Here is a 72089-nt window from a genome sequence, read left to right as displayed (position 1 = left end):
TAGACAGAGAACTTGGAAAGGAAAAAAGGATCGGGCCCAGGCAGGCAGGCAATAGACAGAGAACTTGAAAAGGAAAAAAGGATCGGGCCCAGACGGGCAGGCAATAAATATAAAGTGATTGGAAAGCTGGTTGGAAACTTTTGAGGGTGTAGTGGAGAGGAAAGGTTATTAAGCACAAGCTTGAGAATTTTAAATATTCTAGAGGATATTTAGAATGGTGATTTAGTTGAGACAGGCGCTTGTTGGAATACAAGCGAGTAATTTAAGTCAGAGTAAAAAGTTAATTTTGTGATTGCTAGGGGGAACAGCAGTTGAATTTTGTAAAGATGTTAAAGAGTAAAGTTTTTGGTGTTTTTGAAATGTTTGTAAATGAATTTAGGCAAAGAAATTAGTTTGCAATTGTTTGGTTATGAACAATTTTGTTGTATTAGCCAAAGAATGTATATAGTGCTATGTAATTGAAATTGTATTAGGCTTAAGGGCATATAAGTGGTGATGTTTTTTTTTCAGTGTTTAATAGCAGAATTTATAAGTAAAAAATTTTAGCTGTGTATAGCTTTGAATTTAGAAGCAAGCCAAGATGCAATTGTATTATTGTAAATGATTTAATTGATGAAGTAATTCCCCTGTTTTGCCTGAGATTAATAAGGGTATTTGTGTATTTTAAGTAATGATTGATTGCCCAGTAGGGGTATATTTGTTTTTGTTTTTTAGCTATTACAGATAATTGATGTTAGCTGTATAGTATTTAATGTACCATGCATTTATTAATAGAGTTAAGATTTATGTTTTGTGTTTTTTGTTCTGTCTTGTGGTGTTTGTTTTCTGGCCAGAAGAATTGTTGTGGTGTTGTTAAGATGTTTATGTGGTTTATGTTGTGTTTTTTTTGGTAGGACACCCCCCCCCCCAGTGTCAGCTTGATCACCTGACACATGAGGGATGGATTGGTAATAGCAATTTGTCACAGGTTGGTGTACAATAGAGTATGGGGGAATCCTGCAGAATTTACACCATTTATTTGTTTTATTTTTGTTAATTTATGTTTGTTGTGTTTGATGTTGTTGGTGTTGTATGTTATGAATTGCATGGTTATAGATGAGTTTTATAGATTAAGGAAGTATTATTTGGTTTTGTTTTTGTTTTGTTTATTGGTTATTGTTATTATTTTTTTTTGCTTTGTTTTGCATGCCCCTTTTTTGTGTGTTTTGGAATAGAGGGGGAGATATGGATGTGGGGTTGCATTTTTTTTTTATGCTGCTTTGGTGGAAAGTTACGGTAGCGTGGTCACAAGAACAGAGGGATGAGATAAAGTTGTTATGAGAAAGTAGGGAACTGCCAGAGCGAGGCAAATGCCAGGTGGCCTAATTGGAATCAAATAAGTCGCATGGGAAATGGGAAATCAGTAAGCAAGGTGAATTCCGGCTATTGCAAGGTTTTATGCTAGGGATGCTGTGTATTTTGCTGCTTGCCTTTTGTATTTGTGTTATTTGTGTGGCCGCCATTGCTGTTGTGTGGCACGCACATTGGTAGAACCCTCCTGGCCCCTTGGGCCACTTCCATTACCTGGAGGAGGGATGTATTAGGTTAAAGCAGGGCATTGTGGAAGATATTGTTACGGTTTAGTTAGGCAGTTGGTGTTTTTATTTGCCTTTTAGCTTTGGTTGGTGTAAATTGTAGTATTGATATTATGAGTTGGGAATGTATTGCTAATGCCTTCTCTCCTCTTCTTTTTTGATTTTGAGAAAAGGGGGGTGATGTGGGAACTTGGCACATGGGTATGTTAGAAGCTAAGTGTTTGGCCTTGGCCTGGTTCTCATCTGCCAGCAGGCAGTAAACAGGATAATAAATCAGAAAGTTGGACAGGATGACAATTACCCTATGAAGTTATAGCTGTGCCTGTGTGTATCTTATTAACCAATTAGCAACTGCTTGATTGCTTGCCATAATTGTATACAAGAGCATGCTGGAGAGAAATAAAGGACTTTACTACCAATCACATTGATTGCTGGGTTTTTGTCCATGCCCGCCTGAGAGGCACTGCGACGCAACAAACTACCATACCATAAATTGGTAATAAGATGGGCATGGTTACCAGTCCTTTTGCACTGCACCATTTGCTGCTGTCATAAGTGCCCCTGGCTGAGATCAGCCAGGGGCGCAAAAGCCAAAATGGGGAATGACTCCCTGAGTCAATCTCTCCTTTTTGGTATCTAAAAATAGAATCAGTCCTGCCTAGAATATGGGCAAGTGTACTAGAGAACCACTGTATCAGAGAACCAGAGAGCACAGCTGCTCTGTGTCAGATCCTGCATAAATTATGAGCTGTATGCTATTCACAGGGGGTGCTCCTGCAACAACCCCACCTGTTCATTCCATTCTTCCCCCAGCCTTCCTGGGCTACCATAGCATTGTCCCCCCACTTGTGTGATGAAGTAATAAAGAATGCAGGAATAAGACACAGTGACTTGTTAGTGAGAAATGAGTGGAAGGCAGCCTCCAGCTGCTATGATAGTCCAGACAGGACATTAAGGAGTGTGGAGGAGGGGAGCCCAGCATCCCTCTGCTAGCCCAGGGGCAATTAAATCTTTTCTTTACACATGAAGGGTGGGGGCTGATGGAGCTTAGCCCCCTGTTGCTATGAAGAGGACGGTTACCAGCCATACTGCACCATCTACCAGGAAAAATTAGGAGCAGGCGCCCTTGATCGATCTCACTGATGCTAGTCGGCATGGTTGCCAGTCCTTTTGCACTGCCTCATGTGCCAATAGGCTGATGATGACGATGGATATCAGTCATATTGTACCGTCAGCCACCCATGGTGGTGGGGGGGAGCAAGGATATTGGTGTTGAGTGCTGCACCATCGCGTCTATCTGCAGCATTCAGTAAAGATAGGGTGACATGTAAAAGAGTCAACAGAGGATTGTTTTCACTTCTGGTGGTGGGTGGGGGGGTGTGCATAAATTGCCGAGCTATGCCCTGACCCACCGCGGACACTGTGTTTGACCCTAGAAGCATTTGGAGCTCAGCCAAGACTGCAAATGCTTTTCAGAGACAGCAGGAACTGTGGGATACCTTGCATCCTCAGTCCCCCCTCCCTCCATGAGCGTCCATTTGATTCTTTGGCTTTCCGTTACGCTTGTCACGCAGCTGCGTGCTGAGTCTCTGCTAAGCCGTCTGTCTGGAGATTTTTTAAAAATACTTTGGACCAGGCGTAACATTACAGTAATTCCCCTAATTAGATGCAGGAGTCTCCGAGCGAGATCACCCTGAGGACGGTCACTGAAGGAGATAGAGAGCGCATGCTGCGTGAAAGCCAGCACAAACCAGGGGCCTACGCAGCCGTGCTCGGGGAGGCAATGCTCCCTGAGTACCTCATGAAAGCCTGGCGCGGAAAAGTGTGCTACCACGGAGCACCCAATAAGGCAGCTCTCCCCAGGAACCTCCTGTGGAGGCTTTTCGATTCCCTCCTGGAGAGCTTCGTGGAGATCTCCCAGGATGACTTCTGTTCTATCCCCATATATAGAGAGACCTCCTTTTCACATACTTCAGATTCCTGTAATATTAAGAATAAAAGTTTACATGTTTAAAGCACTTACCGACTGCTCCTTCCCCTGATTCAGGGTCCGGGTTAACGGCCGGGGAGGGTTGGTAGGGGATCTCCGTGAGGGTGATGAAGAGATCCTGGCTGTCGGGGAAACCAGTGTTGTAAGCGCTGTCGCCTGCCTCGTCCTCCACAAACCCTTCCTCATCTTCCCCATCTGCGAACATCGCCGAGGAACTGGCCGTCGACACTGTCCCATCGTCAGAGTCCATGGTCACTGGTGGGGCAGTGGTGGCAGGCTCCGTAGCGTCCGTTTGCCGCTTTGATTTTTTGGTAGCCTTGTCTGGGGTCCTTGATTTTCACGCGGCGCTGCGTTGCATCCCGCCTGTATCCTCTGTCTCTCATGGCTTTGGAGACCTTCTCGTAGGTCTTTGCATTCCGTTTTTTGGAGCGCAGCTCCGAAAGCACAGACTCCTCGCCCCACACACCGATCAGATCCAAGACTTCCCGGTCAGTCTATGCTGGGTCCCTCTTTCTATTCAGAGATTACATGAACTCCTCTGCTGGAGAGCTCTGCATTGCTGCCGGTGCTGCTGAGCTCGCCCTGATGTCCAACCACGAAATGAGATTCAAACTGTCCGGACAGGAAAAGGAATTCAAATTTTCCCGGGGCTTTTCCTGTGTGGCTGGTCAGAACATCCAAGCTCGGACTGCTGTCCAGAGCGTCAACAGAGTGGTGCACTGTGGGATAGCTCCCGGAGCTACTAAGTTCGATTTGCATCCACACCTAGCCTAATTCGACATAGCCATGTCGAATTTAGCGTTACTCCCCTCGTCGGGGAGGAGTATAGAATTCGAACTAAAGAGCCCTCTATGTCGAATTAAATGGCTTCCTGGTGTGGATGGGTGCACAGTTAATTCGAATTAACGCTGCTAAATTCGAATTAAAGTCCTAGTGTAGACCAGGCCTATGATTCAATGATTCTAAGTAGTGTTACCATAAGATTTAACATTGGTATCAAAATTCTTATCCCAAGATTTAACATTAATACCAATTTTTTATCATAGATGGGTGTTTACAAGTATCTTTATGATACCCTCTATTCAGACTGTCTGGTTTGAAGTTGCGTATTGACTGGCCCTTTGAGGAGCTGTCTCCCGACCCCAGGACAGCACATATGCAAAACATCCCATTCCCTTTTTGAGGTTACCCTGTGTTCTCCCCTCCCAGCACTGAGTCCTTCCCATCCCCCTTTTGCTAGAGAGTTATGATTTGTGCTCTCTGGGCTAGGTGCACCTTTCCCCAGCAGCTTTTCCATAACTGCTCCCTGTGTCTCACCAGTGTGGAGGAATACACCCACCTCTCTGGCAGTTGGGTCATTTGCATTCTCACCAGCTACCACCTGGCAATTTCCTGGTTTCAACTCCTCTTTTATCACAGGTATTGGAGCTGCATCTTGATTTAAAGAGACACAGTTACATTCCTGCCTCACCTCACACTGGGAAGAGTGTCACACTCACTGGTGAGTTCCTTCCCCCACCCCTTCCCAGAGACCCCAGCAGCCATTCCCCTCCCTCAGACTGCTGCAGGCAGCACATTCAGCTCTCTCTGTGACCCAGCCCTGCTGTTACATGCTCCACTGCTTCCCCTCCGTCCTGGCAGAGTGGTGCCCCTAGACCAAACTTTAACAACCCATGAACCCCTTTCCCTAAAATGTCAAGTCTCGCGAACCCCCTCCTAAAAATGAATATGTCTAGGGATTTTCTCCCTTACCTGAGCATAAATTATAAAAGCAGTGTTCTTGGAAATATACTTTTTTTAATGACATGCTTATTACACACTATTTATTAATTATTATTTATCATGATAGTATTCATTTTATTACATTATGAAAACGGCAACACTCGTCCAAGCTCTCACTTTCGTAGTTTGTATCACTTTGACTAAGCCCGTTATAAGACAAGGCTCCTATGTTTCATCAAGGAGTATCAGACGTGAAACAGCAGGAAGGGATTAAGAAGCCACCTCTCAGAGTTCCTCCTACACAAGCATTCGGGTCTTGAGCCCATCCAGGCAAACAACACACGTTACAACAAAGCTTAAACTTGTTCTTCAGAATAATTTAAAAAACAACACTAGCAGCCTATTTAATTTTAAAAACAGCCGAAAATATCCACTTCTCTTTCCATTTCTTATAAGGAGTCTTGAAGTTTAAATCTCCTCAGACTGATAGATACACTTGCTTTGATCTGCTTAGCTCTTGGAAGTCCCTGGGACTCTGGGCTGCTGGCCCTGTGCTGCCTGAGGTCCCTAGGGACAGCTCTGTCCGCCATTAGGGAATTTTTTCCTGAGAACCCCCTATAACATTTTGCGAACCCCCAAGGGTTCACAAACCCAAGTTTTGGAACCGGTGCCCCAGGCAACTGCCTATTCTGCCTATGGCTAAGGACGGCCCTATTCATCAACTACCACCTGGCAATTTCCTCGTTTCAACTCCTCTGTTATCACAAGGGTTGGAGCTGCATCTTGATTTAAAGAGACACAGTTACATTCCAAAAATGAATCAGAAATAGCATCCTGAAAAACTGGGACCTGGATTGGGGTGCCCTCCGCTACCCCTTTTTCTGTCCCTGAGAAGTCAGCTGAGTGACTGCTCCCCTCCAGGAGGTCAGGTACACAGTTCACTCTCAAAACCTGGCTCATGGGCTGATTGTCTGGGTGCACAGATGCTGACTCACCTATTTGGTCCTGGGCAACCTCTCCCAAGTGACCAACGAGGAGACATTCCTGTACCCCTGGGTCCCCCTCTAAGGCACATTTCTCTGTGCTCCCTAGGAAAGGGTCTATCCCTTTTTCAGCAACAGAACTCTTCTAGCTAACAGCTGGGACAGTTTCCTTAATACTGATAACATCTCTCCTGCCCCCGATCCTGAGGGTCTGTTGCCTTCTGCTGGAAATGAGCTAGTCTCAGCCCCTCCTATACTTGGAAGCACCCTGCTTCCCCGTGTGACAGATTCACAGGGATCCTCACCCATCTCATCGCAATATCCCTCTTATGATTCCTAAATTTAACTCTATGTTTCAGGGGTAACCTGAAACCTCTGCAAAAGAGTGGTTTTGATTTTACAATAGTCTAAAGCATCCTCAATAGGCATTTCATTGAATACATTCAGAGATATACCAGTTCATTTTGCAGTCAGGGTAGGCACTGTGGAAGAAACGAACTCCACTCGGGTACGTCTACACTACGGGACTATTCCGAATTTGCATAAACCGGTTTTGTAAAACAGATTTTATAATATCGAGTGCGCGCGGCCACACTAAACACATTAAATCGATGGTGTGCGTCCATGGTCCGAGGCTAGCGTCGATTTCTGGAGCGTTGCACTGTGGGTAGCTATCCCGTAGCTATCCCATAGTTCCCGCAGCCTCCCCCGCCCCTTGGCATTTCCGGGTTGAGATCCCAGTGCCTGATGGGGCAAAAATCATTGTTGCGGGTGGTTCTGGGTACAGCCTCACCCCTCCCTCCCTGAGCAGCAGATAACCGTTTCGCGCCTTTTTTTGCTTGGTGAACTGTGCAGACGCCATAGCACAGCAAGCACAGCAAGCATGGACCCTGCTCAGCTCCATACCGCAATCGTGAATGTTTTAAACACCTCGCGCACTCTCGTGCAGTCTATGGTGAACCAGGACCTTGAATCCGAGGCGAGGAGGAGGCAGATACGGCAGTGCGGCGATGACAGTGATGAGGACGTAGACACAGAATTCTCTCAAACCGCGGGCCCCTGCGCTTTGGAGATCCTGATGGTAATGGGGCAGATTCTATCCATTGAACGCCGATTTTGGGCCCGGGAAACAAGCACTGACTGGTGGGACCGCATTGTGTTGCAGGTGTGGGACGATTCCCAGTGGCTGCGAAACTTTCGCATGCGTAAGGGCACTTTCATGGAACTTTGTGACTTGCTTGCCCCTGCCCTGAAACGCCATAATACCAAGATGAGAGCAGCCCTCACAGTAGAGAAGCGAGTGGCGATAGCCCTGTGGAAGCTTGCAACGCCAGACAGCTACCGGTCAGTCGGGAATCAATTTGGAGTTGGAAAATCTACTGTGGGGGCTGCTGTGATGCAAGTAGCCAAAGCAATCACTAAGCTGCTGCTACGAAAGGTTGTGACTCTGGGAAACGTGCAGGCCATAGTGGATGACTTTGCTGCACTGGGATTCCCTAACTGTGGGGGGGCGATAGATGGAACCCATATCCCTATCTTGGCACCGCAGCACCAGGGCACCCAGTACGTAAACCGGAAGGGGTACTTTTCAATGGTGCTGCAAGCACTGGTAGATCACTGAGGACGTTTCACAAACATCCACGTGGGATGGCCAGGGAGGGTTCATGACGCTCGCGTATTCAGAAGCACTACTCTGTTTAAACGGCTGCAGCAAGGGAATTACTTCCCAGACCAGAAAATAACAGTTGGGGATGTTGAAATGCCTGTCGTTATCCTGGGGGACCCAGCCTACCCCTTGATGCCATGGCTCATGAAGCCGTACACAGGCAGCCTGGACAGTGGTCAGGATCTGTTCAATTACAGGCTGAGCAAGTGCAGAATGGTGGTGGAATGTGCATTTGGCCGTTTAAAGGCACGCTGGCGCACATTACTGACTCGCTCAGACCTCAGCCAAACCAATGTCCCCTATGTTATTACTGCTTGCTGTATTCTCCACAATCTCTGTGAGAGTAAGGGGGAGACCTTTATGGCGGGGTGGGAGGCTGAGGCAAATCACCTGGCCGCTGATTACGCGCAGCCAGATACCAGGGAGATTAGAAGAGCACACCAGGAAGCGGTGCGCATCAGAGAAGCTTTGAAAACGAGCTTCATCAATGGCCAGGGTACAGTGTGACTGCTGTGTTTGTTGATGAACACCCAACCCCCTTGATTGACTCAGTCCCTGTAAGCAACTCCCCCTCCCCCTTCGAGTACAGCTTACTTATGCAAATAAAGTCACTCTCATTTAAAAAGCATGAATTCTTTATTGATTCATTATAAAAAGAGGGAGAGAAGTAAGGGTGTGGTTTGGGAGGAGGATAGGAGGGATGGAGAAGGCCATTAAAAAAAAAATTCAGAGTAACGACATCCTTCTGGTTGGGCTGTCCACGGGGGTGGAGTGGGTGGGTGCACGGAGCCTCCCCCCACGCGTTCTTACACGTCTGGGTGAGGAGGCTAAGGAACATGGTGAGGGGTGAGGGTGGTTATACAGGGGCTGCAGCGGCACTCTGTGATCCTGCTGCCGTTCCTGAAGCTCCACAAGACGCCGGAGCATGTCAGTTTGATCACGCAGCAGCCCCAGAGTTGCATCCCGCCACCGCTGATCTTCCTGCCGCCACCGCTGATTTTCCTGCCGGTCTTCCTGCCGCCACCTCTCATCTCGGTTGTCCCTCCTGTCCTCACGTTCATCCCTCCTGTCCTCACGTTCACTGGCCTCTTTCCTGTAATTTGAAACCACGTCCTTCCACTCATTCAGATGAGCTCTTTCATTGCGTGTAACTTCCATAATATCCGAGAACATCTCATCTCGCGTCTTCTTTTTCCTCCACCTTATCTGTGCTAGCCTTTGGGATGGAGGAGGGATGGTTGAAAAATTTGCAGCTGCATGAGGGAGATAAATATTTAGAAAGATACATTTTACAGAACAATGGTTATACTCTTTCACAGTGAACATCACTATTCACCTAGCACATGTGATTTCCCTACAAGGTCGCATTTTTCATCTTAATAGTGAGTGCTTGCAGCTCTGGAGTTACAGATCTCACAGACACAGGTCCAGGCATCAGAATTCAGCTTGCATGCGGCCATGGTAAGCCACTGTCTCAGTGATTTAGCCTCCCCCAACGCATGGCTACTACCACGCTAGCTCCCTGCTAATCAACAACCTTCCCTCCCCCCCCACCCACTGCGTGTCTGGTAGCTTGGGGAAGATCGCCGGTGACCAAACACAAAAGATCATCGGCATTTCACTCCTCCCCTCCCCCCGCTTCGTGCAGGAAAGTGTTTTTTTTAAGCTGCTGCATTCCACGAACCCAGTAGAAAAATGGCCACCCCCCTTACTTAAATTCCTGATTTTTAACCAGGTTATCCTGAACGATATCACTTTGCTGAGGATAACAGAACAAGATAAAGAGCGGATGCTTCTTGAATGCCAGCAGTCACCGGGACCATACGCTGCTATGCTTTGCCACGCAATGATACCTGATTACTTGCTACATGCATGGCATGGTAAAGTGTCCTACCATGGTGGGCGGAACAAGGCTGCCTTGCCCAGAAACCTTCTGCAAAGGCTTCTGGAGTACCTACAGGAGCGCTTCATCGAGATGTCCCTGGAGGATTTCCTCTCAATCCCCGGACATGTTAACAAACTTTTCTAAGTAACTATACTGTCTGCGAATGCATCCCAAGTCCTCAGGGCAAATCAATCATTAAAAAAGGCTTGCTTAAAAAACAATGTTTGCTATTTGCAAAGGTACACTCACCAGAGCTCCCTTCCATGGCGTCATTGTCTGGGATAGTTGCTTGGGAGAGCTGGGAGGAGGGCAATTCCGTCAGGGTGATAAAAAGCTCCTGGCTGCTGGGGCTCACGGAGTGCTGTGTGCTCTCTGCTAGGTCTTCCTCCTCTTCTTCATCTTCATCTTCCCCGTCTGCATAATCCTCAGCCATGGCAGAGATTACAACCCCCACCTCGGAATCCACGATCAGGGGTGGGGTACTTGTGGCACAGCCCCTTAAAATTGCATGCAGCTCAGCATAGAAGCGGCATGTTTTTCGACCTGCCCCGGACCTTCTGTTTGCTTCTTTGGTTTTCTGGTAGCCTTGTCTGAGCTCCTTAACTTTCACTCTGCACTGCACAGAGTCCCTGGTGTGGCCTTTATCCGTCATAGCCTTAGAAATTCTTTCAAATACTTTTTCATTTCGTCTTTTGGAATGCAGTTCTGTTAGCACTGAATCCTCTCCCCAGATAGCGATCAGATCCAGTACCTCCCGTGCAGTCCATGCTGGGGCTCTTTTACGATTCTCAGGAGACTGCATTGTTAACTGTGCTGATGAGCTGTGCGTGGTCACCTGTGATGATGAGCTCTCCACGCTGGGGAAGCAGGAAATGAATTTCAAAAGTTCGCGGGGCTTTTCCTGTCTACCTGGCCAGTGCATCCGAGTTCAGAATGCTGTCCAGAGCGGTCACTGGTGCACTGTGGGATAGCTCCCGGAGGCCAATACCGTCGATCAGCATCCACACTAACCCTAATCCGATATGGTAATACCGATACTAGTGTTACTCCTCTCGTTAGGGAGGAGTACAGAAACCGGTTTAAAGAGCCATTAATATCGATATAAGGTGCCTCCTAGTGTGGACGGTTGTGGCGTTAAATCGGTTTTACACTCCTAAAACCGATTTAAACGCCTAGTGTAGACCAGGCTTCAGGTTGGAAGCAACAAAATCAGAGGCAGCTTTATTCAGGACATGCAATTGCAAGGGAAGAACACAGCTGACAGAGAGCATCTCTGCCTCAGTTTCTCCAAAGTACAAGCAAAATCACACAAGCATTTATATATCTCAAGGCTGGGTCACACTGACTATTCTGCTGTTTCCCACTCGCTTCTGACATGAGCCCAGCTTCTACCGGTCTCGCGATATTAGGCTTAGGCCTTGGCTACACTTGAGAGTTACAGTGCTGGTGGTGGCTTTACAGCGCTGTAACTCACTCCCCGTCCACACTGGCAAGGCACATACAGCGCTGTATCTCCGTGGCTACAGCGCTGCTTGTACTCCAGCTCTCCGAGAGGAATAAAGAGAACAGCGCTGCTGCTGCAGTGCTGGGGTACCAGTGTAAACAGGGAATAATCTTACTACGCTGTAACTGACCTCCGGAAGCTTCCCATAATGCTTTTAAGTAAAGATTACACTCTTTGTTTTGTTGTGAACTCCCGGCTCCCGAAGCTGCTTATCAAAAAAACAAACACAGCTCCTGTTTGCTCGAGCAGAGGCAGGGGGCTCCCTTTGGAACGCCCACAGCTAGTGTTTGCTTGAAGAGAGGGGTAAGGAAGGGGCTTGAGGAGAGAAGCAGTGTGGCGGGCGGGCAGGCGGGCTGGGGGGAGGGGGGTCTGTTTCGGAGCGGCTGCTTATCAGTCTGTGAGGAAAAAAACAAAGAGGGCTTTTTGCTTTCAGTGAATGAGAGAGGGGTGTGGGAAGGGGTCAGAACTTGCAAGGCAGCTGCTGACAGAGCGTCAGCTCCAAAAATCCACTCTCTCTCTCCCTCACGCTCCCTGTCACAGTCCACCTCACCCCCTCTTTTGAAAAGCACGTTGCAGCCACTTGAACACTGGGATAGCTGCCCATAATGCACCGCTCCCAATGCCCCTGCAGATGCTGCAAATGTGGCCACGACAGTGTGCTGGTAGCTGTCAGTGTGGACAGACTGCAGCGCTTTCCCTACTCAGCTGTACGAAGGCAGCTTTAACTCCCAGCGCTGTACAGCTGCAAGTGTAGCCATACCCTAAGACTTGACAGAACAGTTGCTCTGTCTCTGACACTTAAATGGCTGCACTTAAACCCTCTCTTTCTTTCCCTGCTTCCACAGCACTCTCTTGGTGTCAGGGATTTCATGCGCTGACACAGCCTTTCAACGGTGGTCAGATATTCAGCAATATCATCTGTTATTGTATGCAGGACATAAATGGTTCCAGTTGTGAATTTTTGGAGTGATGGGAATTGCTGGGGTTGGTGGGTTCCGGTTCTGGTCTCTAGCAGGTCTCGTTGGTTCTCTCTCTCTCAGCAGGTTTAAAACAAATAAAAGGAAGTTCTTCTTCACGCAGCGCACAGTCAACTTGTGGAACTCCTTGCCTGAGGAGGTTGTGAAGGCTAGGACTATAACAATGTTTAAAAGGGAACTGGATAAATTCATGGTGGCTAAGTCCATAAATGGCTATTAGCCAGGATGGGTAAGGAATGGTGTCCCTAGCCTCTGTTTGTCAGAGGGTGGAGATGGATGGCAGGAGAGAGATCACTTGATCATTGCCTGTTAGGTTCACTCCCTCAGGGGCACCTGGCATTGGCCACTGTCGGTAGACAGATACTGGGCTAGATGGACCTTTGGTCTGACCCGGTACGGCCTTTCTTATGTTCTTTCCTCACACTCTCTTTCTCTTTCTTTTTCCTCCTGCTTCTCCTTTATTTCTTGTTCTTTCAGTTACAATAGTCTCTGGTGTCTCTCTCTCTTTCTGCAATCTGCTGTTAAAAAGCTCCAATTTCGCAATCACTTCACTGTTTTCCCTGATTTTCCTGATTTTCTGTCCCTACTTCTCTTTCTCAAAATAAGCAAACAGAAAATAACAAACCGGTAGCCTCCTTCTGACTGTCCTTAGCCTCCCCACTTAAAGCCTCACTTAAAATCTTTACACCAGCGTATGAAGTGTGAATCTTGCTCAGTACAACAAGCTGTGTATTTCATCCTGCTTGCTGTGCCACGGTGACGGGATCCCTGGGGTGCAGCCTGAGTCCTGTGGAACCAATGTGCCCCCTTATCTCTTCAGCCTGGGCTGTCTCTCCCAATGCTTTGCTAGTGACAAGCAGCAAACACCTCCAGGCCCTGTGATCACTCAGCACAACAGCATGTGGAGTCCTACACCCAGCTAGATTGCAGGAATGCTCCCAGTTTATTAATTGGTTGACCATTTCATCAATGGAAAGTAGATATACACCAGCCCTTTGCAATCCCTGAGCAGATTTACCAGACACTTCAGGCAAACTACTGGTAAGTTAAATAAATGTATTGACTACAAAAGATATATTTTAGGTGATTATAAACGATAGCTAAAAAATCAGAGTGGTTACCAAAAGAAAATAAACTGTAAGCACACAGTCTAAACTCTCAACCCTATTAGACTGGGCAACGTCTAGATTAAGCAGTTTTTCTCACCCCACTGGATATTGCAGTTCATAGTATACAGATTTGTCCCTTAAACCTGGGCCAACCTCCTCTGCTGGAGTCTTCAGTCTTCTCAGTGTCCTTGTTGCTTGCAACATAGGTGGGGGAGAAGAGAAAGGATGAAGTGTGAAGCCACTCTGTTCTGTTTGATACCACTAGTCCATGAGCTTGGAGAACACAAGTCCAGGCATGTCTGGTGGGCGTTGCAGAGTCCCCAGGCAAGATTGAACAATTCCCCCGGTGTCGCCTCGTGCCACTGAGTCATTGAATTGTAGCTCTCTTGCTAGACAATGACTGTTGATGGTTGTTTGACACCCACCCGGGTGTTGGTTATCCCCCTGTCTGGGGATATTGTCTTTGGGGAGCTGTCTGGGTGCTTCAAAAATCCACAGCCTATTTTAGTGACAAGCATGCAACACAATCTCATAACTTCATATGCATTAATGATGTATGTATTTAGATGGAGCATTTCAGCAGATCATAACCTTTCCCATGATACCTTACAAGGGGTGTTTTATATGCAATATCACAATTGTATATAAATGAGGAATATGGGGGTTACAGGGTGTTCCCCTGGGGTGTCACAGAGATCTAGCCCCACATTTTCTAGTTTGCCTTTCCATACAGTGACTGGGCATTGACCGCAGAGGTGTCATAAACTTTCCTCGGGGCTGTTTGTGGTGTGCCCAGCCCAAGGATAAAGCTTACCAAGGTTTGCACTGATCTGGGATCAGGAGGAAGTTCTCAGAGATCCAATATTCAAATATCCATCCTGTTCCCTTCCCCCTGGATCCTGGTGTTTGTGACCAACAACCCCCTCCCTAAAGCCTCTCCCGGTTTGTTGGGCCAGCAGGAGAGCGGCCTGGCCCTTCCAGCTGCTTGCGGAAGTGCTATAAAAAGCCTGTCTGGGAGCCTGTCACACCAGGTGTGGGTGTGAGCAACTGTCAGCAGAGAAACGGACCCTTCACCGCTCACCGTGGAGCCCCAGGTGAGCCCTCCTAACCCACACTTATCCCTGCCCCACAGAGCCCCGGAGAGTCTCCCTGCCCCATTGAGCCACAGGGGAGTGCCTCCTGCCCCCCCATCTCCTTCCTGCCCATAGAAACCCTGATCACTCCCCCCTGTCCCTCACCTCCTCCTGCCCCATGTAGGACCAGGGGAGTCCCTATTGCACCCCACCACCACCCTGCCTCAGGGAGTCCTCTCAGGCACCCATCTATCCTGCCCCACGGCACCTCAGCAGAGTCCTCCCTGCTCCCCAATTCCCCCAATGCCCCAGGGAACCCCAGGGAGTCCCGCTTCCCCTCTTCTGTTGGAAGCCCAGCAGGGGCTAGGCGATGTGTGGGTTGGGAGGCTCTGGATTTCTGCCCCAGGCTTAGAGGTGCTGATGCTTCAGAGTCTTGTGCAGGTGCCTGGATGGATGCCAAGGGCTGGACTCCTGCTGCTGCCCCTTCTCCTCTGCTTCGGGCCAGAGACTGTCGGGAGCATCAACCCGGCCGCGCTCAGAGTGATCATGGATTATGTGAAACAGTGAGTGACTAGCCTGGGGTTTGTCTCTGTCCCTCCCTTACCCTGTAGCCCAGCTGTGAAGAGCAGCAGAGAATGTTCCTGGATGGATCCCACCAGATTGTAGAGACACCCAGCAAGGTCAGGGGGCCCCCCACTGCCCAGATCCTGACTGTAGTCGCAGAGCACCCAGCATGCCCGGTGGTGAACTCACCCCTGACTGGGATGACTAGATTAGTCTTGGAGAGAGGCGATTCTGGGGGTGCAGAGGGGAAATTGAGCCCAGAGCTGGGAGAGGGGTGATTCTGGAGGTCCAGGGGGAGATGGAGACCAAAACTGGGAGGGGTTGATAATGGGGGTGCAAACATAAGAACATAAGAACATAAGAAAGGCCGTACCGGGTCAGACCAAAGGTCCATCTAGCCCAGTATCTGTCTACCGACAGTGGCCAATGCCAGGTGCCCCTGAGGGAGTGAACCTAACAGGCAATGATCAAATGATCTCTCTCCTGCCATCCATCTCCATCCTCTGACGAACAGAGGCTAGGGACACCATTCTTACCCATCCTGGCTAATAGCCATTTATGGACTTAGCCACCATGAATTTATCCAGTCCCCTTTTAAACATTGTTATAGTCCTAGCCTTCACAACCTCCTCAGGTAAGGAGTTCCACAAGTTGACTGTGCGCTGCGTGAAGAAGAACTTCCTTTTATTTGTTTTAAACCTGCTGCCTATTAATTTCATTTGGTGACCCCTAGTTCTTGTATTATGTGAATAAGTAAATAACTTTTCCTTATCCACTTTCTCAACATCACTCATGATTTTATATACCTCTATCATGTCCCCCCTTAGTCTTCTCTTTTCCAAACTGAAGAGTCCTAGCCTCTTTAATCTTTCCTCATATGGGACCTTCTCTAAACCCCTAATCATTTTAGTTGCTCTTTTCTGAACCTTTTCTAGTACTAGAATATCTTTTTTTGAGGTGAGGAGACCACATCTGTACACAGTATTCAAGATGTGGGCGTACCATGGATTTATATAAGGGCAATAATATATTCTCAGTCTTATTCTCTATCCCCTTTTTAATGATTCCTAACATCCTGTTTGCTTTTTTTGACCGCCTCTGCACACTGCGTGGACATCTTCAGAGAACTATCCACGATAACTCCAAGATCTTTTTCCTGACTCGTTGTAGCTAAATTAGCCCCCATCATGTTGTATGTATAGTTGGGGTTATTTTTTCCAATGTGCATTACTTTACATTTATCCACATTAAATTTCATTTGCCATTTTGTTGCCCAATCACTTAGTTTTGTGAGATCTTTTTGAAGTTCTTCACAATCTGCTTTGGTCTTAACTATCTTGAGTAGTTTAGTATCATCTGCAAACTTTGCAACCTCACTGTTTACCCCTTTCTCCAGATCATTTATGAATAAATTGAATAGGATTGGTCCCAGGACTGACCCTTGGGGAACACCACTAGTTACCCCTCTCCATTCTGAGAATTTACCATTAATTCCTACCCTTTGTTCCCTGTCCTTTAACCAGTTCTCAATCCATGAAAGGACCTTTCCTTTTATCCCATGACAGCTTAATTTACGTAAGAGCCTTTGGTGAGGGACCTTGTCAAAGGCTTTCTGAAATCTAAGTACACTATGTCCACCGGATCCCCTTGTCCACATGTTTGTTGACCCCTTCAAAGAACTCTAATAGATTAGTAAGACACGATTTCCCTTTACAGAAACCATGTTGACTATTGCTCAAGAGTTTATGTTTTTCTATGTGTCTGACAATTTTATTCTTTACTATTGTTTCAACTAATTTGCCCGTACTGACGTTAGACTTACCGGTCTGTAATTGCCGGGATCACCCCTAGAGCCCTTTTTAAATATTGGCGTTACATTAGCTAACTTCCAGTCATTGGGTACCGAAGCCGATTTAAAGGACAGGTTACAAACCTTAGTTAATAGTTCCGCAACTTCACATTTGAGTTCTTTCAGAACTCTTGGGTGAATGCCATCTGGTCCCGGTGACTTGTTAATGTTGAGTTTATCAATTAATTCCAAAACCTCCTCTACTGATACTTCAATCTGTGACAGTTCCTCAGATTTGTCACCTACAAAAGCCAGCTCAGGTTTGGGAATCTCCCTAACATCCTCAGCCGTGAAGACTGAGGCAAAGAATCCATTTAGTTTCTCCGCAATGACTTTATCATCTTTAAGCGCTCCTTTTGTATTTTCATCGTCAAGGGGCCCTACTGGTTGTTTAGCAGGCTTCCTGCTTCTGATGTACTTAAAAAACATTTTTTTATTACCTTTGGAGTTTTTGGCTAGCCGTTCTTCAAACTCCTCTTTGGCTTTTCTTATTACACTCTTGCACTTAAGTTGGCAGCGTTTGTGCTCCTTTCTATTTGCTCTTTTCTATTTGCCTCACTAGGATTTGACTTCCACTTTTTAAAGGAAGTCTTTTTATCTTTCACTGCTTCTTTTACATGGTGGTTAAGCCACGGTGGCTCTTTTTTAGTTCTTTTACAGTTTTTCTTAATTTGGGGTGATGCAAAGGGAGATGAAGCTCAGAGGTGGGGTGTTTCTGGAGGTGCAGGGGGAGATGGAGCCCATAGCTAGGAGGGGGTGATAATGGGGTACAGGGGGAAGACTGAGCCCACATCTGGGAGGAGTGATTCTCAGGGTGTAGGAGGTGGGGCCCAGATATGAGGAACAGTGATTCTGGGGGTTCAGTATGGAAATAGAGTCTACGGCTGGGAGGGGAGATTATGGGGGAACAGAGAGAGACTGAACCCATCTGGGAGTTGCTGATTGTGGGGGATCTGAAAGGAGATGGGAGAGGTGATTCTAGGGGTACAGAGAGAGCTGTAGCCTGGACATGGGAGGGGATGATTATTGGTTTAAAAGGGGGAGATGGGGGCATATCCATGAGGGGTGATTCTGGGGGTTCAGGGGGAGATGGGGCAAAGAGCTTGGAGGGATGATTCTGAGAATCCAGGCAGAGATGGGGCCCAGAGTCTGGAAGGGTGATTTGGGGTGCAGGGGGGAGAAGGGACCTGAGCTGGGAGGGGTGATTTGGGGGTGTAGCAGGAGATGGAGCCTTGAGGTAGGAGGGTATTTGGGGGGCCTATTCCCATTTCTCTCCTTTTTAATTGGCATCTCCTGGCTGAGTCCCAGATCCCCTGACCGCACTGTGCTCTGATCCCTCTCAGGCCCCTCACACTAGGTTAACGTCAGTACACCTTGGTCGTGAGCCTGCCCCGTGAGAAGTGTAACCAACCCAACAACCTGCAGGAGCAGCTGCCCGAGGAAGCGCTGAATGCCATGAATCAGTCACTTGCTAGGCTTGGCGGCTGGTACACCCTGGATGACTGGCCTATCATAGCTGCCCGGCCTAGTTGTCGGGGGGCTCACGGGCAGCACAGCGAGTGGTGCCTGCTCCACTGAGGCCAGAACAGCTTGGTGGCCCAGCTCAAGGCCAGGACCTGCAGACCGAACTGCTGCCTGATCTTATTCACCCTCAATTCGCCCTGCACGAGCATGTGCCTGGCGGTAAATGGGCCCTACAACATCCTTGGCATGACCAGCGATGCCTTCTCGGATATCGACAACAACTACAAGGCCTTTGTGTTCCAGAGGATCTTCGTTAACGATACGCAGCCCGTGGTGACTCGCAAGGACCTGCTGGATGCCTGGCACCAGCTGCCCAACGTGCCCCTGATGTGCTGCAACAACAACGGCTGCCAGGAATGTGCTGCGATGGACCCTGAAAACAACCCCTGTCTGGCTGGGAAGATAGGGAGCTGGACCAGGGACTGGGTGTGGCTCTTTCTGCCACTGGCCTCCCTTGCTGCCCATGCGCTTCTGGCGAGCTGAACGCACGTCCCAACCAGGCACCAAGCTCCAATCCAGAACCCCATTCTGATGTGTGCCCCAATCTAGAGCCCCAATCCATGGGTCTGCTCCAATCTAGAACCTCATTCATGGGCACACACACACACACACACACACACACACACACACACACACACACACACACATCTAGAACCCGATCCACAGGTATGGGCCAACCTAGAACCCTTTCCAGGGTGTGTTTCCATGTAGAACCCCATCCCTGGGTGTGCTAAAATCTCCATTCTAGAGCCCCATCGCTGGCTGTGCTCCAGCCCAGGAGCCCATCCCTGGGTGTGCTCCAATCTGTGATCTAGAAGCCCGTCCCTCTCCCCAAGTGTGCACTAATCCAGAATTTCCACCCCCACAGTGCACCTCATGCTCCGTTCTAAACTTTCACCTCCCCCCTGCAGTGCATGTCAACCTCCAATTGAGAACATGACCCCTATCCCTGGGGGTCTCTGAGCTTCAGTCTAGAACCCATAGAGCCACCCAATGAGCTCAGAACTCTGATCTAGAACCCAGCCTCCATCCCTGCATGATGCCAGAGGGGGGACAGTGGATGGGAGCAGGGCACATTATGCCTGGTGACTGTGTCATGGGGATGGATCAGAAAGGGGAGCCCCTTCTCAGATGGTGGTGGGTGGGAGGATTCCTGGGCATGGACCATAGACAAGGTGGGGCACTGGGGATCTCGGACCGTGGGTCTCAGTCAGTGGTTGCTGCTTTAGGGTTGTTCCATTCTGCAGGTGACGCTTTTTGCTGAATCTCTGCCATGCGATTGCTGCCAGTAAAGCTTCTGAGCATCTTGAAGCCTCACGTCTCTGTCTCTGCGTCCAGGTCTCCCATCTCTATGCATTGATGTCTTACATCCCCTGGAAGTGCTGGGTCCCCATGGGCAGCCCCTCGTCGAGCCTGGCTCCCAGCTGGCAGGCTGCAAGGCAGATTAGGTTTTACTGGGTCCAGAGTCCCTGAGTGTTCCCCTCCCCATCCCTAGAACCCCCATCCCCTGCTCCCTGGGTGGGGATCCCCTGAGCACACAGCCCCGATCCTCCAGGTATTGGGGTGCACCTAGCGCATGATGGGAGACGGAGCTCCCAGTCCCGCTCTCAGATCCCCTGGCTGGCAGGAGCTGCACCTGAGAACCAAACACCAGGTTTACAGTCCCAAAAGGCAGGTCCCATTGCAAACTCCTTGGTTCCCTGATGGGACCGTTATAGCAGGGGAAGATTGAGATGGCTCTCCTGGTCTAAGTGCTCTGAAATCTCCATGCTTCCTTGGATGACCTTGACATTTGCTGTGGTACATGGGGTCCTGGGATAAGGAGAGTGACCCAAATTTGGAGCCATTTCACCAAGGGGTTCACCAGATACAGCTCCCCGCAACACGAGCTTCTCTTGAGATTGTTTGCGGTGTTGTGGCCGGGTTGGTCTGTAACGCTGCCTGCACTGGCTGAAGAGCGCGAATGCCAATCTCCGGACAGACTGTCAAGAAGCAGGGCACAAACCCTGAGTTGGCTGGAGCTCTATAATTAGCTGTCCCAACCAATTATCCCATGTAACCGCTTCAGGCCTGTACCAGCCTTAACATGGAGCCACCAATAGTCCTCCCGGTCCTCCGATCTCTCTGCCTCCCAGGTCAGCCTCTCTTGGGGACAGATGGTCCTTTACACCAAGAATCACAACAATATTCAGGTTACTCCCAATCCCAAAGGGCCAGTCACTTACCCTATGTCAATTGCACCTCAGATCTCACACCAAAGACAACGCTTGTAGCCATTCCTTGTGGGGGAGAGATAGCTCGGTGGTTTGAGCATTGGCCTACTAAGCCCACAGCTACAAGTTCAACCCTTGAGGGGGCCATTTGGGAAACTGGGGTAAAAATCTGGGGATTGGTCCTGCTTTAAGCAGGGGATTAGACTAGAACCAGAACCTCTTGAGGTCCCTTCCAACCCTTATATTCTATGACAATAAAGTATGTACAGATCAATTAACTAGGAACAGGAAACATGAGTGTTATTTTGAAGGTTGAAGCAGGTGAACATAGGTACACAAAGGAGTTACAATCTTAAATTTCCAAAGGTAATAGAGGCTTTTCTAATAAGTGAGCTCTATGTCATCTTTAAGGCTAACCAGAGCTAAGTATCTGGGGATCTCTCTTGAAAACCTTGTTCCCCAGAGTCCAAGCAGCACAGAGATCCAGTTGCTTCTTGTCAGGGATTTTCATCCCCTTCCACTTACATGACAAATCTTTGTGGGGGAGGAGGGAGGGCAGAACAACCAATGGCCTTTGTCCTCTTTAATGAACCACAATGGTCCATTGGTGTCAATGAACCTTTCTTGTTGGGCAGGATGTGACACTTTCTGCTGGAGATCAGCCCTTCCCACTAGTTAATGTCTCGCTCCTGTCTGGTGATTTGCACTGTGATGCTCAAATATTCCTGTACACTATGGAGTACAGATGCTATAAGTGAGATTAATTCGCCCAGCAACTCACAAACACTCGATAAAGTCTAAACCCCAAACAGCTGTTTGGAATTCTAATACCTGTGTGACCAGCACCAATGCACAAGTGAGCCAGACTGAGCCCAGCTTGGTATTTGTCACAGTTCAGCTGAGATACGCGGACCTTGGCACGAGCTGGGACCTAGTCTGTCAGCATCACACCTGCAATGGAGAAATCATCTGCCGTGTCTTTGCAGGTTTCTCTGCTGTATTGGATGTTCTCAGGGCTGGGGAATGGAGATCCCGGGGTGAGATGGAGCTGTTCTGAGTTTGTACAGCACCTAACACGATGGGATCTCAGGGGATGACTGGTTCTCCTAAGTGCTACCGTTGTACACCTAATAAATAACATACAGCAAGGAGCGCAATGGGATCCTGGGGCATGACTGGGGCTCCTTGGTGCTACCGTAATACATCTAATAAATAACATACAGCATATAGCACAATCAGGTCCTGGCCCATGACTGGGGGCTCCCAGGCATTACCACTGTTTTTGGATTCTCCCATAACTTCGGTGGAGGACGGGCTACCCCTCTGATACTGTTCAGCTAGTGTTTCCCTGTGTTCTGGGTGTATTTGTTTTTATGGCTTCTCACTTGGAAGCAAGTCCGATCCTCGGTTTGCAAATGCGATTGCCTGTCTCGCAGGTGTAGCCATTGCTGGGGGGAGGGTTTGAGGCATTGGCCTTATGACGTTCTCTCCTCTCCTGCAGAGATCTCACACCCCTCCTCAGAAGTGGAGCCAGCACAGTGGGATCCTTGTTCAGGCCTGGGGCTCCCAGAGACTACGGTAACAAACTTATACAATATACAGCGCCTAGCGCTAAGAGGTGCTGGTCCATGCCTGGGGCTCCTAAGTGCTACCATATAATTAATACTAAATAATAGAGCTGCTCAAAAAATGTCTCATGACACAGTTTTCGATTGGAAAATGCAGTTTAGTTGAAATGGTAACTGGGATTGTGTCGATTCGGGTGAAATTTTGTGTTGTTTCCTTTTTCCTTTCAAAAAGACTTTTTATTTCCCAATTTATTTCCCAGTCTATGCGATTATAAAGCACATTAGCTTTGATGCTGTAGGATTATACTTACATATTAAGCTCTAAGTTACATATAAAATAAAACATTCCAAACCGGAACAACACAATTCAGTGTTACTAAACCAGAACGGTCTGACTCACCTGAAACAAATTTTGCTTTGAAAATTTTCATGTTGCTGGAAATTTCAAAATTGTCCCAAAATGTGGAACAAAAGCGCATTTTGAAATCGCAGAATTTCCTGCGAAAGAGACATTTTCCTTCCTGTAGGGCTTTGCGAAACAGCAAACCAGTTAAAAGTCCTTTGCACCACTAGCATGAAGCAGCTGCCATCTAGTGTCCATACAAGGCTATTGCAGGTGACACGTTGCATCTCACTGTTTGCAGTCAACGCAAACTATACTATGGCATGGACAGCATGGAAAACCAGCTCTTGTTGCCCTTGAGGAAATGCACCCCTGATAGACTGTGGGGTGCCACCCTGCCCTGGGGCTAAGTGCAGTCAAAGCAGTAAATCAAGGCATGATTAACCAGTCACCCCTGGGAGAAATAGAGGGACGCTCTTATTACAGGTTTCAGAGTAGCATCCGTGTTAGTCTGTATCCGTGTTAGTCTGTTGGTATGCATACTTCCACCTTTTCATGTTCTCTGTATGTATAAATATCTCCTGTCTGTGTGTTCCATTCTATGCATCCGAAGAAGTGATCTGGTAGCTCACGAAAGCTCATGGTGAAATGAATTTGTTAGTCTCTAAAGTGCCACAAGTACTCCTGGTTTTTTTGCTCTTATTACAGCTTGCTTTCCATCCAGAGTGCCAACTGTGAGGCTCCTTCCATGCACGCCCCATGTGCTCTGCTGGGGGCTGTTCTCGAATGCCTGCTCAGCACAGGGTCTCCTGGCCTACTCTGCAGAACAATGGCTGTCTGAGAGACTCATAGGTCCTTGGCAGCTATTTAGCACTGCCAATTTTGGTTGGATGTATTCCTGGAGGTTTCATTACATGACATTATCTTCAATTCAAGATTAATGTTTAATTCTTGGAGACTCCAGGGCAATCCTGGAGGGTTTGGCAACCCCACAGCTGCTCCATCCTAGGCGCCCTCGCGGCTTGAGACAGTCCCTTTCACATCCCCGGCCTCGCTATCGTCCATCCCTGGATTTAACAACTCTGTTCTTGCCAGCCTGGAGCGGCCTGATTTTCAGAGGGCGGGTGCTCAGGGCTTTGTGCAGATCAAGCCGGGTCTAGATGAGGGTTTGGGGGGAGGTGAGGGGTGATGCCAAGGAGTTAACATGGCACCTTTTCATCTTAGTTCATCTGATGACGCCCAAAGCACCTTAGGTGAGCACCCAAAATCACTTTTGAAAATCATGGCTCACAGTGGGCTCAATCCTGAAGGGTGTGGAGTTCACAGATGGGAGGGGAGATTGGCAGTGTGGACAGAAATAGGGAGGGAAGGCAGGGTTGTGACAAGGTGAGGATTTTGTGTTAAATGTTTATGATGCCTAGGCATGCCTCAGTTTTCCTCCAGACATTGCACTGCTACCCAGTGGGGGCAAAAGGGTTCACACTGCTCCTGGAACAGCATGTGAGACACAGGTGTGTGCACGTCACCTCGCTGTCTGGGTGGCATGAATAGCTTGTTAACGAACTGGTTGAAACTGGCCCTGATCAACACGGGCCTCGGACGGAGAACAGGAACACTCTGGACAATTGACTCTCAGTAGCAGGAAGCTCTGGCAGGTGGGGTTGTGAACTCAGCATGGTCCTGCCTAGGAGGTCCCCGGGAGTGGAGAGAGGTAGCAGTAACTCCCAGTCCTACCCTACTCTCCCCCCCGCGCAGCGCAGCTCCCCCTCCTCAATCCTGCCCCACTCACCCCCCACCCAGGGGGGTGCGGACCAGGTGTGGGGGGCTGATCAAAAAAGTTTGGGGTCCACTGCACTAAGGAGTCACAGAGAGAGAGGTTGGGTGGAGGTTTGCTCTGGCTTGACCAGAATGGACAGTGCTGTTAATCGGTATTTCTCTGGGCTAACCTCAGAACTGCCCGAGGCTGGGTTCCAGTTGACCAACGAACCCTGCTCTGGTTTGAAAACACGGCCGGGTGTCACTGCAAATACCTGGTGAGGCACAGGGGCCCCTGAAGGAGCGTCCAAGTCTCTGCCCAGGAGTCCATCTCAGTCGGACTGGCTGGTGTGAAGCGGGAAGGCTGGAGCCGGAGCTCAGGCTAGGAGGCAGTAAGGCCGAACGGCCCACCCTCAGGCTGAGTGAGACGCAGCGGGGGGCTGGCATGCTGGAGGGCTGAGCCGCTCTAAAAGCTGGGGCAGAGCACCGATCCTGTAGATTTGTGACACAGCTCTAGGCTAAGAGAAGGGGACATGTCCCCAGTGGAGCTGTGTGAACAACTGATCTGGCAGTTCGCTGGCCATTCTGGGAGAAAAACGTCATGTTGGGCTGACCAACAAAATGTTCAGCAACACAAAAAGCCAAGACTGGACAACAGGGGATGGATCACTGGATAATTTCTCTGTTCTGTTCATTCCCTCTGAAGCACCCGGCATTGGCCACTGTCAGAAGACAGGATGCTGGGCTAGATGGACCCTTCGTCTGACCCAGGATGGCCATTTTGTTAACTGGAGCTCGCCCACAATTGAACAAAATGACTCCTTTTACTTTCGATTATAATACTAATTAACATGAAACTGCCCTTTCCCCAAATTATACTTCCGCCACCTTTTTATTGGCTCTTTATATTACACGTTATTTAGATTTACATCTGCACCAACGTCTTTCCCATGTTACCAATATAGATATTAACCAAACACTCACAATCATAGGCGCCAACTCCGTGAGTGCTCCGGAGCTCAAGCACCCACGGGAGAAAAAAAAATAGTGGGTGCTCAGCACCCAGGAGCCAGAACTTGAGTGTGGAATGTGATGAGTTCTGTGCTGCTAACAACTTCTGCCCTTGGGGCGGGGAGTTTGTTTATAAACAGAGGCAGGGTGATTAAGATAACAAAAGGCTTGTCACTAAATTAATTTAAAGATCATTAGATGATCCTGAAAGCATTGCCAGGCACGCCAGTTAAAAGATAGGAAACAAAGGGTAGGTATAAATGGTCCATTTTCAGAATGGAGAAGAGTAAATAGTGGTGTCCCCCAGGCGTCTGTTCTGGGACCAGTCCTATTCAACATATTCATCAATGATCTGGAAAAGGGGGTAAACAGTGAGGTGGCAAAATTTGCAGATGATACAAAATTACTCAAGATAGTTAAATCTAAAGCAGACTGCAGAGAGTTACAAAGGGATCTCACCAAACTGGGTGACTGGGCAACAAAATGGCCGATGAAATTCAATGTTAAATGCAAAGCACTGCACATTGGAAAAAATAATCCCAACTATATATGCAAAATGATGGTTCCTAAATTAGCTGTCAGCCATCAGGAAAGAAATCTTGGAGTCATCTGCAGTACCCTGGAAGCACTATGTGTTCCGGTTCTGGCAGAGCGGCTCCAGGCCGCGCGGTAAGGGGGCAGAGAGCAGGGAGGGGGTGTTGGAAGAGGGCAGGGGAGTTCAGGGGGTTGTAGGGAGGTGGATAGGGGTGGGGCGGTCAGAGGGCAGGGAACAGGGGGATTGAATGGGGGCAAGGGTCCCGGGGGCAGTCAGGAAGGAGCAGGGGTTGGATGGGGCAGTGGGGGGCAGGCAGGGGCAGGGGTTCCAGGGGCAGTCAGGGGACAGAGAGAAGGGGTGGTTGGATGGGGCAGGGGTCCCGGGTGGCCATCAGGAATGGGGGGGGGGGTTGGATGGGCCCCCAGGGGGCAGACAGGGGACAGGGAAGGGGGATGGATGGGGCAGGTGTCTCGGGGGGGGGCGCATCGAGGAATGTGGGGGGTTGAATGGGGCAGGAGTCCCTGGGGGGCGGCCATGACCCCCTCGTGGGGTAAGGAGGAGGGAACCTGTTGTTAATATTTTGGCAGCTCATCACTGGATATGGGTGGTTGGACTCGGACCCAGGGAATGCAGTGTAGGCGCTCAATCACTAGGTTAACACACCCCGGCCTGCTAACTCGAGTTCTACTAGCCCTGGGCTCACACTCCTGCCCCGCATGCTGGCTTTTGTGGATCCTGCTCTCAGGTGCCCGTCTCTCCCTTTCATTATATAGGGACCGTAGCTGCTGGCTGAAAGTTAGACATTGCAATGCCTGCGTTTTCATTCTGATTGGGGATGGGAACATTTTTCAAAATGTCAAAAGTTTTCACAGGCCAGGAAAATCAGTTCCCACCCTGACCTAGTACTGAATACCCTTGAAAACCCTTGAAAAGCCGGCTACTTCATTTAGGCACCTTAATGGGAGCTGAGCGTTTCGGAAAACCTGGTGTTTTGCGCCTCTGATTCTGACATGCTTCAAAGATGAAGACGCCAGGGCTTGTAAAGGAAATACAAACACCGTCCCCTTCCAAAATTTTCATTTTGATATTCATCTCAGTCGATACCACGCGGCCCACAGGTGCTGACTTTTGGTTTTGCGGTAGGTGCCTCATCTCCTCCCCACCCTCCCCAATGCACCCCCACCTCTTCCTGCACCATTAGGGTTACCAGATGTCCTGATTTTATAGGGACAGTCCTGATTTGGGGGTCTTTTTCTTATATAGGCTTCTATTACCCCCCACCCCCATCCCAATTTTTCACACTTGCTGTCTAGTCACCCTATGCCCCCTCCCTCAAGAGCCCCTGCCCTGAGTGCCTCCCACCTGCTCCTCTCTGCCCCCTCCCCTGAGGCTGCCTGCCCCACCGCTCGCTCCTTTCTGCCCCCTCCTGCCTTAAGAGCAAGTGATGAGGTGAGGGGGCGGCGAGGACTGAGTGGCGGGGCTGCCAAACAGCTGTTGGGCGGGGCCGTGGAACAGCTGATCGGTGGGGCCTCCTAACAGCTGATCTGCAGCCAGCCCTGGGCCAGCCATGGAACTACTGTTGCTGGTGGGTGCTGAGCACCCCCTATTTTTTTCCCCTGAGCGCTTGAGCCCCGGAGCACTGACAGAGTCAGCGCCTATGACACTGCCACTAAGTTTTCAGCTTTCGTTCTGCTTCCGCGAAAGTTGTTGGCTGGAGGTTTGGAGTGGGTGCGTTTGGGGTCGTAGTGTACTGGAATTAAGGCAGGATCTCTCTAAGTAGTTTGAGCACCCTTTGGGGTCATTCCTCTCTTCTGGGGGGGCAGAAGCCACCCGACCCAACCAATCAGCAGAGGCTATATGTAGCCAGGCCTTGTATCTCTCTAATAAGATTCCAGGATGCTTGTTGTGTCTAATTGTGCTGCGGTCGCATGTCAGTTTGCAGTGTAGACATTCCCTTAAAATGACAGCACTTTAAACAAAGAGATTTATCGTTGCGGAACACTGTTAAGCTGGAGGATGTTCATGGCTGCCATCAAGCGGGTCTTTGATTTACAGGCAACCACAAACCTGGTTAAAGTCTAAGCTGTGCACCCTTCTTTCAGGCTAAAATGAAGAAGCAATTAAAGCCCCCGTGTGTAGTGATAGCTAGAACAATGGGAGGCTACCGCCCAAGGCACTAGACCACGGAGGTGAGACACTTGGTCTGAGGGGTTTCCCTGATTGCAAAAGCAGGAGCGTGGGGACTAATTGGTTGTGTTTGTGTGTGAGAGAGGCAGAAAGCCAGCAGACAGCCAGCAGAAACAGTCATGAACATGGCCCTGAAAAGAAGCCTGGACAGAGATCTTCTGGCATACAGGAATGGCTGGGGAGGCAGATGTGGATTTCTGAGCAAGGAAGCTGCCTGTTCTTTGTTCCTACTGTATTTGGGAAAACAAGGCCCTTGTGTCTACCATCTATAACAAACAAGGAAATACCTGACCTGTTGTGACATTCTGGGGACTGCTCAGACCAGTAAGGGGGTCTGTCATTGCCTGCGCTGTAAGCTTTGGGACCCTTGTGCCATGGGGCTCTGCTGTGGATCTCCGACACTGGCAGCCAGCCCATAAGCCAAGGTCTCACCCTGGCTCTCACCAGCCCTGGTAATCTTTGCAGGGGGACAACAACATCCCCTCTACTGCTGAGTTCCCCAAATCTGTCCTCCTTGAGGTCTTACTTACCAGACACTCGGACTGTTCCTCTCCTGTTCGTCACTCCTGAAGGTGTGAAACCAGCCCCCCAGCCACCTGCTTACTTTGGTGCACCCAGGCTGCGCCGTTTGCGCCCCACAGACCCATTCGGGATGAAAATAAACACAATGTTTATTTAATAGAGAACTCCCAGATTCAGTGACAGGAAAGCAACGACATACAGGTGACATAGAACATAAACCGAAAGCCGCAGCCTCAGGCGTGACACTTTCCTATTAGATGAAATCCCGTTTCTCGTGACAGATACCTAGTGCCTGAAACGAGCTTCTCAGCTTACCCCGAAAAGATCCAGCATTCACGGGCGTCCTCCCATCTCAAGACTGTCTCCCAAGTTCTGGATCCAAACCCTCCATCCCAAGGCTGTTTTTAAAAGGTTTAGGGGCTTAGGTTTTTTTTTTATTATCTCAGCCCACGGTGATGCCTGGCTAATCAAAATGGTGAAACTCTCTCCTGACTGAAAGAGTCCAGTGGATGGCAACAAAAATGATTAGGGGGCTGGAGCACGTGACTTATGAGGAGAGGCTGAGGGAACTGAGGTTGTTTAGTCTGCAGAAGAGAAGAACGAGGCGGGATTTGATAGCTGCTTTCAGCTACCTGAAAGGGGGTTCCAAAGAGGATGGATCTAGACTGTTCTCAGTGGTAGAAAATGACAGAACAAGGAGTAATGGTCTCAAGTTGCAGTGGAGGAGGTTTAGGTTGGATATTAGGAAAAACTTTTTCACTAGGAGGGTGGTGAAGCACCTAGGGAGGTGGTGGAATCTCCTTCCTTAGAGGTTTTTAAGGTCAGGCTTGACAAAGCCCTGGCTGGGATGATTTAGTTGGGTTTGGTCCTGCTTTGAGCAGGGGGTTGGACTAGATACCTCCTGAGGTCCCTTCCAACCCTGAGATTCTATGATTCTATGACTTGGTGCACTTTGCAATTTCAGGTTGTCTTCCTTCGTTTTCCATTTGGTCTAATGGTCCACCATTGTCTTACCCTGGGGCTGGGTGACGGAAAGAAACTTGAAACCATTTTTGCGTAAATGACAGGTTTGAGAAGTACCTGTGTCTGCTTGCCCCAGTGAGCAGTAAAGCTCACAGGTTCTGAGCCCAGTTTTCTATAGACACGAAGACATACATTCATAACCCCAGCATAGCTCATACGGGCCATCAAATACAGAACACGACAAGCTTTCACAAAGGACCTCACCCTGTTGTGTATTTGGTTGTTGTGGTAATAGCACCTTGTTGCTATGGCAACTGAGTTAGATTATTAGGGGTTAGCCCAGCCAGTTTTGGCTGGTTTGGTTAGTTCAGTGGGTGTAAATAAATGGTTGCTTTTTAAGGCTTACAGCTCTCTGGTCTCCAGTGATTCCTTGTTAAACCTGCTGCCCCCAAGGATACAACAAGGTGGCGATGAGGGTGGGATCCCTGTGCTGCCCCAGCAACAGAAGGAAGTAGAAGTGAAGGTAAAGAAAAAAAAAAACAACTTCCAAATTCTTTTAGCTGCTGCTTATTGGCACTGACTGTGAAATTGAAACTAAAGCCATGGCTACACGTACAGGCCACTGGAACCTTTTGAGGAGAATATAGTGCAGCGGGCGGCATGTGTATACTGAGCGTTTTCAGCTTTTTGTTATTGCAAATGACATTACAGAAGCGAAGAAGGTGCCGATATTCTTAAGTGTTGTAGGGGCTAAGACCTACTCCCTGCTACGCAGCTTACTACACCCTGTTAAGCCTGAGACCAAATCTTACAGTGACATTGTGGAAATCCTGGGGTCCCATTTTTCTCCCAAACCACTGGTAATTGCTGAAAGATATCAGTTCCACAAAAGAGACCAGAAAGAAGATGAAACAGTTGTACAATTTGTAGCAACTTTGAGAAAACTTGCAGAACACTGTGAATTTAAGGAGATGTTAAATGAGGCCCTGCGTGACAGGTTAGTGTGTGACCTGTACAGTGAAGCTATACTGAAGCGCCTACTGACAGGCTCAGCTTACATTACAGAAGGCTGTTGATATTACTGTCTCCATGGAACTGGCTACAAAGGAGGCACAATCTATTGGTGCATTCCCTAGGGTGCATAAAGTGTCACAAGAACTTATCCACAAAACTGTGCAGAGTCAGGAATGTTACCGCTGTGGTAAGTCAGGTCACCAGGCATCAGAATGCTGGTGTAAGGACCTGGTGTATCGACACTGTGGCAAAAAGGGACACATTGCGTGTGCCTGTAAACAAAAGAAAAAGAGGCCTGTGGTCTGGCTGACCAAAAGGGGAATCCTGTATACCCTAGAGCAGACCCGGGATGACCAAGGTGACACCTCATCGCAAGAGGAAGTGCTACTGCATGTTTTGTCTTTGTCAGTGGCTCACATGAATACTGAGTAACCCCGTTGTTGGATGGCAAACCTATACGCATGGAACTGGACACCGGTGCAGCTGTCTCACTGGTCTCTGAGACTGTGTATTAAGAAAAGCTACAGCATCTTCCGCTTAAGGCAACAAAAACTGTTCTGAAGACGTATACGGGAGAAGCTGTGCCCATGTTGGGCACTATTGATGTTAAGGTGGAGCTCAATGGACAGGCAGCTAAATTGCCACTGTTTGTGGTGAGAGGTGACTACCCAGCCTTAATGGGTAGGTCTTGGCTTGGGAAGATTCAGCTGAACTGGGCAGAAGTGCACCGGATGACTAAAGAAGAAACCAGTCTTACCCCTATACTAAGGAAACATGCTGCTGTTTTTGGAGATGATTTGGGAAGTATGAAGGGAATCACTGTGACATTGAACATTAATCCTGACAGGCCACCAATATATCTGAAAGCCCGAACTGTGCCATATGCCATCAGGCCAAAAGTTGAAGCAGACCTGGAGTGTCTGATCACCAATGCAGTCCTAATACCAGTTACCATTAGCCCATGGGCCACTCCTATTGTTCCAATAGTGAAGAAAGATGGCTCCCTCCGGATTTGTGGTGATTTTAAAGTCACTGTCAACCCAGTGTTGTGTGCAGAGCAATACCCGCTTCCCCGCATCGATGACCTCTTTGCAGGCCTGGCTGGGGGACAAAAGTTCAGTAAGATTGATCTGAGTTAAGCATATTTACAGATGCACGTCAATGAAAAGTTCCAAGAGCTGTTGACTATTGTGACTCATAAGGGGCTTTATTGATACTGTCGCCTACCCTTTGGAATAACGTCCGTTCCTGCCCTGTTCCAGAGAGCTATGGACCAGATCTTGTGTGGCTTGCCAGGAGTTCAGTGCTATCTGGATGACATCCTGGTCACTGGAAGGAATGAAGAGGATCACTTAAAGAATTTAGAGGCTACCCTACAAAGACTGGAAGAGTATGGCCTACAAGTCTGCAAAGACAAGTGTGAATTCTTCCAGACCTCTCTTGAATATTTGGGACACATCATTGATGCTGTGGGTCTTCATAAGGCCCCTGCAAAAGTTAAGGCTATTGTGCAGGCTCCCCCTCCTCAAAATGTTAGCCAGCTGCGCGCCTTTCTAGGACTATTGAACTATTATGGAAAGTTCATCTCACAGTTATCCACACTGCTAAAACCACTTCATGAACTTCTTGGGCAGAACAAGACCTGGAAGTGGACTGAAGCCTGTAATGTTGCATTTAACAAAGCTAAGGATGCATTGCTAAATTCTGAAGTTTTAATGCACTTTGGTCTATCCTTGCCCCTACAGTTGGCCTGCGATGCCTCCCCTTATGGAGTGGGAGCAGTCATGTTACACATTATGCCTTTGGGAGAAGAGAGACCTATTGCTTTTGCTTCACCCACTCTAAGCAAAGCAGAAACTAACTATGCCCAAATCGAACGTGAGGCATTGGGAATCGTTTTTGGAATTCGGAAGTTTCATCAGTACCTGTTTGGGCGGACGTTTACTCTTTTCACAGACCATCGACCTCTGACATCAATTTTGGATCCTACACAGGCATTCCCCCATTAGCTGCCAGTCGTATGCAACATTGGGCATTGTTACTTTCCGCGCACACATATGAAATCAAATATCAGAAATCCACTCTGCACAGCACACAACTGGCAAGGTTTCCTTTGCCAATCAAACATCAAGATAGTGCCCAAAAGGAAATCTTCTACTTTGAACAGGTAGAGAATACACCCATCACTGCTACTCAGATAAAGAAGACAACTCGCATTTACCCAGTATTGTCCCAAGTTATGGACCTGGTGATGCATGGAAAATCTCGACGAACCTCTCCAGTCTCAACTGACCTTGTTACCTACATGTCCAGGAGGATGGAGTTATCAATGCAATCTTGTTGTTTGTTGTGGGGGAGACGTGTCATTATTCCACCACCACTGAGATCACAGACGTTAGAACAGCTCCATTCCGGTCACTGTGGAGTAGTGCGCATGAAGGAAATTGCACAAAGCTATTTTTGGTGGCCTGGATTGGACAGTGCTATTGAAGAGAAGGCAAAAGCTTGTATGTCATGTCAGGGTGTCATGTCAGGGTGTCAGGAATGCACCTCAGTGGGCGCCCCTACACCCATGGGAAAGGCCGGAAAACCCGTGGCAACGTATTTATGTTGACTTCACTGGCTCCCTTGAAGGAAGCATGTTCTTGGTGGTGGTAGATTCCCATTCTAAATGGCCAGAAGTCTCTATAATGCAGTCCACTACTGCAGAGAGTACTATCCAAAAACTACGAGGACTCTTTAGTCATTTCGGTCTGCCAGAAAAAACTTGTAAGCGACAACGGACCGCAGTTCGTCTCTGAGGAGTTTCAAAATTTTATGAAGGCAAATGGGATACACCATATCACTTCAGCACCATATCATCCATCCACCAGTGGATTAGCTGAAAGATTTGTGCAGACAATGAAACAAGCTTTGAAATTGGCAAGGGGACAACACTCCATTCAAAAGTGTCTGGACACCTTCTTACTTTCCTACAGAAACACACCTCATGCTACGACCCAGGCATCCCCAGCCTTTCTAATGATGGGACGACAGCTGCACACTTGCTTTGATCTGCTGAAACCTTCTGAACCCTGACAAATTGTGCAACGTCAGCAGCAATATCAAGTCATCAGACGGGCACCCAGAGCAAAAGACCGAACCTTTAGCTTGGGACAGCCAGTTTTGGCTCAGAATTATACTTCTGGAGCTAAATGGGTCCCTGCCATGATCATTTTTGAACCAGGACGTGTTTTCTATTCTGTCCAGACTGCAGAGAATCTTACCTGGCAGCGACATGTAGATCAGCTGTTGCCAGGTCACGCCAATCCTCAGGACACATCTTCAGTTGAGTTGTCTGACTTCACCACTTCTGGCAAGACACCGAATGAAGAATTACCTGTTCCTGATTGTTCTCCTCCATTACTGCCGGTGGCTGAGATACCCCCTTGCCCGGGACTAGCTGATACTCCTTACTCGTGCACGCTACGAACCCTGAGCCCATTGTCAGGCCCTCGCCCAAGACACTTTCGGGTGCCACAACATCAGAAGTTCGCTGTAATCCACTTAGAGACAGAAGATATCCTCAATGGCTGGATCTTTAGCTAGGACGAACCCACGGTTATGGGGCAAAATAATCCCCGGGGTTTAGGCGGGAATGGAGGCAGTCTACCTTCCTTCTCTAGTTTAGTGTTTGTTTTATTTAGGGGATGTTCTTATTAAGGGGGGAGGAATATGTTGTGTATTTGGTTGTCGTGGTAATAGCACCTTGTTGTTGCTATGGCAACTGAGTTAGATTATTAGGGGATAGCCCAGCCAGTTTTGGCTGGTTTGGTTAGTTCAGTGTGTGGCAATAAATGGTTACTTTTTAAGGCTTACAGCTCTCTGGTCTCCAGTGATTTCTTCCTAAACCTGCTGCTCCCAAGGATACAACACACCCCATATAGTTTTACAGTACAACACAGTAGGCAACCAGTTAAACTGCTCTTTGGTGGGGCTAAACCTGCTGTCCTCCCCTTGGCACATCTACATCTTGATTGTCACTTTCTCCTCCGAATAGCAAGACCCTGGCAAGGCCCAAATATTGGCTCTCTGCTCGGGCCTGTGGGGTGGCAATATAATAACAGGGCTTGGCTCTGTTATTACTCCCTGAGCTCAGAAGTGATCCGTAATCTAACTATTATAATTACTACCAAAAACATGGTAGCACCCAGGGGAGACGTCGTACAAGCGAATAGCCACACGCTGGGCCATGTGCCAAATAGCTCAGCATAAAACCTGAGCTAGGATCTGGCTGACTATGAGTGAGGGAGCCTAGTGGCCGGAGAACTGCGCCAGAAGGTCCAGTTTCTATTCCCAGGTCTGCCCTGTGAGTGATGTTGGTCACTCACCCCTCCCCCCCTGTGCTGCAGCTTTCCTATCTGTAAAATGGGAATAATGACACCGACCTCTGGTGTGAAGCACTTTGAGATCTACGGATGAAAATCTCCAGATAAGAGCTTGGCATTCCAGGTGCCCCGGCATGACCTCAATGCCCCTATGCAAAGCAAAAAACAAACAAACAAAAAACAATGAGGAGTCCAGTGGCACCTTAAAGACTAACAGATTTATTTGGGCATAAGCTTTTGTGAAGCAAGATGTTAACATGACCCTGAGAACCCCTCAAAGCTGACTCGGGTCCTGGTTGTAGATCAGCAGCTTCTCACAGGCCTGACAAACTCACTGCACCTAACATCCCACTTTCACGGTCTTTATCCATGAAAGGTGTCGTGTGAGGTGTCAGATGAAAGCCAGTGACACCCGGGTCATTCACATCCTTGTGCAAGGCATGTACTGACCCTCTACAAGGAGTTATGTGCATTCACTGAAAAATATATTGTAACAACACAGAGGTGACAAGCTGGTTTTCCGCCAGACAAAGCTTTTCTATTCATCTAGCCCTGTCCCCAGCGTAAATGAAGCACTGTGGGTCAATACAATAGAAGCCCCATCTGCATACGGAACCAACAGGAAGACATGAAATCAACAGAGAAGAGCCCTCCCATCTGTGCCAGCCTCGATGGCATGAAGACATGAATATTCTGCTGTGGGAGAACACAACTGGCTCTGTGTAGAGACACACCATGGGTGGCTTTGACAATGCCCACGCCTCATGAATTCATCAGGCCCCAAGGTCTATTTTACCCACCCTCCGCACCCCAATCTTGCCCCCTGGCCCATATTCCAATCTTCCAAATGGTAGAGCAGCCACAAACTGCCCCCCCTTATTAAAACGACAATAACCTGCTTCTCTCCCTCCCACAACAACACACACACACCTTCAAAATTACCCCAGGGCCAGGGACAGGCAAGTTGGGTTCACCGAGAACAATCAGTTCCAGTGGCCCCATGGGGAGGAACTCAGGAAGCCCAGCTCTGGGGTGCTAGTGGTGAGGTGTACGTCAACAACACCCCCAGCTTAACAACCATGCCAGGATGCAGCCACTGGACGCTTTCCAAGTGGCCTTCCTAGACCAAGGAAGTGATCTACAGTAGACACCTTCCCAGGCTGACCTAACCTATGGGGATGTACAGAGAAACCACAGTGATGGGCAGTATAGAAATCCTAGCTAGCTAGCTAGATGGATGGGTATCTGGGGATAGATAGATAGATAGATAGATAGATAGATAGATAGATAGATAGATAGATAGATAGATAGATAGATAGATAAAGGGGTGTACGGGGACAGATGGATGGATAAAGGGGTGTGTATGGAAATAGACAAATGTATAGGTGTTTTGGGGGATGGATGGATGGATAGAGAGGGATGTGTATTTAGATGGATGGATGGATGGATGGATAGAGGGGTTGGGAGGAGGGATGGAGGGGTTGGATGGATGGATGGAAGGGTGGACAGGGGGTTGAGTGGAGGGATGGAGGGATGGATAAAGGGATGCATATTTGGATGGATGGATGAATAAAGGGATGGATGGATAGAGGGGTTGGGTGGAGGGATGGATGGATGGAGGGGTTGCATGGATGGATGGAAGGATGGATAGGGGTTGGGTGGAGGGATGGATGGATGGATGGATAATGGCTTGTGTATTTGGATGGAGGGATGGATAATGGCTTGTGTATTTGGATGGATGGATGGATCGATAGAGGAGCTGGGTAGAGGGATGGATGGGTGGATAGAGGGGTTGGGTGGAGGGATGGATGTATGGAGGGGTTGGATGGATGGATGGAAGGATGGACAGAGGGGTTGGGTGGAGGGATGGATGGATGGACAGAAAGAAGGTTGCGTATTCATGTATCTACTAAACGTGACCAGCCTAGCTAGCTACACACACGCTGCTCCTCTGCCTGGTTTCCGGCAGCGTCTTCAGCACAGAACACCATAAGCACCAGAGGGCTCACAGACTATCTAAACAGTGGTTCTCAACCAGAGGTACATGTACCTCCGGGGGTACTCAGAGATCTTCCAGAGGGTACATCAACTCATCTAGATATTTGCCTAGTTTTACAACAGGCCACATAAAAAGCACCAGCAAAGTCAGTACAAGCTAAAATTTCATACGGACAATGACGTGTTTATGCTGCTCTGTATACTATCCACTGAAATGTATGTACAATATTTATATTCCAATTGATTTATTGTTAATGATATGGTAGAAATGAGAAAGTCGGCCACTTGTCAGTACTAGTGTGGCTGTGACACTTCTGTATTTTTATGTCTGATTTTGGAAGCAAATAGTTTTTAAGGGAGGTGGAACTTGGGGATATGCAAGACATATCAGCCTCCTGAAAGGGGTACTGTAGTGGGGAAAGATTGAGAGCCACTGACTACCCCTTAGGGTACGTCTTCACTACCCGCTGTATCGGTGGGTAGCAATCGATTTCTCGGGGATCGATATATCGCATCTCATCTAGACGCGATATATCGATCCCTGAACGCGCTCATGTCGACTCCGTAACTCCACCAACGCGAATGGCGGCAGCAGAGTCGACATGGGGAGCCGCGGACGTCGATCCCACGCCATGAGGACGGTAAGTAATTCGATATCAGATACTTCGACTTATATCGATTTTCCCCCATAGTGTAGACCTGCCCTTTGACACAGGAGAGCTAGCTGGACACTAGGAGGAGCACGTTAGCCTTGCTCTGGGGGAGTTCAGGAAGATTCAGCCAGAATTCCCTCCCAGGGAGTCCACGTCACCCCCAACCTCCCTTTTTGGTGGTGTAGTAGCTGGATCACTGCACCATGCCCCGCCAGTGCAGAAAAGGCAAAAGTCTTCCCCAGAATGTGTGTGTCAAAGCAGAGGGAGTGTGTTGCATGTGAGAGAGAGAATCTGCAGGAAACTGTGTGTGAGACAGAGAGGGACAGAGAGAGAAAAGCAGAGAGATAATGTGGAGTGCGAGAGAGAGAGTTCGCAAGATCGTGTGTGAGTGTCTGTGCAAAAGAGAACTTGCAGGCGATTGTGTGTGTGTGAGAGAGAGAGAATGTGCAGGACATTTTGTGTGTGTGTGAGTCACTGCAAGAGAGAATGTACAGGATATGTGTGTGTGTGCGCGCAAAGGAGAATTTCCGGGAGGTTGTGTGTATGTGTCTGTGCAAAGGAGAATTTGCAGGGGGTTGTGTGTGTGTCTGTGCAAAGGAGAATTTGCAGGAGGTTGTGTGTGTGTGCGCAAAGGAGAATTTGTGGGAGGTTGTGTGTGTGTGAAAAGAAGAATTTGCAGGAGGTTGTGTGAGACACACACAGTTGCAGGAGGTTGTATATTTGGGGGCGGGGAGAGAGAAGGGGTGAAATTGAGCTTGAGACTTTCCAAGCTACCAATTCCTATATGAATTGGTGAGGACCGTGCTTCCTCATTCACTAGACGGCCTGGAAAAAAACTCTCCCCTTCCTGCCTGGGTCAGAGTCACTTCTGCCTGCTTGGGGCAGCCCACGGAGAGAGCCAGATATCCCTTGCTGGCTGGAGTGCGACCCATGGCCTGACACCAGCTCTGGAACGGCCCGCCCCGCCCACGGCCTGACCTGGGTGCAAGGAGCAGTCAGCTGGAGGGACTTTGGCAGCTCTCCCACCCCCTCGATGTGAATAACCCAAGGTCTTGACTCCCAGCCAGGCCATCCTCGAATCAGCCTCACAGGACAACGGGGAGGGGAAAGCTGGTAACTCCCAGCACCTCCCCGGTTTTATGCACACGCACAGCGGAGCTGCTGGGAGGTTGCGGTGGAGCCCCAGCTGAGTCATGCTTGCTCTGTGCACAACCCTAGCCGGGCTGCTGCTCCTGCTGCCCCTGCTGGGGAACCTGCTTTTCCCCTACTGGTGGCAGGACCTGGTCATATCACTGTCCGCCATCCACAGGGGATACAGATGTCTGCGTCGGCTCCAGCGCCGCCCTCCCCTCACCCTGCTCGATACCTTCCTGGAGAAGGTGCAGAGCCACCCGGAGAAAGCCCTGCTGCTTTTCGGGGAGCAGGTCTACACCTACCGGGACATAGACCGGCGCAGCAGCCAGGCGGCTCGGGTCCTGCGGGACGGCGTGGGGCTGCGGGAAGGGGACTCGGTGGCCGTCTTCCTGCTGAACGTCCCCGCCTACCTCTGGGTTTGGATGGGGCTGGCGAAGATCGGCTGCACCATGGCGTGTCTGAACAGCAACATTCGCGCCAAGTCCCTGCTGCATTCGCTCGACGCCTGCGGGGCCACGGTGCTGCTGACCACCCCAGGTGAGCGGGGAGGCTGCTGCCACCGAGGGTCACGTCTCCTGGAGAGCAGGGACCAGCTGCATCCCGGGGCCCCACAGTGAGGGGGACCCTGCTCCATCGCAGTGCCAGGTGTTCCTGCAGCAAGGGGGCAGGGGACTGCCCATGCTGGTTGGGTCTCTGATCCACCCCAGGGGCAGGGGCATGGGACCGCCACCGGCTGAGGAGCAATTCACAACTTCACTGCCTTGGGGAGGGGTGACAAAGGGGCGGGGTCTGGCCTCTCATCTCAGTTTGGTGTAGTGGTTAGAGCCAGGGGGCTGGGAACCATGACATCTGGGTTCTATCCTGGCTCTGGGTGAGGTGTGGGTGCTAGTGGTTAGAGCGGGGGGGCTGGGAGCCAGGACTCCTCAGTTCTCTCCCTGGCTCTGGGAGGGGGAGCAGCGCTGAAAGTAATTTAAGGGACTTACCAGTACGCAGGGCAGCTGGGGTCTTGAACAAGGAGTGTGGGGGGTGGCTCAACGGGGCAGGATAGGAGCAGACTCCCCCAGCCAGCCTGCCCTTCAGCATGGTCCAGTAGTGATTTAAAGGGCCCAGGGCTCTGGGAGCTCTGGGGAAGCTGCCCCTTTTGGCGCCCCCGCATCAGTGGCCCTGCCAGTACGGTCAGCTGTGTACCAGGTCTTACTGGGCCGTCATACCATCCCGGCTTACATTCACCTCTGGGCCGGGGTGTAGTGATTACAGCAGGGGGGCTGGGAGCCAGGACTCCTGGATTGTTCGCACAGGGGTCAATGTCTGCACGGTGAGTGAGGCCCAGGCTGCACACAGGGCTCTTGTCCTGCTCCTTACATCAAAGCCCTGCCGGTTGAAGGCACCCAGCTGTAGGTGTGCCTGGATCACAGCTGCATGGCGCGGGTACCAGCACTTTGGAGCCAACCAAAGCCAGAGCAGGCACTGTGCTCTGTGGGAAACCTGGCATGGATTTGGGGGCAGCCCTCCTCTGCCTCCTGCTCTAAACTGCTAGACCCCCAGAGCCAGGAAGAGAACTCAGGAGTCCTGGTTCCCAGCCCCCCTGGTCTAACCACTAGCCCCCACTGCCCACCCAGAGCCAGGGAAAGAATCCAGGAGTCCTGGTGCCAAGCCCCCCCTCAATCTAACCACCAGACCCCACTTCCCTCCTAGAGCCGGGGAAAGAACCCAGAAGTCCTGGCTCCCAGCCCCCCCTGCTCTAACCACCAGACCCCACTCCCTTCCCAGAGCCGGGGAAAGAACGCAGGAGTCCTGGCTCCCAGCCCCCTCCACTCTAACCACCAGACCCTACTCCCCTCCCAGAGCTGGGGCTAGAACCCAGGAGTCCTGGCTCCCAGCCCCACCTGCTCTAGGTCAATGCCAGGTCCCCAGTTGCAGTCTCTCTCCATACGGTAATTTCCCCAGGCCTGTGACCATTCTCGGGGTACCCGAATCCCCTGTCTCCGCTTGCCAGCGAAGGAGTTAAACCGTGTGTTTACTCAGTTTCTAGGGTATAGTGCAGAGAAATTACGTACAGACGGAGTCAAGGCCAAGGCTCAGGCAATCAGGGTTAAGAGGACAAGGAAAAGGTTTGGCAGTTCAAACCACTTGCCGCGGCGCTTTTCATTGTGTGTGTGCACGTGTTTGCATGTGGCTGTTTGCACGTGTGTGTGCAGGTGGGGGTTTGTGCACGTGTGTGCGTGTGGCTGTTTGCACATGTGTGTGCAGGCAGGGGTCTGTTATGTGGTTTGTGTGTGTGGCTGTTCCCTGCATCTGTGTTTGGGCAGGGGTGTGTGCACATTTGTCTAGGAGTATGTGCATGGACGCATGGATGTGTGTCTTTGTGTGTGTGCTGGTCTAGGTGTGCATGGTAGTGTGTGTGTGCATGTGTATGTGTGTTTGTGGGTATTTGTGTGCATGTGTGCTGGTCTAGAGGTGCGTGTTAGTGTGTGTTTGCATGTGTGTGTGCATGCATTTGTGTGTGTGTGGTTGTTTATGTGCGTGTGTGCTGGTCTAGGTGTGTGTGTTTAGTGTGTGTTTGTGTATGTGCGCGTGTGTGCATTTGTGTGTGCGTTTTTTGGGATTTATATGCATGTGTGCTGGTCTAGAGATGCGTGTTAGTGTATTTCCGTATGTGCGTATGTGCATGCATTTGTGTGTGTGTTCTTTTTTAATGCCTGTGTGTGCCTGCTGGGTGATATTTGGCTAGTCCCGTCCCGTCTCTGGATCTACAGACAAAAAGGGATTCACCAGGGATTCCTATTATTATTCTGTGCATGTGTATGGATGCATCTATGTGTTTTGTGTATGTGTGAGAAAGTAAGTGTGAGTTTGTGTGAGTTGTTGGGTGCATGTGTGTGTTCTTCTGTGTGTGTGTAGGCATTGCTGTGTGCGCATTTGTTCAGGGGTGTGTGCACCTGAATGTTTTTTGTGGGTCTCTGCAAGTGCACCTGCATGGTATGTATTTGTGTGTATGCCTGTGTGTGTCTATGGTTGTGTGTCTCTGTCTACGTGTGTGTTTTGTGCGTGTATGTGTATGCATTAGTTTGTGTGTCTGTATTTGTGTGTGTCTCGTGTGTGTGTATTTGTGTGCACCTATGTATATACCTGTGTGTGTGTCTGTGTGTGCATGGGTTTGGCGGGGACTATCTGGCTCATGCTAAAGTCCCCTGGGGTGTAATGCCTCTCTCAGAGTTCGAGGACGGAGGTTATGATGACAGCCACACCCCAGCGTACACATGCATGCCCAGCTTTGGCACCTAATAGCGGCAATAAAACTCCACAGCTGTTAAGACTAATCCCAGGCTACCGAGAGGGCATTGACAGGGGAAACTGAGGCACAAAGTGGGTCAGTGACCTGCCCAAGGCTGCACAGCCATTAAACCCTGCCTCTCCTGGCTCCGGTTGCTTATCCTAATTGGGTCCTGTAGCCTTGAACACTTTTAATCATACTCTACGGCAACGTGGGGCCCTCATGTGTGATGGATGTTTTATAAATTCACTGGTTCCAGCCAGAAGGGACCATTGTAATTATCTGGTCTTAGCTCTGTATAACACAGGTTCAAGAACACAGGCCTAGTGCTCCCCTGATCTAATCCCTGCGTGAACTAGAGCATATCTTTAAAAAAACATCCAATCCTGATTTAAAAACTGCCAGTGCTGAGCATTTCCCACCCCCCACCCCCTCGGTAAGTTGCTCCAGTGCTTAATCACCCTCACTGGTGAAGATGCAGAAGCCTGATTTCTAGTCTGATTTTGTCTAGTTTCAACTTTTCCCAAACATTTCTGGTTGTACTCCGTGCTGATTAGGCCTCAACTGAGTATTGTGTCCTGTTCTGGGCACCATTTCAGGAAAGATGTGGACAAATAGGAGAAAGTCCAGAGAAAAGCAACAAAAACAGTGATTAAAGGTCTAGAAAACATGACCTGTGAGGGAAGATTGAAAAAAATTGGGTTTGTTGAATCTGGAGAAGAGATGACTGAGAGGGGACGTGATAACAGTTTTCAATTACATAAAAGACAGTTAAAGGGAAGAGGGTGAGAAATTGTTCTCGTTAACCTCTGAGGATAGGAAAGGAAGCACTGGGCTTAAGGGAGGTTTAGGTTGGACATTAGGAAAAACTTCCTAACTGTCAAGATGGTTAAGCACTGGAATAACTTGCCTCGGGAGGTTGTGGAATCTCCATCATTGGGGATTTTTAAGAGCAGGTTAGACAAACACCTGTCAGGGATGGTCTAGTTATTAATCATGCCCTGAGTGCAGGGGATTGGACCAGATGACCCGCTGAGGTCCCTTCCAGTCCTACATTTCTATGACTCTGTGACTACGGGAATCTGTTTTGGTTTCGTCTTTATAAAGACGTTATAAAATGAAAAGGAAAGGAAGTTTTGAGTTGAAAAAGCCATTTCCAACACAACAAACTGCAATGTTTTGTTTGGAAAAGGTTCAAACGAAATGTTTTGAGCGTTTGGTTGGAAGGACTTTTTGCTTCCAAATTATCTTTCGTTTTCACTTTGTTTTTTGAAAGCCTAAAAACGCTTCGGATTGAGACTAAACCTTTCATCCCGCATGAAACGATTTTTGCCTCTGCTTTCGTGTCATCTAAAACTTGGAAAACGTTTGTCTTTGGTCTGATCCCAAATGATTTTCTTTCTCCCTTTGACTTTTCAAAATTGCCAATGAACCAAAAAATCGGGTGTTCGCCCAGCTCTAGTTAAGGTATTGGGCTGGGACCTGGAAAACTCCTGACTGGTTTCCAGCTCTTGCTCAGATTCTGGAGAGGGGCAAAATTTCACAAAGGACCCAGAGCCTCAAAGGCTGAAACCGACAGGAGTTAGGCGTCTGAAATACCTTTGAGGATATGAGCTTTGGCATCTCAGCAAGGGTGTTTTTTCTCATATGCATCCAGCAGGGCTCCCAGTTGTGAGACTCATGAGCAGATTTTCACGCTAGTCCCACAGTTGAAAATCTGGCCTCTTATTTTTGAGGCCTAAATTACAATTGTTATGGTAGCAGGTGGAGGGTCCCGTCAAGATCAGGGTACTGTTGGGTTATCTGACCTAGTGGACTGAACTCTGATCTGGGGTCTACACTGGCTTGCTGGTTGATCCTGGGCTTCCACACCCCGTGCCTCAGTTTCCCCAAATTTGGAATGGGGATAAAGATATCTTTGTGAAGTGCTTTGAGATTTCTTGATGAACAGACCTAGATAGTATATTTTATTATGCTGGGCACTGCACAGGTACATAATTAGAGGCAGCTCCTGTCTCAAAAAGTTCTGAGTCTAGAGCGACAAAGGGTAGAAGGGGAAATAGCTCATCCACCTTTGTCCAGCCGCATGCAGCAGGTCCAGGGCAAAGTTGGGGGATAGAACCCAGGTGTCCTGACCCCTCCCCCCACCCGGTGTAGTGCGCTGTTCATAGATAGGAGCGGAGCTGTTTTGGAAATCCTGGTCTTGATCTTGCAGTGTGCCTCAGTTTCCCTGCTGCAAAACAGCAATGCCTTATGGGTGGGCTCCACAGCTAAACAGACGCACTCTCCACCCAGCATGCTGGGATCCTGCTCACAGAACTAGGGAGGTGGCCACTGGGTGCCTGACGTTCGCCAGAATTCCAGCACATGGCCAACGCAGCACAAAAGGGGGTTGCTGTCACACTCCAGGGCTACTGGCCTGATAGCTTTACATTCCTACTGAATTCGGTGAAAGCCTCATTGCAGTGAAACTGCTGCTGAACCTCCAGCCTGGTTTACAATCCCCTTGCCCAGAAGGAGCCATTAGATCGACCCTGACCTCTTACACAACCCGGGGCCAGAGAACAATCAAAGTTTACCTCCAGCCCGCCCTTGCCAAACAACCCCCCGCCCAGGCTTTCCTAACCTTGGTGGAATACAATTAATCATACCCCCAGGCAGGCTGCAAGTCTGGTCCCGTGCTTTTTTTAATCCTTGGATCTCTGGCACCAGGAATGAGGGTTCAAATCTTGCCGTGAGCTGTAGGTCACCGGCAGCTATCTCTGCCCGATCTGGAGTCAGTGGGAGGCCTATAATAGACCCCTAGTGAATTAGCACCATATACAAGCCTAAGGACAAGCTCTGTGAAAGGTTTCTCTGTGTGTTTGCAAGATCAGCAGGGAGAAACCACCTGGAGTTAATCATCCTCAGGCTCAGATGAGAGGTGGTGCTGATAAGGATCAGGATAATGGGGCAGCTATAAAGGAAGGATCATAAAGTGATAAGCAGATGCCCCCTTCTCTAGCTAACAGGGGCTTAGGACACTCCCCTGCCAGAATCTTCCTGGTGTAGTTAGAATCGACAGTAAAAGGCAGAGGGCAAATCTAATGCTGGCTTTGATCTGGGAATTGGCCACGTGCAATAGGGAAAAAGCTGCTTTTTCTTCCTCCCATGGTTGTTATCTCAGGAGCCCCCAGAGAGACTCCAGATGGGATCAAACCTGCATTCATGGATTGCAAGGCCAGTCAGGACCATTGAGAGCCTCTAGTCCAACCCCCTGTCTAGCACGGGCCAGAGAACGGCCCCACAGTAACCCCTAGAGCAGATGTTTCAGAAAAAACATCCCATCTCCATTTAAAAATTGTCAGAGATGGAGAAGCCACAGGGACAGTCCCTGCCCCAAACAAGCTGACCCTCTAAATAGACAAGAGGTGGGAGGGGAAGATGAGGCCCGGAGAGGGAACATTGTTATGTTCACAGCACACACACATTGAGAAGTTAGATAGAAGTATAACATTCTTTTGTGGGAAGGTTGCAATGTAACACAATTTTTATTTCTTAGAAGCCAGAATGATAACGCACAAGAACCAAAAAACAGTTGCACCCTGGGATGGATGCAAATGGAACCCTTCTTCCCCCAATCACGAACTGATCCTGGATGCAGCGCCTGTAACCATTGGCTCAGTAATTTAGAGCCATAATTTTCAACCCCAAAGGTCTCAATTTAGTCCTTTATGCCCATCTATAGATGCCTACACAGGGCCAGGGCCTAGCAGCCCTGGATTCTATCACAGTTCTAACCCTGACTTGCTGTGTGGTTTGGGATGACTCATGTCCCTGCTCTGTGCCTCAGTTTCCCCATCAATAAAATGAGCCAGATCCCTGGCTGGTGTAAATCAGTGTCACTCCATTGGCGTGAATTGGCCCTGCTCCCTTGGAGTCAACATGCTTGATTCGGTGTATTTTTCTGGTACCCTTGTGTATGTGTCTGTGCCTATATTAAGTATGGATGTGTGTTGAACTTTGTACCTGCGTGTGTGTGACATGCCCCTGGATGGTGGAGCCCCTGTACCCACTTTAACTCTCCTGGCCAGGGTGTCTCCTACCCTTCTATGCCACTGAATGACAAATCCCACCAGGCTCTGTTCACTCAGAGATCAGCATGCATACACACACCCAGCAAAGTGACATGAAGCCGTTTCCAGCCACTCATGAACTGCACTACAGGGAGCAAATTCCCCCCAGCCTTGCCCCCCAGAAATGTGTGTCTGACACTGCTCAAGACCTCTCTGATCAATGCAAACTCATTAATTTGCTCACCATGCCTTCAAAGGGTAGTATCTGAGCAACCCCCTCCTAGAAAAACTCACTGATTCAGACCTGACGTCAAAAGAAGTGAATTAACTAGAGAAAGAGGGATTTTAAGTGTTTAAGAGGCAGTGGCAGAGAAGATTAGAACGGGTTGCAAACGGAAATAAAATAGCAAAACCGCAATCTAAAGCCTAAACTTTACCAGGCTTCATTCTGAAAGCAGGAGGATTTCTCTCCTCCAGAACTTCACAGCAGTCCATGCTAAGTGCAACACCTTCCAGGTAGGCCCGGCCCCTACCAAAGTCTCAATGGGGAGCTCTTTTTTTTCCAGGCGATCTTGCTTCCCTGTGTAGAGATGCGGGGGGAGAGGCAGGCCACGGTGATGTCGCTGTCTCTCATTTATACTTTTCTTCAGGCGCTGGAAAAATCCATGCAGTGTCATGGGGTTGGGCAACCCTCATGGTGGACATGGGCTGCTGACCATTTTCTTCATTATGAATTTGCAGTTTTTTGCTTGCACCTTTTGTCTACGTGAAGGGTGCCGGGGGGGGAGGGGCCCCAACACTTTTTACAGGCCGTGAGGGCGAGTGACGGGGTGGGGAGGGTTGGAGAGGAGCGACCAGGGGCGGGGTCTTGGGAGGAAGAGGCGGCATGGGGCGGGGCCTCAAGGGAAGGGGCGGGGCAAAGGCAGGGGCTCAGGGGTGGCATGAGGGTGGGGCCTCAGGGAGAAATGGGTAGTGTGGGGGCTTGGGGAGAAGGGGTGCTGTGGCGCGGGCCTCAGGGGAGGGGTGGCATGAGGGTGGGGCTCGGGAGAAGGGGTGCTGTGGGGTGGGGCCTTGGGGAGGGATGGTGTGGGGTGGAGGTTTGGGAGAAGGGGTGCCATGGAGTGGGGCCTCAGGGAAAGGGGTGGTATGGGGGGCAGAAGGGAGAAGGGGCAGTGCAGAAGCAGGCTTTGGCAGAGGAAGGGTGGTGTGGGGCGGGATCTTGCGGGGAGGGGTGGCATGGGGGGCGGAGCTCAGAGAGAAGGGGTGGCATGAGGGCGGAGCCAGTGTTCGGGCGCTGGTGGCCCCCCACTTTTAGGGTGCTTCCTCCACTCCTGATCGACGTGAGCTTTGGCATGTATGGCCTCTGTGTTTGCCGTTTCTCTGTCCTCACCAAGGGGCTGGTTTGTGGGCGTTTCTCACAGCTTCATGCCCAGCGATGACACACACGCATTTCAACAGGATAATGAGGTTCATCCAATTCGGCCTTTTCCCATGATACCTCACAAGGCATGCTCTGTACAAACCATCCCCATGCCATCTTGCAGTGGTGAACACGTGGGTACAGGGGGTGACGTGGGGTGACAGTGTGTCACAGGGCGCCTCTGCGTGCGTCTGCGCTGTCTGCCTGCTCCCACCTTTGTCTGTGTACCTGTGTGCGCCTGCGTCGGTGGGCACATCAGTGTCTGTGTCTCCATACGCCTCTGTGTGCGTGTGATGCAGCGATCCACGTTCCTCAATAGGGAAAAATGCCTTTCTCACCCCCTCTTCAGACCTCAAAGCCGCTATTGAGGACGTTCTGCCCAGCCTGCAACAGAAAGGGATCCGGGTTTTCTACCTGAGCGCCGAGTCCCCCACCAGTGGCGTGGAGCCTCTCCAGGGCCAGATAGACGCCGCCTCCGAGGAGCCGATCCCCGTCGCGTTCCGAGCCAACATCACCAGCAAAACCACTGCACTCTACATTTATACCTCGGGCACCACAGGTGAGGAGGGGACGTGTGATGGGAGTGCTGAGCAGCTGCACCTGGCTGTTAAGTAGGCTTGGAAAGATGATTGTCATAAAGAGGAGTGTGAAACATTTGTTCCTCTGAGGACAGGACCAGAAGTATGGGCTTAAATTGCAGCAAAGGAGGTTTAGGTTGGACGTTAGGAAAATCTTCTAAACTGTCAAGGTAGTTACACACTGGAATAAATGACCTAGGGAGGTTTTGGAATCGGAATAGCCATTGTTGGAAGTTTTTAAAACAGGTTGGACAAACACCTCCCAGGGATGGTCTAGATAATACTTAGTCCTGCCTCAGTGCAGGGGACTGGACTACTGAGGTCCCTTCTAGTCACACATTTGTACAATTAGATGTTTATTGGTAAATGTCGACAAACGTTGTTTCATCATACAGGCCCAAACCGACAAAGCAATATTTCCACTGTTCATCATCAGATTGATAAAGTATGAAAAAGGCTGCTTGAAAACGCAGTCGAGTGTGATTTAAGGATATTTCCTTTGTGCATGTTGACATGTCATGCTGACAGTTTGTCTTTTAATGGTTATAAAGCTTTAAAGTTTCTGAATCTTAGCATCTGTTGCCAATAAATAATTGTGGTCGGACCCGCCTTTTGTCTGACCGCCCATAGGTGCTGACTCTGTGGGTGCTCCTGGGCTCAAGCACCCATCTAAAAAAAATAGTCCCCCCAGGACGGGACTAATCTTTTGTGGGCCCTGGTGCCCGGAGTGTGGCCATGTCCCCCGCTCCTCCTGTGCTCAGCCCCAAGGTCCTAGCTCTGCTCGGCCTCCTCCCCCCGAGGCCCTGCCCGCTGCTCACACAGGGGAAGGGGAAGAGAGGAGCACCCACAGGCAAACCCAAAAGTCAGCGCCTGTGCGACCGCCCCTAATTTCCTACAACTGTGAAAATTTAAATCAATAAAAATCAAATGAAGATGCTTAAAGCCTACAATTTTTGCACAACTGTGAAAATTTAAATCAATTAATTTAAAAAAAATGCTTAAAAATAAACATCTGTCAACATTATTAAAAAAAAACAGATTTTGCCATCTTGGAAGAGGGTGGCCGTCTCTGGATGTAAAATATTGATCGGCACTAGAGATGGTTGGGAAATGTGCAGCATCACACAACGTTATTTCTTAGAATGCAGACCGATAACACGCAAGACCCAAAAGCAGAGAGAGATGGAGGACGAGAGGCCCAGCTCACCTCACCTGGCTCTAGGCTGGCTTTTTGCAGGCTGATTGCGCAAGATCCAAATTGCACGCTTCCCTACAGAGCCCCCCTACACTGCAAGCAGGAAACCCCGTAACACTTAAAGGGATAGTTTGCAATTTTAACACAATTTTTAATACGCCACAGAAACAGCTTTTTTTCAGTACACATTCCTTACTTTGCACAAAAAAGGGTTAACGTACCCCAACACTGCCACCTTTTATGTAAATGCTGTTACTGTGAGTTCAGTAGAAGGTGGCTCCATAACTTGTGCCAATGCTATGTATGGGAGTGGTAATGAAAAATTCACAGAGAGTGTAAAAGTCAACAGTTTAGGGCAAATTGTGGCTTCTAACATCACTCTTGTTAAAGCAGAGCTGGTCAAAGAGGAAGATTACTTACCAAATCAGAGTGTGAATGTTGTAGTCCTCTATGAATTTTGATTTGATTTGAACCAATTTTTTAAAATATTTGGTTCATAATTTTTTTTTTTTATATTTTGAAAGTTTGGGCCATGAATACTTTTCAAATTGCTGACAGTTTGCATGTGAGGAAAAAACGTGTTTCCCCTCAGCCCTAAACAGGAGTCTTCCGCATCTGTAAACTTCACATCCAACTTAAGGGATCAGGAGATGGGATTCCCAAAACTTTTATAGGAATAAGCACTGTCATCTTGGAAAATGGCAGCCATTTCCAGTTTCAAAGTATTGATTAGCACTAGAGAGGATTGGAAAATGGAATTTTTTTTGGAAGAAAACAAAAAAAAATTTGTTTTTGTCTAAATTGTTCATGATTTTGGGCAAAAAAAGTCAAATTTTGATTTTGACCAATGAAAATTCAAATACCAAAATATTTTGGCCAAAGCACCAAATATTTTTATTCTGAAATACCAGCATGCTGCCTCATGGGAGTTGTAGTTCAGGTCCCCTCTTGCATAGGTGCTGACTCCATGGGTTCTCTGGGGCTAAAGCACCCACAGAAAAAAAAAAAAGCTGTCTGGTGGCACCACCAATCAGCTGTTTCGCGGCTAGCAGGAGGCGCTTGGGGAAGGGTGGAGATCAGCAAGTGGGTGGGGAGCCTTAATAATACTATTTATAATAATAATAATAATAATAATAATAATTATTATTATTATTATTATAGGGGAGGAGGCGGAGCATGGGAAGGAAGAGGTGGAGTGAGGGTAGGGCCTCAGGGGAAGGGGTGGAGTGGGGGTGGAGCTCCCACAGGGAAAAATAAAAGTCAGCACCTATGTCCTCTTGGACAGGGGAAGTAGTGCACCATGGGAGTGCCTGGCTATGGTGCATCATGGGAGATGTAGTTCAATCAAGGAGCCCGGGTCATAAAGGAGAAGGGGGTCATGAGGTAACTGCACTACAAAACCCATGAGGCATCACTAAACACAATCCCTTTGGCCTACAAGGACTCCCGAAAGCTGCCATCATCACCCACTTGAAGCTGTGCGGCATAGCGAACATGTTATACATAAGTGGCGTCAAAGCCGAGGACGTGATCTACACCCCTCTGCCGCTGTACCATTCGGCTGCACTGCTCATCGGACTTGGAGGATGCTTGGAGGTTGGTATGTACAGAGTGTCGGCATGGGTCTAAAGACACAGAGGGTGCAGGGGTGCGTCATTGGAAGGGGTGGATGGATAGAGAGGTACTTGGGTATGGAGGTAGACAGATAGATAGATAGAAATGCAAAAAAGTGCATTTTTCCCATGCCAGGTCATCTTTAAGCAAACATAATTCTTAATTCTTATTATTATCTAGATATGGATTATAAACTGGCCTTAATTTTGGGCTGGAAATTAGAAGATGGTTTCTAACCATCAGAGGGGTGAGGTTCTGGGACAGCTGCCCAGAGGGAGTTGTGGCTCACTGTTGGTTTCTGTTTTATGCTCCTGAAAGGTCATGCTTCAGGGTTTCAGCCAACCAGCGGCAGGGGTCAGGAAGGAATCCCCCCGCCCCGCACGCAGTGTATTCTATTTTTTGTTGCTGTTGTTTCGTTTTTATCTCCTTCCTCTGAAGCAGCAGGGATGGCTGTGGCTGGAGAAGGGACACAGGGCAAGACTGTGAGGTGGCACTGAATATTCTCTCTCTCAGGTGCTTGGCTGGATGGTTCTTGCTCACATGCTCAGGGTTAAACTGATCGCATTAGGTGGGGTGGGGAAGGAGTTTTCCCCCAGCTCAGATTGTTAGGGACCTTAGGAGTTTTTTGCCTTCCTCTGCAGCATGTGGGTCATGTGCCAGGATTATCTGGGTGTATCTCACTTAACCATTTCACTGCCATGGCGGGGGCCTCGCATAGGGTACCTTCTATTCTCTGCCTGTGGCACACACCATGTCTCCTATGGGCAGTAATATACTGGTCCCATTTCAGTTGTTGGGTTTAGCAGGCAGGTGCTTGGTGGAGTGGGTGGCCCCAGGGGTGGCTCCAGGCACCAGCACTCCAAGCGCGTGCCTGGGGCGGCAAGCCGCGGGGGGCGCTCTGCCGGTTGCTGCTAGGGCAGCAGGCAGGTTTCCTTCGGCGGCTTGCCTGCAGAGGGTCCACTGGTCCCGCGGCTTCGGTGGACCTCCCGGTGGAGGATCTCTGATCCCGCGGCTTCAGTGGACCTTCTGCAGGCACGCCTGTGGGAGGTCCGCTGAAGCCACGGGACCAGCGGACCCTCCGTGCTTGGGGCAGCAAAATGTCTAGAGCCGCCCCTGGGTGGCCCTGTGACATACAGGAGCTCAGAAAGGTGATCGGATGGTCCTTTCTAGCCTGAAACTCTATGACCCGGAGCCCCGTCCGTGGCCCAGAACCCCACTGGGCTAGACACTGTACAGGCACAGAACAAAGAGATGGGCCCTTCCCTTCCCTCCTAAGTTATTGCTAATTCTTCCAAGCTGGGCTCTAAAACTCTTCTCTGAGCGTGATGTTTAAACCACGTGGAATTTAGCTCCTGTGAAAACCTTTTGTTCAGGTTATTGTCACCCCTTTGCCAAGTACTCCTTCACACAACTCAACTGTCTACCTGTTGAACTCACTGCCGAGGGATGGCCAAAGGTATAAATGGATTCAGAAAAGAATTAGATAAGTTCACAGAGGAGAGGTCCATCAATGACTATTAGCCAGGATGGCTAAGACTGTCACAGCCAGATGCTGGGACTGGACAACAAGTAGGGTGACCAGATGTCCTGATTTTATAGGGACAGTCCTGATTTTGGGGGCTTTTTCTTATATAGGCTCCTATTACCCCCCACTCCGTCCCGATTTGCTATCTGGTCACCCTAACAACAAGGGATGGATCAGTCAATAGTCGCCCCGTTCTGTTTATTCCCTCTGAAGCACCTGGCACTGGCCACTGTTGGAAGACAGGATACTGGGCTTGATGGACCAATAGTTTGACCTAGGATGGCCGTTCTTATGTTTCTTACGTTTCTTAAGCTGCAGAGGATACCCAAAGCCTCACAGCTTGGCTTTCCACTGGAGGAGATACATTCTTAAGTCATGGTGTTTATTTTTATATTATATGTGCCAGGCCTTGCACAGAGATGGTGTTGTATTAATTTAGATGGACTATGTCGGCCAAAGGTGTTAACACAACCCCGTCGCTCTTCAACATTAAATAGTGCTAAACAAGATTCAGGGCTTGGCCTCCAGAGAGCTCAGCCTGCTTAGTGCCACGGCAAACACACTGTCATTTTTTTTTAACCTTCTATTAAAGATACAGAAAGGAAGGAAAAGCAGCTAATGTCTTTGAAATGTGAAGTATTGAGTAGGGCTTTCACGTGAACACGTCCTGTCCCCTTTCCCTTTATCTGGAGAGTTTTAAAGGAAAACACCTCTTGTTTGACAGTCGCGCCAACGGTACCAAAGATGATAACAATCCTTCTGGGGAAAAGAGATGACGTTAGCTGAGGTGGGCTGGAGCTGTGGTTGTTGCCGCTGGTGTTTGAATCTGATCCTGTTTTATCTCAGGTGGTGTTTGGGGTTCAGCATGAGCCAGTACGGGTGGTGATATCGTCTGGGTTCCTCTCTCTGGCTCGGACATCTATGAGGATTAGGGCAGAGGCCAGATGTCCCAGGAGATGGTGGAGGTGGCAGCCGTGATGATGACGTTTTCTACATAGCCTCCATCTGTTCTTTTTCTATTCCTCCCCCACCCCATCTCTTTCTTTAAGGACCCACAAAGGGAGTCATGAGTGGAACTGCCCTTCCCCTCATTATTTTGACCACCAATTAGGCTTAGTTTCTGACACACAATTTTGGTTCATTAATTGCCAGTTCCATGTCTTCTGGTTTTACCAGGCATGACTTTAAGACAGTCCTTGAGTTATCTCCATGGGCCTTTTTGTTTAGACTACCTCAGTTTTCCTTTTCCCACTGACATTTGTTATTGTAGGTTATTGTGACATTTTATAAACTTCTACATACTTTTTTTACTATTTACAAATAGGGCAAATGTATAGTCCCAATTATTACAACAGTGGTCAGCATGCAGTGGAAATCCTTTCTTTCAGAAATCTCAGCCTGCCACCAATGATCGGTGCACTGGGAGCAACTAACTATGCCTCAGAAATCAGCTCTAGTCAGAAAGAAACTCACAGCTCCCCCTAAAAACAAACTGCTTCACAAAACTAACCATAATTCAAACATGTCTCCAAAGACAGACCATTTGCTTGCACACCAAGAAAAAAGTCTATACACAACAGTGCCACCTGGTGACTCCTGCCATATTATTATTATTGTTTGTTTTATTATGGCAACTAAGTGTTGTAGCTCTGTTGTGTTAGGTGCTGTACAAACACAGAACAAAGAGATGGTCCCAGCCCTGAGGAGTATAAGATGAGATACGACAAGTGGATTTAACAAATAGTCGGGCAGAACATAAGGCAATGGCGGACGAATAAAATCAGTGGGATAAGCAATGTACCAGTTGCCTCTTCAGTGCCATGATTGGGTTAGGGTAGACTGGAAAGGCTGTATTCAGTGGGGCTCACATGCCCCCCATCATTTCTCCTTCCCTCTCCCCTAGGAGCCACCTGCGTCTTGCGTCCCAAGTTCTCCGTCTCCCAATTCTGGGATGACTGCCGGCGATACAACGTCTCTGTGATCCAATACGTAGGGGAGGTGATGCGCTATCTGTGCAACGCACCCAAGGTAACCCAACATCTTGGGTGGGGGTGGGGGGGCTGCTAGATTGTCCTTGGTTGCTAATCCCAGTGGGGGAGGTGGAGTGAAGCAGTATGGAGTCTGCTATGTTGTGTTATTATTATTATTATTAATACAGGATACAGCACCAATTTAATCACAGAGTCCTTTATTAAATCCAGAAGGCCAAGTGGTACTTACACAACTGCTCCAAATCAGCCTTAAATGCCTAGGCAGTCATCACCTCCATACAATAATGTGCAGTGATAAGTTTTGATCCGCAACTTATAACAGAATTAGCTTACTGGTGCCAACTGGTCAGACAGATACCAGCAACAAATATTTTAAGAGTTCATCCTTTTATGCCTTATCTACTGGAACCTGGGGTGCCCATGGCCCCATCCCTCCCACTGGTCACAAGGATAAGCGATGTGGGGGGCGGAGAGGAGGGAGCAGGGTGTGGGGTCTTGGGGGGAAGAGGCGGTGTGGAGCCGGAGCCATGGTTCGGGCGCCAGTGGGTCCCCCACTTGTAGGGAGCTTCCACCGCTCCTGACTGGAACCTACATGACTATTGTCACTGCTCCTTGAATTCTGTGCTTTGCTCAAACAGGTTAGAACCATCCCTGGTAACTGGGGCTTTTTAAGCTCAGTATTTCCAACACGATCTCTCCAGATCTTCCCAGAACTTCTTGATACAAATTGGCAAGCATGATATAGTCATTTGCCAAGCTAATTTAACCTTTTATATACCTAATCCAACCCTTCACCCGAGGTTGAAATTTAGAGATGAGTTCAAGGCCTATGTTGGCCACCATCTTGACCATCTACAGAGAATGAACCATCATTAGGCCTGGTTCAAAATGTTCTCTCTAAACTGGTTTTTGATGAAAAAAAGTGTTTTTTTGACTAAGAACATTTTTTTCACAGAAAGTGTCTACTTTCTGTGGAAAATTGGGATTTTTTTGTCAAAAAAATCACCCAAAAATTGAAAAATTTTAGCCAAAAACTGAAAGACTTTGATTCTGACATGCTGCCATGGTGCCACATGGGAGTTATAGTTTAGTTGCTTCTTGTTCCAATTTTCCTCTATAGATCAGGCTCCCCAGTGGACTACATCTCCCATGATGCACTACAACCAGGAACTCCCATGATGCACCTACTGCCTCTCCTCTCCAAGAGGGGTATCATGGTGCATCATCGGAGATGTACTGTAACCAAGGAGCCCAGCCTGTAGAGGAGAATGGGAGTATCAGGCACCTGGCTATGTTTCTCATAATGCATCACAACCAGGGACTCCCATGATGCACCTACAGTCTTTTCTCTCCAAGAGGGATCATCATGGTGCATTATGGTGCATTCTAGTCCAACTAGAAGCACCTGGACATCCAGTTCTATGAACACCACAGCAGCATTTCAGAACTGACGTATTTGGGCTTGTGTTGAAATTTTTCAATTGTCAAATTTTTTCCATTTTTCCAACAGGAAACAAACAAACAAACATTTTTCAACCAACTCCACTGGGAATTTGCAGAGCTAAAAATCAGAATCCCCCAGAGCTTGAGCAAAAGGGGCCAGACTCTGGAGGCTGTAATAGGCCCGCTGTAGATCAGGCATGGACGGACATGTGCCAGACACTGACCGATTAATGCCCCATGTATGTCCCATCTGAATGATCAAAATAGTGGCTTAAGGGGTATCTATGCCTTATGGTGGCAGTTCTCTATATCACCCACTGGTGAGTGTGTGTTACAAGTCCCGCTTCCCCATGCCAACCTACAATGGCTATGAGTCTGTTACAGTCTTAAGCAGTAGCAGCTCCTGGTTTCAGTGCCGAGGTGGCTGGTTTAGTCTCTGGTGTGTCACATGTAGCTGTCACATGTGCACGGGGAGATTTCCTATCCTATGTTCCTATCCAAGGTCCCTTGTCCTATGCAGCATCCTGGAACTCTGGCGTGTGTTGGCCTCAAAGTAGGGTTTCTGTGGCACCGTTGCTTCTTTAGCCACAGTCTGGGCTCTTACAGGGGTGTTTCTGCGAGGATGATAAATCAATGAGGCGAGTCAGGGATATTCTCGGTGTGGTCTTGTTTATTCACCAACCTCCAGGCCCCAAACAAACATACCAAGTCCTGTTTCCCTGAGTCTTATGGCTGCAAGATCCCCGTGTCTGCCCCTCCAGCAAACTCTGTGCCCAAGAAGCTCCATCCCTGCTTCATCCCAGAGTCACACTCGCTCTCTTCCTCCTGGCTTTTTGCTCCCACAGCCCACCCCCCACGTTTGCAACCAGGCAACCTGCCCCTCATGGCCCCACCTCCTAGCTCTGCCCTGCCACGTGGCCTGCTGCCTTGGGTGGTTGCCCGACAGTTGTTATTCCCACACAAAGGGGCTGGGTTGCTCCTTCTTTTGATCTTGAAAGCAAATGCTCAGTGCCCACTCCCTGGATGGCTGCCACTGACCCCTTACAGCACAACATGGGGGCATGTAGGGTGCATGGGCACCTTGGTAGATCCCTGAACTAGCGTGAGACCCAGGGTGAGACCTGGCCTCCTTTCTGTGCCGCTCCTGGAGCTCCGCCCTGTTTGCCTTGCAGAGGGAGAATGAACGAGAGCATCAAGTGCGGCTGGCTGTGGGTAACGGCTTGAGGGTGGAGGTCTGGAAGGAATTCCTACAGCGCTTCGGGCCCATCCGCATCTGCGAGTTCTACGGGGCCACAGAGGGGAACATTGGGTTCGTTAACTACACGGGGAAGATTGGAGCCGTGGGAAGGGTCAGCTTCATCCAGAAGGTGAGGAATGCTACTCTGCCTCTTCCCTAACATGGTGGTCATTTCCCTAGTGCTCATTACCAGTTTCTTCCCCAGCTGGGACACGTGTGGAGGCTGAGCACAGATGATGAAGGTCTCTTTAGCCATTTGGCCTCTCTTACTGTGGTTCATCAACAACACTGAGATGAAAAAGATTCCTGCATCCATTTCCCCTGGGATGTGAGGTTATGTTGATATTTCTCCCCCACAGGCAGGGCCACCCAGAGGATTCAGGGGACCTGGGGTCCTCGGCGGTGGGGGTCCCCCACTTCGGCGGTAATTCGGTGGTGGGGGGTCCTTCCGCTCCGGGACCCGCCGCCAAAGTGCCCCAAAGACCCGCGGCAGGGGGTCCCCACCGCCGAATTACCGCCGAAGACCCAGCTCTTCAGTGGCGGGTCCTGGGGTGGAAGGACCCCCGCCATGGGTCTTTGGGGCACTTCGGCGGCGGGTCCCGGAGCGGAAGGACCCCCACCGCCGCCGAATTACTGCCAATGACGACCCGGAGCGGAAGAAGCTCCGGGGCTCCTGGCTCAAAAAACTCTCGTGGGGGCCCCTGTGGGGCCCGGGGCCTGGGGCAAATTGCTCCACTTGCCCCCCCCCCCTGGGCGGCCCTGCCCACAGGCTGTGAAAAGTGTTGTGCATCAGAAAGAGTACAGTTAGGTTAGGCCCGGGGAGGCTTGGGGATTGAAAGTGAAAGGCCTTAAGGACCCCAATCTATTTAGCTTATCAGAAAGAAGACTGAGTGGTGACGAAGTATCTTCATGGATAGGAGACACCAGACTCTTTAACCTAGCGGAAAAAGGCAAGACTGGAAGAGCTGGAAGAGCTGTTAGCCAAACACGAGTTGTATTGTTCAGGACAGGGACAATCAGGAGAAATTCTCTGGCCTTTGTTATACAGTAGGTCGAATTACAGGCTTGGCTACATTTGAAACACTGGTGCTTCAGAGTGGACACTACCTGCACCAGCGGAGGGGTTCTCCTGCATGCGTAGTTAATCCACCTCTCTGCGAGAGGCGGGTGCTAGCTTGATGGACGTCTAGATGGGGACTTCGGTCGGTTTAACTACATCACTCAGGGGCGTGGATTCTTCACACCCCTGAGCAACATAGCTGGATTGACCTAATTTTCTGGCGTAGTCCAGTCCTAGATGATCTAGTGGCCTCTTGTGGGTATGCAAATCTATGAAGCTATGAACTTGCAGAAAACTTTCCCAGGGAGACTCTGGCTTCAGGGCGTCATGCAGAAAACATGCAATATGTATAAATCAACACATCATGCCAAAAATATTACACCAGAGAGATGTCCGTCTCTGACCCCCTGAGGAATAGGGGCGAGCTCCTCCCAGCTCATCAGAAAAAGCCAGGAGAGAATGAATCAAGGGCATTGCAGTGTCAGTGTGCCCAGAAGTTCAGCAAGGTCTGTGACTGTTTCAGCTGAGGAGGGGAGCAGATTCCAAAGTGCAGGGCAGCCAGCCACGCCCCGGGCAGACACATCTGGGAAATGTCAGCGCAGGATTTCCTTACCTTAGAGTAGGGTGACCAGATGTTTTTTTAAAGGGACAGTCTCATTTTTTGGGACTTTTTCTTATATAGATGCCAAATACCCCCCATCCCCTGTCCCGTTTTTTCACAGTTGCTAGCTGGTCACCCTACCTTAGAGGATCTCCAAGTACAGCAAGGAGAGAAACGGACTCTGACCTAGCGAGGCCCCACGCCTTTTGCAGTGAATGACGCCGGCTCAGAAGCTGGAGCACTGATCAAATGAGCTCCGTGTGTGAAATGTTGCTAAAGGCTCAGACAGCTGCATCTTGCCTTGGCAGACTGTCTGCTGTAAAGGAGGAAAAGGTTGATTTTGTGGCCAAGGCCACTGGACTCAGCAGATGTAAAGGCAGTTATAGGATTCCTGGCTGAGCTTGGCCACGTCACCGTATTATTTGTGTTACGGCTGAGGAGCCCCCGAACTCCATTGTGCTGTTGTAACGATGCTGCCTTTGGTGGGACACCACTGAGAGTACCAATTCAGCACAAATGGCTGAGATCAGGGCAGTTACAGCCCAAGGCTGGGGTTCCTTTGCACACCACGGCAAATCAAACCAGCCAAACAGAGAAGACTTCGGTTTTACCCCACTGGCTAACCAGAAGTCATATAAACAATTCCCTTAGACGCTCCAGTTTCCAGCATCACCACCAGTGCCACTCATTATGGGGATGAATGGTTTTGAAAACCAACACCCCAGTAAAAGAAAAAGGTTCTCTCAATCCCAAAGGACGAAGCCCCAGACCCAGGTCAATATACAAGTCAGATCTTACCCACAAATCACGCTGTTGCCGATCCTTTAGAATCTAAAATCTAAAGGTTTATTCATAAAAGGAAAAAGATAGAGATGAGAGCTAGAATTGGTTAAACTGAATCTGAAGGACATAAATCCACACCGTGTAGAGGCCAAGCACAGGAGTTTATTACACACAGCGCTGGTGGAGTGTCACCTGGCTTATTAGGCTCAGAGACACTGTCAATCAGTTGATTACAATAGAATATATAGATTTTCCATGGGCGGGGGAAAGTGACGGGGTAGGCAGTTCCACACCCCGGGATAGGTTTTGCAGCAAGACAAGATAGCACATTAGGTTACATAATGTCTCCGCCCATGGTCTCAAGTTAGCAAGTTAACATTTAATTAATACTTTGATAAAATGCTATTAGTATAAAATATTTCTGTTGAATTCTGATTTGGGGTCCATAGGAATGGAGCAACTCCTTTGATTGTCCACCAGGTACATTCCTAGGGGTTAAAGCAAAGAAACAGTGAAAGTATATGGCAATAAAGATTGTCCCCTTTATGTTTTAAGGCAGGGCATTGGTCCCTGGGAAGGGAGGTGGAAGGATGCCATATCTTATACTGACATGTGCCAACTTTTCATAAACTTAAGAATGGATCTGTGGGAAGAATGTTCCCTACAGAAGAGACTGACACAATAGGAACAGGGATCCTTTGTTCAATTTGCAACTCTGAATAAGACACAATTATTTAGTTCTTAGCTTTAACATCTGGCAATTTGCTGACCAGGCCTATTTTAGCAAAAACAAGATTATCTGTTTACCCAGCTTTCTTTTAGCTAATTACTATTTGCTAGGCCTCTGGTCTCCAGACCAAACTCTGGACTTTGGGTCTGAGAAAGGGCTGGCACAAGCCATATACCAGGTTGTTATATAAAATGCACATGGATTTTAACCCTTCAGAATCAATCACATACAGTCATGGCAAAGTTCTTGGTTCAGGCTTGTAGCAGTGATAGAATAAACTGCAGGTTCAAATCAAGCCTTTGGAGCACATCCCTACCTGGGATGGGTCATTTAGTCCTTTGTTCAGAGCTTCCATTTGTTATAGCAAAGTCCCTCCAGAAACAGGGTTGAAGACAAGATGGAGGAGATGCAGCTGCCTTTTATATTCTTTCTCTTGTGTGTGGAAACCCCTTGGTTCTCCTCTGCAAGATCACAGCAAGATGGAGTTTGGAGTCACATGGGCAAGTCACATGTCCATGCATGACTCAGTTTTTTAGAGGCTGATGCCATTGTCCGCATGTTAGTTTGAATGTTCCCAGAAAAGCTCAGATGTGGACTGGCGTCTCCAAAGTCCATTGTCAGCTAAGTGTTTCTTGACTGGGCACTTACTGAGAATAGTCCCTTCTCAAGAAGCTGACCAAATGCTTCGCTTAGGCTATTTAGATTCAAAACACATTGAGATACACGTACATAGCCAATATTCATAACTGCAATACAAAAATGACACACCCATACAGACAGCATAATTATAATCAGCAAATCATCACCTTTCCATAGACACCTCACACAACAACCTTTGTACAATATTTGCTGCAAATATATAACAGTGGTGGCAACAATGATCTATACGGTCACAGGTTATGTCAGTAATGTCACACCCTCAATGCTGTACATTATTTATTAGGTATATTATGGTAGCATTAGGACCCCCAGTAATGGACCAGGGCCTCCTTGTGCTAGACACTATACTTTATCTATTAGGTGTATTATGGTAGAGCCTAAGAGCCCCAGTCATGGATCCTGGCCCTATTGTGCAAGGCGCTGTACAAATTTAGATAAAAAAGATGCCAAATTATCCTTATTTTCACCTCATCATTTGTCTGACTTGTCTGATTGGACGGTGAGCTCTTTGGGGCAGAGATTGTCTCTCACTAGGTGTCCAGCACAGCCTTGGTTGGTTCCTCTAACAACACTATGCAGCGCAGGCTGCATCTGCAGCCCTGCCTGATGGTGATTCAGCCTTGGAGCTTTGCAACCTGGCCCGAGAGAAGGAAGGGACCATGTTCTAGCTCAGCACTGGGACATGAACATGTCATTGCTGGGACAACGAGCATTCAATAAGATCTCCTTGTGGCACTGAAGAATTGAGAAGGATCATCTGCTTAGAGAGGGTTTCAAGCACATCTTTATGCTGGTGATTTCTGTAAAGGGCCACCTCTGCCCCTTTGCTTCTCCCCAAGTGCCAAGGAGTTCAAGGATTTCGGCATAGCTCCATGCTCTTGCATGAGGCGCTGCATGATAGTGAACAGCGCTGCTCAATGCTGAGATGCATAATTCCAGGAGTATCCTGGCTTCACACCAGGATTGGAATAGGGCAGGCAACATCCAGGCTTTGAGACCGCAGAGCGGGGGGAGGCAGATGGATAAGCAGGCAGGCCGATCGTGGCGAAATGGACAGCAGTGTGGGATAGCGGTGGGTGGACCCTCAAGCTCGTGCCGACGAGCCAGTGCCTTTGTCCATCCTAAATACGCAATGATCTCAATCCACTTACCAAGCGGATTGTGTTTTTCCAACATGGTCCAACTGTTTTTCAATGCCGCGGGCCAGAGGTTAATTTTGGGGCTACCTCCATGGCCCTCGTGCAGAAATATAATTCCAAATTCTAGGATCAGGTCAGTTTTGAAGGATTTAGCCACTAATAGGGTTCAGAAGTAATAAAATGAAATTAAACAAGAGAATAGCTCACTTCTTCATGGAAACCCTGGGGAAAAGGTTTTTCTCACATTAGAATCCCAAGATCGACAACAATAGTTGTACTGGTAAATCGGAGACAGCAAGGCATTGTGATTGTCCGTTACTTTCCATGACTCAAGCAGTCTTCCATGCTGTATTCCCACATCAACTTTCCTGAACTGCAGCCATTGCAGTTACTTGTCCCCTTGCACTCAGATGACGGTTGCACCTTATTTTAATGGACCATGCTCCAAATCCCCGGCGCGCACCCCACCGAAAACCACAACACGCCGATACGCTGGCGACAGAAGCTCAAAAGCAGCGACCCTCCTGCCCCACGGAGGAGTTCATAGCTGCAGCCACACAGCTGCGGGGCTGCATGGAGGTGAAAATCACTCGAGGACTAGACGGAATCACTGGCGGGGGTGGTGGGGGAGAGGGAAGGTGGCAGATCCTGATAGTGGGCACACGAGGGATGCTGGCGTCATTTTTCCAGCTGATTTCCGTCTTTGTCACCCCATTGCTTTCCAGATGCTCATGTCCTTCGAGTTCATCCGGTACAACGTGGAGCGGGATGAACCCGTGCGAGATGAGAGAGGGTGCTGCATCCGAGTCCCCCCCGGTAAGAATAACAGGCTGGCCATGGGGCGGCGCTGATGGGGGGAGCGGGCCCCTTGGGGAGGAGGCATAGTACAGCAATTGCAGTCTTAGCCTGGAACTTCAGAGACATGAATTCAATTCCCAGCCTCAGGCGAGTTGCCTAGGCCCAGATCCACTGAGCATAAGGGAAGCTTGGTGCTTAAATCCCATTGAGGATCTGTGCCTTGGTTGCTCTTCTGTGAAATGCAGCTGATAGCCCAGCCCTGCCTTGCCGGGGGAATTGTCAGAATCAGAGCATTAGAAGACTGTGAGACACTCCCGTACTCACAGCAGCCATATAAATCCCCTAACTAGACAGTGGAATAGTTGATAGCAGGGATGAATGAAAGCCACGGAGCTGGAGAATCGCAAAACTCATGCCCTGTTGTTTTCAGAGAGTGGACGGCAAAATTAGTTCAACGTTACCAACCACGTCCTCTGTTGTTTTAACCTGTTTCGCACACACATCGAACAGACAAGGTGTTCACAGATTTCCTGGCGCATTTGGATTTAATATGACGTGACATCAAATAGCTAATTCAGTTGAAGTGTCATTTAAGAGAGTCAATCAAATGCTTGATACAGCACTATACAGAATAAGAAAGGAAATGTACATACCAATCTGAGACTGGAGAAATTAGACATCACATTTCACTTCACTTTGCTTCTAACTCCCCAAGTCATGCCTTATATACTGGTTTTGGAGAAAGAAAATCCTTGAAAATCTTTCTTTCTCATGCTCTGATCTGATTTTGAAAATTATCAATTTACCGAATCAATAAGCCAATGACAGCTGTAACTATTGTATCTGTACTGAGACCATCTATAGCCATAATTAGCTCTTAATGACTCAGACATCAGTCATTAGGTTACTCAATGCTGTGACATTGATTATAGCACACGGCCGCAGTGCCAAATGGGCCCTGTGCGTTTTATCAATTCCATGTTGTCATTTATAACCATCCTTCATCAATTACGCCATCTCGTCCACTACAACACACATCAAAAGTAGCAAGCATGTGGACTAGGTCAGCAAGGTCAGGGGAAAAGCAGATGAGATGGTTAAATACTGTCCTACTTTAAATTACAGACATCCATGAGTCTAAGACAAAACAGTCTTTGGCATTAGAGTTGGTAATATTTAAAAACCGGACACTCCAGCAGTGCTGGAACCTCCCCTGCCCCGCCTCTTCCCCGCCCGAGGCCCCACCCCTGTCCAACCTATTCCCCCCCAAAGCCCCACCCCTGCCCCATCTCTTCCCTCTTCCGTCCTCCCCCCGTAGCTCATTGCTTTTCCCCTCCCACTCCCTACCCCCATCCGGGTCAGGAGGGATTTGCCTGTGGAGCCGAGGCTGGGAGCTGCAGCCGTCTGATGAAGATAGGAGGCGGCTCTGGCTGAGTAGGGGCTGGCACGGATGATGACCCAGTGCCTCCCCGACTTGCAGTAACCAGACTTTGGGTGTCCAGTCTATAGATCTGACTGGACACTGTCAGGTCCCCTTTTTGACCAGACTTTCCCAACTAAAACTGGGCACCTGGCCACCTTAGAGTTTAGTCTAGTCTGACCTCATGCATATCATAGGCCAGAGATCATTCATTAATGAAGTTGTTCCTTCATTAAGCCTGGAACTTCTGATTGAGTTACGGGGTGACATTATAGATGATCATCCAGGGTATGTCTGCACAGCAACTAGTCACCTGCTGCTGGCCCGTGGCAGCTGACTCTGGCTTGTGGGGCTCGGGCTACGGGGAGGTTTCATTTCTGTGAGGAAGGAGGGTCCCAGAGCCCAGGTTCCAGGCCGAGTCCAGAAGTCTACAAACCAACGAAACAGCCTGCAGCCCGAGTCAGCTGTAACGGGCCGGCCGTGGGTGTCTAGTTGCCATGTAGACATACCCACAATCTTGATTAAGAGACTCCAAAGGTAGAACCAGGCGGCAGGGGTATTCGCAGTATGTGTAGACACACCCTGGCTAGCTTTGATCCAGTGATGCAGAATCCGCTTTACATCCCATGGCAAGTTGCTCCTCTTGTGTCCGTCGTTCTTTACACAACAGCGCAATAGGAAGACGGGATCTTGGCACAGTTGAGTTCCCACACTATGTTGTTGTCAAGCTGTACACAACCACGCTCAGCCTAGCTACTCCCGCACTGCTACAGAACACAGCGAGTGCTGTCCTGGACCCACAGGACCAAGGCTACGTCCCAGCTTTTAATCAGGCCTGTGGTGGAACCCCTCAGTTCTCCAGGGTAGCCCCTTCCATCAGGAGCGGGGAAGAGGGGAAAAGTCTCTCAGCTGGAGTCTACGCATCTCAGCAAGTATTTGCAGTGACGCCAGGCAGCGTTTCCAAAACAGTTGGGTTTGCTGGCGAACAGGAACTCAGCCTCGGGAAGTCCTTGGGTCAGCACAGGGAGATAACAGTTAAGACATTGTCCTTCTGGCCAAGCCAGTGCAAATCACCGGCCAAGCTTCTATGGGCTCCATTCCAGGCTCTGCGCTCACCGCTCAGCCTCTCCCAAAAGCCGACTCCTCCTCCCCGGCCTGCCACTGTTCCTTTGTTCTCGAGCTGGGGCTTCTGCTCAGCTTCCCTGCTGAGGTGTGCGAGGGTGGGAACTCACCTCCCTCTGGGCAATTGGTTTCCTTAGCGGTCCCGGGCAGTGAGGGGGTCACACACACCTTACATCTCCTGCGTTGCCCCAAAAGTGCCCTTTTGCCCCTCCAGAGAGCAGTGCAAAGCAGAGGGGAAACTGAGGCACACATGGGCGTCACAAAAACATGACTGAAAATTGCCACTTTATCACGAGTGCCCCTAGAGGGATCAGCCCTATAGTCACTACGCTGCCAGTGGCTAATTACTCCTGCTTCAGACTTTATGCCTGGTTTTAGCCTGAATTTGTCTGGGTTCAGTTGCCAGACATTGGATTTCATTCTGCCTGTGCCTGCTCAGTCAAATTTCCCAGCTAATGAGCAGGATAGAAAATCTAGCAAAGGTCCTTTGGTCCCCATTACTTGTAGTATCTGACCACCTCTTGGGCTTTTAATGCATTTATCCAAACACACCACTGTGAGGTAGGAAAGTCTTATTAGGGTGACCATATTTTCCCAAGGGAAAACAGGACACCGTGTGGGGCTAGCCCGAGCCCTCCCGCTCCCCGGTGTGGGGCTGGTCCGAGCCACTCGTCCGAGCTCTCCCCCACAGGGCTGACCCAAGCCCCTCTCCAAAGGCTGGAGAGTGGGCTGGCCAAGCCGCTCGCTCCCTCACGCATTCCTCCACACCCCATTTTTGCCCAAAAAGTCAGGACGGTCGGGACCCGGCTTAAAAAAGAGACTGTCCCGGCCAAATGGGATGTATGGTCACCCTAAGTATTATCCCCATTGCAGAGATGGGGGATTAAGATACAGAGAGCAAGTGTACAATTTAGGAGTCTAAATCCCATTCTCAATAGCGACCTAGGAACTTTGGAGCCTAATTCTCATTGAAATTCAATGGGGCCAATACTATAACGGGGTTCAAAAGGGAGCTAGATAGATTCATGGAGGACAGGTCCATCAATGGCTATTAGCCAGGATGGGCAGGGGTGATGTCCCTAGCCTCTGTTTGCCAGAAGCTGGGATTGGGTGACAGGGGATGGATCACTTGATGATTCCCTGTTCTGTTCATTCCCTCTGGGGCACCTGCCATTGGCCACTGTGGGAAGACAGGATACTGGGCTTGATGGACCTTTGGTCTGATCCAGTATGGCCGTTCTTATGTTCTTATGGTGGCCTGTTTACACTGGGAAATTAATGTGGATTAAGATAGGGCGTGCATTTAAAGTGCAATGGATATTCCTGAATAGCACCACGTGGGGACACTGATTTCGGCGCGAGAGTGGCATGTTCCTGCAGAACTTAACCCATTTTCAAACCCACCACTTGTGACCTTTCCGAGGTCATCCAGACCGGTGAGGGGTTCTGTCTCCACCTGCCATGTAACTTTGGGAGCCTTAGTGCCATGCTGCTGACACCAGGTGCCGTCCCACAAGCAAAAGGTCTCACCCTGGCTTCCACCAGCCAAAATACTCCTTTCAAAGTGACAGCAACAGCCCTTCTCGGCCTGCATCTCCCCAAATCCTTCCAGCCCAAGTCCTTAACTTCCAGCTGCTCCGTGCGCCACCCCCAGAGGAGTGAAACCAGCCCCCAGCTACCAATTCACTTTGGCACACATGCCACAGTGCACACCAGAGCCATGCTCAGGGTGGAAATAAGGAGAGACTGAGGGAAATGGGATTGTTTAGTCTGCAGAAGAGAAGAATGAGGGGGGATTTGATAGCTGCTTTCAACTACCTGAAAGGGGGTTCCAAAGAGGATGGATCTAGACTGTTCTCAGTGGTACCTGATGACAGAACAAGGAGTAATGGTCTCAAGTTGCAGTGGGGGAGGTTTAGGTTGGAGATTAGGAAAAACTTTTTCACTAGGAGGGTGGTGAAGCACTGGAATGAGTTACCTAGAGAGGTGGTGGAATTTCCTTCCTTAGAGGTTTTTAAGGTGAGGCTTGACAAAGCCCTGGCTGGGATGATTTAGTTGGGAATTGGTCCTGCTTTGAGCAGGGGGTTGGACTAGATACCTCCTGAGGTCCCTTCCAACCCTGAGATTCTATGATTCTAGGAAAAGGTTTATTTGATAGAAAAAATCCCAGATTCCGAGAAGAAACAGCAAAGGGGACACCAACACCAACACCAACACACACACACACACATTATTTTACCCCAGAATTTGACCTTCCTGCATGCAGGGGCGGCTCCAGGCACCAGCCTGCCAAGTGCGTGCTTGGGGCGGCAAGCCGCGGGGGGCGCTCTGCCGGTTGCTGCAAGGGCAGTAGGCAGGCTGCCTTCAGCGGCATGCCTGCGGAGGGTCCGCTGGTCCCGCGGCTTCAGCAGACCTCCCACAGGCTGCCGCCGAATTTGCAGGCCCGGGGACCTCCCGCAGGCAAGCCGCCGAAGGCAGCCTGCCTGCCGTGCTTGGGGCGGCAAAATCCCTAGAGCCGCCTCTGCCTGCATGTACCCCAGAACTTGACTGTGCTGCAGTTGTCCATTCTATATGTGCAGCCACTGCTGGCTGAAAACCAGACCAATAGCTAGGGAAAATCTTAGACCTTCGTGAGACAAGGTCGGACAGCTGCAGACTTGCAGTTTGCTAAGCAGAATGGGAGGGTGGGAGGGAAAGTTCTGGAAGAGAATGAGTGGTTTTAGGTGCCCCTGACATCTTGTTGTTATGGCTAGAAATGCTGGAACTGTTTGGAGACAGGAGGAGGAGAAATTAGGAGAATTGCTGACTCAGCAGAGGTTATTCTGCTGACCCACTAGGAGTCTGTTATGTATCGGGTCGCTGTGTTAGTCTGGATCTGTAAAAGCAGCAAAGAGTCTTGTGGCACCTTATAGACTAACAGACGTTTTGGAGCATGAGCTTTTGTGGGTGAATACCCACTTCGTCAGATGCATGTAGTGGAAATTTCCAGGGGCAGGTATATATAAGCAAGCAAGAAGCAGGCTAGAGATAACTTCTTTGCTACTGTAGGTTACGTGCTTTGTTAGAGTTAGCTATAAACGATTTGGTAAAAATAAATACCTCAGATCAGTCCGAGGGAGCTTTTCTCCAGGCAAGGAACTGACATTTAAACTCTCCATCAGCTGGAGGGAAAGAGGGCCCCTTGGAAGCCCGGCTGGTGGTTACTCAAAAGCATCTCAGACTGTGGGTAACTATATCTGGGATGTCCTAAACCTATTACATATGTGTGTGTGTGCTTAATAGCTAATAATAGTAGTTTTAGATAAGAGCACACGTCCTTGTATCAATCATTTATCAGACAGAAATTGCTGTGTCCCCACTGATTTGTGCCTGACACCTCCTGGAGTGAGACAGTTAAGTTACTCCTGGGAGACCCTGGGTAACAGTTACACAAAAAATAAACATCAGGATGCACCTTCAGGCTTTATGCCTCTAAATTAGCTAAATTCTCTTTCTAGCAGACGTTACCATTGCCTCTGAACGGGTTCCCAGCGTACCCCGTCATCATTGAGGGATCCAGTGTTTCACTTGACAATTTCCCGCTTAGGCTGCCCCCAGTTTCTGGATAAAAACCTCAGGCATGCTTTTCCCTTTTTGTTTATTTTTCCTGGCATGAGGACTCACGTTTATTCAGAGTCGGTGAAACTCCCTCCTTTCTTCGGCCGGGCCTACACTAAAAAGTTAGGTTGACCCAGCTACATTGGTCAGGGGTGTGAAAAAGCCACTCCTCCTGAGTGACATAGCTAAGCTGGTGTAGACAGCTGCGGAGACCTTCCATCAAGCTAGATACTTCCTCTCATGGAGGTGGATTGCCTACGCCAATTGGAGGATCCTGAAAACTAGCTGGGATGAGCTGGGCCACATGTGTAGGGGACATCCATCGGGATTCTCATTCTCCTTCCAGGCGAGGTGGGGCTGCTGGTGGCGAAGATCACAAGAAGCTCCCATTCAACGGCTATGCGGGCAACCGCCAAAAGTCAGAGAAAGAAGATCCTGAGGACGTGGTGAAGAAGGAGACTGCTACTTCAACAGCGGGAGACCCTCCTCATGCGCTAGGACCACGAGGGCTTCATATATTTCCAGGACCGGGATTGGGAGACACGCTCCGTAGTAGGTTCCGTGGCAAGCCATTTACCCACTCTATTTGACCCAGCTGCTGTCTCCCTCTCCCAGGTGGGATGAACTGGGGAGCCTGATGCTGGTGCACCTATAAACCCTCACATGAGAGGCTGGGTCCCTATTGTGTGAGGTGCTGTACACACAGGTATAATGGTAACTAGTTCTCTGGAGCAATTTACAATGGCGATAGGGCTTGTTGCCTCCATTTTATAAATGGGGAAACTGAGGTACAGAGAGGGACGTGGAGCAGGCCCAAGTTAGTCACCCAGCAAGAGACCTGGGAACAAAACCCAGCTCTTCTCAGATCCAGTCGTGCATGCATCCGCTAGCAGGGCCACACCTGCCTCCCTTCTGCTACAAAAGATGGTCCAGGAGTCACAAGAATTTACTGTCTGGGTCTGGCTGGGTTTTCCAAGGAGCCTAACTCAGATTGCTCTTTGTGTGCCTAACCCCACAGGCAAGGTACAAGCAGGAGTGAATGTACTCAGCCATAGAAGATAAAATAAAGCCCACGGGAAAAACTGTCACAAAGCACTAAAGTAACTCAGGAGGGACTCTATGTCTGCACCTGACATAAGATCAACTGGTTTGGGCTTGCAGGGCTACATGCCCTTGCAAGTAGCAGTGTGAGACATTCGGGCTCAGGCTGGCATCCCAGGCTCCGAGACCCTCGCCTCTCACCCCATCCCAGCCAAGCACAAATATCTACACGGCTAAGTTTCAGCCCCATGAAACCGAATCAGTTGACCTGGTCTTTGGAAACTTGCTGCTGTTGGTCTCTTTGTGCTTGTGTAGACGTGACTCTGTAAGTGTTGTTTGGAAAAGCAACCTAGGGCTTTTCTACACTACACTACACATGCTTTACTGGTGTAGCTAGGACAGCAGGGCCCCCTGGTGGAGACACAGTGTATGCCAACAGATAGCATTAAACTGTAGTAAGGCCTGGCAGAATTCGATTATTTTTTTATTATTATTTCAACGGATGATAGCGATGTTTCTTTTAAAGCCTTTTTTTTAGATGTTTATCCATTTAAATTTTTACAGCTGCACAAAATCCTGCAAGGGGGAGGGTCGGACAATTATTTAGTGTCCGTAGATATTGAGGTTCGAAAAGTTCAAAGCTTTATAAACCACTAAAAAACAAATGATCAACATCACATGCGAAAATCTACAAAGGAAAGATCCTTAAATCAACAAGCCTAGAGGAAGCTAGTCTAGATGATCCCTTCTGGCCTTGAAATCTAGTAATCAATGTGGATGGATGGAAAAATAGATTCCTCTGTTCTCTCTCTTCAGCTGGAAAGGAGAGAACGTTGCCACGACGGAGGTGGAATGACGCTACGGCAGTGCAGTTCATTCAGGAAGTCCCAACGCTTATGGGGTGCCGGTCCCAGGTGCGTATGCAGCAGCAGGACATCTCATGTCATTCCTCTTGACACTGTGGCTCACCCCAGGAGCATCCTTCCTGAGGCAGCTTTTAAAAGCCTATTGCATGAGCGTTGTCTGTATGTCGGGATCTGAGTCTTCCTTTGTGCATGCTGGGAGGACCCTGGGATTGAAGAAAGCCGTGCAAAGCATGGAGGAATAGTTCTCTCCACTGCAGAAATCCCTGTGTTATTCAGGAAATGAGGCTTGATGCTCAGAGTGGCCTGAAAAATCTACAGATCCTTCCATGAACAGTCTATGCCAGGGGTAGGCAACCTATGCTTGCACGGGTGCCGAAGGCGCACACAAGCTGATTTTCAGTGGCACTCACACTGCCCAGGTCTGACCTCACCAGTCCACGGGACTCTGCATTTTAATTTAATTTTAAATGAAAGCTTTCTTAAACATTTAAAAACTTTATTTACTTTACATACAACAATAGTTTAGTTGTATATTATAGACTTATAGAAAGAGACCTTCTAAAAAGGTTAAAATGTATTACTGGCACGCAGAACCTTAAATTAGAATGAATAAATGAAAACTCGGCACCCCACTTCTGAAAGGTAGCCAACCCCTGGTCTATGCCCAGGCCTCAGCATATGGTCATTAGAGCTGTGCAAATAGTGGAGATTTTAGTTCACAGGCAGTTCTGAAAAATAGAATAAAAAATTGTTTCTGGTCGAACCCAATGATCTGAGGTCTGGATAACCAGCCTTATAGAGAGAGACTAAAACAACTCTGTCTGCTGAGTTTATCCAAGAGATGAGGTGCCATGAGCACAGCCTACGACTTCCTACATTATATGGCTCTTTCATCTAGCACCAAAAGGCTCCTCTGATGGCTGGACGCTAGACAAACCCAGGCTAGCAATAAGATGCAAATGTTTAAGAGTGAAGGGAATTTGCCAGTGGAGCAACTGGTCTAGAGGCATGGTTGATTCGCCATCACTTGAAGTCTAAGTGTCTCTTTCTAAAGGATCAACTTTAGTTTGAACAGAAGTTGTGATCTAGTGGTTAGGATTTGGTGTGCTCATTGCTGTGACCTGGGTTTGATTCCTAGTCAGGGAAACAAGCCTTTGGGAGGGGAGGGCTAGCTCAGTGGTTTGAGTATTGGCCTGTGAAGCCCAAGATTATGAGTTCTATCCTTGAGGGGGCCATTTAGGGACAGGTAAAAATCTG

The 72089-nt window shown here is 49.1% G+C and overlaps 1 pseudogene; it reads left to right on the top strand.

Annotated features, from left to right (window-relative positions):
* Nucleotides 1-38707: 38707 nt before the first annotated feature.
* LOC120394324 lies at nt 38708-69540 on the top strand (annotated as a pseudogene).
* Nucleotides 69541-72089: the final 2549 nt, after the last annotated feature.

This window comes from Mauremys reevesii, unplaced genomic scaffold (assembly GCF_016161935.1).
Source record: "Mauremys reevesii isolate NIE-2019 unplaced genomic scaffold, ASM1616193v1 Contig50, whole genome shotgun sequence".
Classification (NCBI taxonomy): Eukaryota; Metazoa; Chordata; order Testudines; family Geoemydidae; genus Mauremys; species Mauremys reevesii.
This window is presented reverse-complemented; position numbering and strand designations above follow the sequence as displayed.